This window comes from Carcharhinus amblyrhynchos, chromosome 22, assembly GCF_965287045.1.
Source record: "Carcharhinus amblyrhynchos chromosome 22, sCarAmb.v2.hapA, whole genome shotgun sequence".
Lineage (NCBI taxonomy): Eukaryota > Metazoa > Chordata > Chondrichthyes > Carcharhiniformes > Carcharhinidae > Carcharhinus > Carcharhinus amblyrhynchos.
Window position 1 is genome coordinate 38,321,600 of NC_137345.1, and position 72,089 is coordinate 38,393,688.

At 43.7% G+C, this 72,089-nt stretch overlaps 1 long non-coding RNA gene across 1 annotated transcript; it reads left to right on the forward strand.

The window, feature by feature from the left end:
* Window positions 1–17,984: 17,984 nt before the first annotated feature.
* On the forward strand, window positions 17,985–51,842 carry LOC145357075 (uncharacterized). Its single transcript, XR_013889245.1, has 4 exons — window positions 17,985–18,169; window positions 31,102–31,747; window positions 46,160–46,327; window positions 50,122–51,842. It is a non-coding gene; the product is annotated as an uncharacterized LOC145357075 (long non-coding RNA).
* The last annotated feature ends 20,247 nt before the right edge of the window (window positions 51,843–72,089 follow it).

A 72,089-nucleotide genomic window follows, 5' to 3' on the forward strand; every position in this document is an offset into this window, starting at 1 on the left:
CCTGCTTGTTCTCCTGCAAGCTCTCGAGCCTCTTAGCCATGGGCCACAGAACCTGAGAATCCTGTTCAGTCCCTCAGCTGTAAATCACTGTGACTCAGCCGTGACCCTCTGGGACTCCACTGTGGCCTACTGGGTCTCAGCCATCGCTTGGAGCCTGCCACTCATGATGAGGATCTCTTGCCCCAGGCTTTCCACTTCAGTGTTGACCAGGGAAACATGCAAGTCAGACAATAGCTGGTTCACCTGAAAGATTTAAGACTCAAAGAACAAAGAAAATTACAGCAGAGGAACAGGCCCTTCGGCCCTCCAAGCCTGCACCGACCATGCTGCTTGACTTAACTAAAACCCACTACATTTCCGGGGATCATATCCCTCTATTCCCATCTCATTCATTTACTTGTCAAGACGCTCCTTAGAAGTCACTACCACATCCACTTCCATCACCTCTCCCAGCAACGAGTTCCAGGCACCCACCACTCTCTGTGTAAAAATATGCCTCGTACATCTCTTTTAAAACTTGCCCCTCTCACCTTAAGCCTATGCCCCCTGGTAATTGATTCTACTACCCTGGGAGAAAGTTTCTGACTATCCGCTCTGTCCATGCCTCTCATAATCTTGTAGACATCTATCATGTCTCCCCTCAATCTCCGTTGCTCCAGTGAGAACAAACGAAGTTTCTTCAACCTCTCCTCATAGCTAATGCCCTCCATACCAGGCAACATCCTGGTAAATCTTTTCTGTACCCTCTCCAAAGCCTCCACATCCTTCTGGTAGTGTGGCGACCAGAATTGAACACTATATTCCAAGTGCGGCTTCACTAAGATTCCATAAAGCAGCATCATGACTTGCCAATTTTTAAACTCATTACCCCAGTGATGAATGCAAGCATGCCGTATGCCTTCTTGACTACTTTCTCCATCTGCATTGCCACTTTCTGAGACCTGTGCACCTGTGTACCCAGATCCCTTTGCCTATCAATTCCTTTAAGGGTTCTGCCATTTATTGTATATTTCCTATCTATATTAGACCTTCCAAAATGCATTACCTACATTTGTCTGGATTAAATTCCATCTGCCATCTCTCTGCCCGAGATCTATATCCTGCTGTGTCCTCTGATGGTCCTCATCGCTATCCGCAAATCCACCAACCTTTGTGTCATCTGCAAACTTATTAATCAATCCAGTTAAATTTTCCTCCAAATCATTTATATATATTACAAACAGCAAAGCTCCCAGCATTGATCCCTGAGGAACAACAGTTGTCACAGCCTCCATTCAGAAACGTACCCTTCTAATGCTACCCTCTGTCTTCTTCGACCGATGTGGAGATGCCGGCGTTGGACTGGGGTAAACACAGTAAGAAGTCTCACAACACCAGGTTAAAGTCCAACAGGTTTATTTGGTAGCAAAAGCCACTAGCTTTCAGAGCGCTGCCCCTTCATCAGGTGAGTGGGAGTTCTGCTCACAAAAAGGGCATATAGAGACACAAACTCAATTTACAAAATAATGATTGGAATGCGAGTCTTTACAGGTAATCAAGTCTTAAAAAGGTACAGACAACGTGAGTGGAGAGAGCAATTAGCACAGGTTAAAGAGATGTGTATTGTCTCCAGACAGGACAGTTAGTGAGATTTTGCAAGTCCAGACAACTCATGGGGGTCACAGATAGTGTGACATGAAGCTAAGATCCCAGTTGAGGCCATCCTCATGTGTGCAGAACTTGGCTATCAGTCTCTGTTCAGTGACAGTGCGCTGTCGTGTGTCATGAAGGCTGTCTTGGAGAACGCTTACCCGAAGATCAGAGGCCAAATGCCCGTGACCGCTGAAGTGTTCCCCAACAGGAAAAGCACATTCTTGCCTCAAGATTGTCGAGCGGTGTTTATTCATCCATTGTCGTAGCATCTGCATGGTCTCCCCAATGTACCATGCGTTGAGTCATCCTCTCCTGCAGTGTATCAGGTAGACAACGTTGGCTGAGTTGCAAGAGTATGTACAGTGTACCTGGTGGCATCCGTGTCGATGATCCAGCACATCTGGCAGAGGTTGCTATGGCAGGGTTGTGTGGTGTCATGGTCACTGTTCTCCTGAAGGCTGGGTAGTTTGCTGCGGACAATGATCTGTTTGAGGTTGTGCAGTTGTTTGAAGGCAAGAAGTGCGGATGTGAGGATGGCCTTGGCGAGATGTTCGTCTTTATCAGTGACATGTTGAAGGTTCTGGAGAAGATGTCGTAGCTTCTCCACTCCAGGAAAATACTGACCAACGGAGGGTACTCAGTTCACTATGCCCCATGTTTGACTTCTGAGGAGGTCAGTGCGGTTTTTCGCTGTGGCGAGTTGGAAATGTCTATCGAACACCATATCCTGTTCTTATGAGGGCATCTTTCAGTGTCTGGAGGTGCCTGTTGTCTTTTTATTTCTCCTTAAGTGGCTTGGATGGGAGTTGTTTGTTTTTACTTTGGACTTTTTTATAAGTCTACATTGTTAGGAGAAAAACAAACTGGCAGGACAGGTGACAAAAGTTCTTTCATTTTCAGTTCTGACTGCAGTTTACTTTTGAAAGGAACAGCAAGCTAAAAAGAAGTATTTTCTCTTCTTCCTGTTGTTTTGGAATTTCTGCTGGTTATCTGGAAGAAAGTTCTTATCTTCCTGTAGTAATGATTCTGCAGTTGGTAGCTTGACCTGAAAGTCTGTCTCTGGGGTTCTGAGGAGGTGTTTTGTCTTCAACTTGTTCTGAGTGCATCTAGAAGACTGCAGACTTCATCCAAAGGTCTCAAATCCAGTATACGTGGGCATTAGTCTTTGCTGTGTTCCACATGTGAAAAGGGTCTTCTGTCTATGGGATTGGTTTGATTGGAACATATTAGATATAATTTGTTAAGGGCTATACATTATAGAGGTTGTTTTGTTTCTTGTTTGTAATCGATGAGTTCTTGCTAATTTTCGTACTAAACATGTTAACTATGTTCTTAAATAAACTTTGTTTGATAAAGTGGATCATTTGAATCATACTTGAAGTGAAACATCTAATGCTTATCCTAGCCAAATTCAAAATGCAAAAACTTATGATTCAGGAAGACTCCATAACACTTTGGGGGAGTTTGAGCTGAACACAATAATGTAATGGGGTTCTTGCTATGGAAGGTCAAGAACCCCATTAACATAAATTTCATGTCAGTGGGTTTTACAACAAGTTTGGTAAAATGCAAACCCGGTGAATAGGCCCTGCAGGAGGTGCACAGCTAGGTACAATCCCAAGAGTCAAGAGGTTCAAGCCCAGGCAATACGCTGGCAGTGTCTAGGCACTTCCCCCTGCATTGCCAGGGGTTAGTGCCAGGGAGATCTGTAGGAGTGGTGATGCTGGAAATCACTTGGCTGCAGGGAAGGTGTTCCTTGGGTGGGGGTTCCGAGTCTGTGGGGGTGGGTCACATGTCCATTTGGGGGGGTTCTTTAATTTATTTAAGGATCGGGTGCCTTTTGGCAGCTGCTGATGCCTCATCAGCATGACATTGTGGGAACCTGTTTGGCAAAATGTTTGAAAATTGGCAGTGCAGCTGGTGGGCTTCACAGTGCTTTTCTAGCCCGGGTTCACACTTTGCCAAAAAAACAAACAATAGTAATAATCTTGGCGAATTGTGACAAGGCAGTAAATCCTAATCCTTTAATTATTTCAGTCTGACTTTGCCACCACCTTTCCTTGCATTTATCATGAATTGTTTTAATCAGGAGCACAGAATTCCATCACAAACCTTCCCAAAAATAGCCTGCCTGGTCTGGTGCCAGTCTCACATCACAGTCACTGTTGCCCTTGGTGAGAGTGAAATGTAAGACAGGCACTAGGTCTGTGGCAAGGCTGGTTGTCAAGCAGGCACTGTGCATGGTTACCTGTAATAATGAGAATTGATGGGGGGTGACCGGGGGGGTGGGAGTTAGGTTGAGGCTGTGGGGTGAGAAACCCATCCTGAAGAGATTAAAGTTTAAAACCATGACTACTGAAACAGAACAAAGAACAGGATCTCAAACAGGAGAAACACAGGTTATGGTTTTGGGTCAGAGCCTTTGTGAAGAAGCATTATCAGTTTTGAACTGGCGGAGTGGAAACGTCCCATTGAAAAAGTGCCACAAACAGCAACTCGGCTCACTGTAAGCTTTCTTACACTGTGGGCTGGTACCTGTCATCTTCAGTACAATGACAATTTCAACATTGTTATGTGTTACCATGGTTCCCAGAATTCTTCCACAGTTGATCCAAAAGCACCAGGGATTCACCACATGCAAAAACTGACAATTGCACTCCCAGAACTTGATTTTCAGGCACTCACTCCAATTGGTATCAAAAACATATAGATTCGTTCACAAAAGCATATAGATTTGTTCAACAATAAACTTTGACCAGATACAATTGGCTAGTTTTTATTTAAACAAATGTGTTATTATACGAATACAAATGAGATGAAAGCTTATTGCGATGCTATTTGATTTCATGCATAATTAGTTTGAATCAATTGTAAAATGTTGCAAACAGTCACAAACATATAAATCTTTGCTTATTGAATTATGCAAATGTATCAGTGCCAGCAATTGTAAAATGTCAGATGGCTTTGGAAATGAATAATGGTAAGATTAGTAAGGAGATCAACAGTTTTAAGGTTGCAAAGGTCAGGAGCATTCCCAAGGCCAGGGAGGAAGGAGAAGTTGTCTACTGAAGACTGAGGAAGAGGAGGCAAGGCTGAAAAAGGCAGGAAAGACAAGGGTCTGAAAATGAGCCGAGGGATTTTAACCTTGGAGGTGGGAATCAGGAGTCAGTGGATTTCTGCCATTGATAAACAATCATCTTTGCCTTAAAAGATGACCCAAAAAATTGTGATGCAGCATTTCATTATGACATGTGAAGCTGGTATCATCTTTTGAACCTAGCTGTCATATAGCTCCTGATATGGTTCACAACCACAAACTATGGTTTACTCATAGTTCGCAACATCTCTGAGCTGATGTAAAACACATAGTCTGGTTTTTGAAGGCAAATTCATTGAAAATTCCATTACGAAACTTGCAAAGTTAAGACAGACGGATGTGCGGTCCTGAAGAAAATTGTCATCATCAAGTATAAAGGTGAGAATCCCAGAATCAGATCCCATCTGGCATTTATAATTGCAATTTGGCCGTGCATTGGGATTGAAAAATCTGGCCCTAGATAGGTGCCTGATGCCAGAAGAGCTTAAGAACGGGGCCCAATGTCAGAACAGGGTGCTTGTTTAGCCCAGTGTAATACTGGGTGCTAGGCATTTGAATGGCCAAATGTACTTGGGATGGACCATTCAGATTAAATGTTTTGTGTCTATAAATCAAGCAAGGTTCAACCAATACTCAATTTTTAAATTATTATGTAAACCATGAAAGGAGCTCCAGGTTAATGAAATGCCCCAGTACATCCAGAAATGGTACAACCATTGACCGGCACAAATCATGAAATCTCTCATACATAAATGTCTCTCAAGAAACATCAGTCTATCAGTCCAAAGATGTGCAAGTTAGGTTGATTAGCCATGCTAAAATTGCCCCGTAGTGTCCTGGGATGTGTAGGTTAGAGGGATTAGCGGTTAAAATATGTAGGGATATGGGGGTAGGGTCTGGGTGGGATTGTGGTCGGTGCAGATTCAATGGGCCGAAGGGTTTCTTTCTGCACTGTAGGTTCTATGATTCTAAGAAGATCAAGCAAAACTCCAGGAAGCTGATCCGGCCCTTTACTCACAGCCCCAGTTTTCTAGCAAATTAAAGTCTATAATTGGTAATGTCCTCTTCACTCCAGAAGCAGTCAATCTCTCTTTAACAGCTTTGTACAAAAAATAATTTTTAACACTTACTTAGTCTTTTCCAGAGATTGATGATACTCTGCCAAAAAAAAAGCATTGACAATTTGCATATACCTCCTTCAACACGACCAACTTCTCAAGCTGTTTCACGAAAGCATGTTAGAAAAATGAACACCTAGCCAGAGAGAATTTAGGTGGGGTGATTAAAAAGCTGATTTTGAGGATACTTTAAGAGTGGAGAGAGAGAGATATCCAGAGGCAGAGATGCTTACAAATGAAATTCCTAAGTATTGAATTGAGGTGACAGAAGGCTGAATCAGGGAACCTCTTGGGTTTTGAATTCATGAAGGAATTTGAAAGGATGGATATGGAGAACAGCTGCCAATTGTGGTTGAGTCCAAAATAAGAGTGCATCATAAGAATCATAAGCACGAGGAGCAGGAGTAGGCAATTCAGCCCCTCGAGACTGCTCTGCCATTTAATACAAACATAGCTGATCTTATCTCAGCCTCAACTCCACTTTCCTGCCATTCACCATAGCCCTAGTTATTGCAAATCTGTACATCACCTCCTTAAATTTACTCAGTCTCCTGGCATCCACCACACTCCGGGGTAGTGAATTCCACAGACACACGATCCTTTAAGAGGAGTAATTTTTCCTCATCTCTGACTTAAATCTGCCATCCCTTATCCTAAAACGATGACCTCTTTCCTAGATTGCCCCTCAGGAGGAATCATCATCTCCACTGCTACTTTGTCAATTCCTTGATCATCTTATATGCCTCAATTAGATCTCATTCTTCTCAAATCCAGGGAGTACAGGCCTAAACTGCCCAATGTTTCTTCATAAAACAAACCCCTCATCTCTAAAATCAATCTAGTGAACCTCCTTTTAACTGCCTTTAATGCAATTACATCCCTCTTCAAGTAAGGGGGACTAAAACTGTACAAAATATTTTAAATGTGGTCTCACTAATGCTTTGTACTGCAGCAACACGCTTCACTATTTTTAAATTCTATTAATTTAACAATGAATGCTGAGATTCCATTTATTCCATACATGGCATAAACTTAATGGACTGGGTGGCCTGCTTCTGTGCCATGATGATTGTATAAGATGACCACCAGCAGATCGCAGGAAGAATTTTGGAGTAATTTCTTTGCACTAAGTGGTGAGAATATAGAATCTGCTGCTGAATCAGACGTAGTTTTGATGAATTTAATAGCAGACCTGATGCACACACAAGGAGGAGGAAGAAATAGAAGGATAGAGGTGAAGCGTGGGAAATGGTAGCTGAGAGGATAAATGGAGACTGTTTTGAAGTCAATGGATATCGGCTGAGTATATTATCTAAAATTTTGGTTAATTTCATTAGAACTAAGGGTATAATTGTTGGAGTGAAATCAAAGTTAAAGGACACAAAATGGTTACCTGGCACAAAATGGACTCTGGGAAAAGACATTAAGAGGCATTGACTTTGGATACAGATATTACACAAAAGAGTTAAAACCTTTAAATTAAAGTCTTTAAATTACTGCAGGAAACAGGTCAGACTTTGAGGTACCCTAAATTTGAGATAAAAGCAGACCCAAAACAATGAGTTTGATAACAAGATCAGCCACTGATGGGGGGGGATATAAATGCATAAATGTATATAACAAGATCAGCCATTGATAGAGTAGAAACATTTATGCAGTTATGTCCCTGTGTACATCTATGTGATAACTGTCAATGTCCGTACTTGTCTTTGTATAACGATATGTTAACTGTCGTGTCCCTACTTGTCTAGCACAACAATGTGCTAACGGCTAATGTCTGCACTATTATCTGACAATGTATAAAAGATGCTCAGCTACCATTGTATAGTTGAGAAGGTGACTGCCTGTACTGCGGAGTGCCAGTGCTTCTCCCAAAGCTTTGACTGAATAAAACTGTTTGTTGAACCTCCAAGTCTGACTCCGAAGTGGAGACTTTCCCACAACAAATTGGCATAGTCGGGCAGAATCTCACTGCTACTAAGTTCGATTGGTTGGCCTCAATCGGCAAACTGGGATAGAGATCATTGAATCCATGGGAGTCAGACTGTGTCAACAATACAGTTTAAAAGGGGTAAAAATTAAGGGGAACTTATGGTATAAAAATAAGTATTGATTGTTAATGGTATAGTAATAAGTATTGACTGTTACTTGTGCTGATCAACTAGAGGACAAGGAAGTGCCTGTCTCAAACGTGCAGTCTTAGAACAGTTGTTAAGAGGGGAAATCCCCCACGTTAAAGTCAGGACCCTGAAGTGGGCATAAGGGCACAAGGGCACTTAGAATGGTGAGACACAAGTGGCAAAGGCCATTTAACATCAAACTCTGTAGTGGCGAATAAACGCAAAGTTTGCCACCGGTTTCCACGAAAGTTTGTATAGCTAGGTACTTGTCTGTCATGTTGTAAAGTGGTGTGGAAAAAGAGCTGATCACTCTGATCTAGAGCCGGATTCCGGTGGAGGAAACATGTTGCCAAGGAGGTAATCGTGACCATGAGTATAAATAGAAACCCTAACGGTGGAGAAAACACGTTGCCAAGGAGGTAATCGTGGCCAGGGGTAGTGAAGTCTGTGAGATGGCAGATAAAGAAATTAAGTGGGGACCTGCAGATCTCTCATTGAGAAGTACATGACAGACAGACACGCATTAGTTAAGAGGATGCAAAGGGATGGCTGGGATGTTTCTCAGACCTTAGAACAGCAGAGAAAGTAGGGAAAAGAGAGACAAGACAAAGAAGGCAGGGTAACATTAGTACATCAATTAGCGAGACTAATTGAGCAAGTAGTTGCTTCCACCAAAAAGTGGAGCGAAGATAAAGATAAGATTAGAAAGTTAGAATCCAGAGTAAGGGAAATGGAGAAACAGAACCGAGTGTTAAAGGAGAATCAATGGGGAGGGGAAACTGTTCCTCTGCCCCCTTATGAGTACACAAAACAGGGACCAACCGCCCCTCCAGAGGAATGGGAAGTGCTTGAACACAATTTAGCACCAGTAACCCGAGGGGGAACAGATGCGCAGACAACAGCAAATTGTAAACTATTCACCCCAGATGAAAGACAACAGATAATGGCTTCCCTGGGTAAACTACAACCTAGAAGCGCAAGCACTAAATTTTGAGAAGAATTAGATACAGTATGGGTAGGATATCAACTCCACCTAAGGGACATACACCAACTGGTCAGGGCAGCATGTCCAGTGGATAAATGGAGGCAGGTAGCAGGAGGACCCAGCGCAAGATTATAGTGGGGGATGTTGGACACATGTAGTGCCCCTAACAGCAGAAATAGATGCCCAACAAGTACCCTTCACCCTGTTCAAAACAGAAGTCCAGAGGGTTTTAGGAAATGCTCCTGCTAACTGGAGCAGAATTACAATGACCAAGCAGCTAAAGGGGGAAGGAGCTCCTGAGTACGGGGAACAGTTGTTCCAAGTATACCAGGAATGCTCAGGGCAAGGAAACCCAGGCTGTGGGAATTGAGTTTTCATCCAGGCTTTCAAGGATGGGCTCTCTAGCGCTATCCTAAAAATCCTAAAAATGGAAGTGATTATGTCCCAGGATTATGAAGAACTAGTGGAATGGGCTAGTGGTGTACTGGGAGACAGAGAGGAGAAATCCCAGTCAAGAGTTGGACACGAAAGAGTGGCCGCTTACAGTAGTGAGAGCGGAACTAAGTCCAAACTGACCTGTCACAATTGTGGATGACAAGGGCACTTTGCAAGGGAGTGCAGGGTCCCAAGGAAAGGAAACAAATTTGGAAGCAGTGGGAGATCTTGTAATCACTGTAATAAAAATGGACACGCGGAAACAATGTGTTGGGACAAACATGGGAGACCCCGCCCCGATCCATGTCCACAGTAGAATCGGAGGAACTAAGGAACCTCTGAGGTCACCAAGATTGACAGACTGCAGACCCCATTCATTAGGGTAAGAAGGAGGGAAGATCTATGTGTCTGCACTAGTAGGGGGCAGGCAACGTGAGATGCTGGTGGACGCAGGAACATCCATATCTGTCACTGACCTTCCCACTACAAGTAGGATAATTTATCTAACCAGGATAGGAGGGAGCAAAAAAAATCCACCTACCTGAGCGAGACCACATTAGTAGAAATAAATAATTTGTACATACCTATGAAATTCTATGTGTGTAAAAATAACGAGGGTACAATAAGTGGAAATTATTTAATGAAGGAGTATGAGATTCTGATCGACTATGGAAAGGGAGAATTAATCTGGCCAAGACAGGACGGTCAGAAAACTAAAATAGGAAAACTCACAAGTCGCTTCAAAACTATCGAGTTGGCCACAGATACCACCAGATATTGGAGATTAGAAACAGAAGGGCTCGAAGCCATCTGTGTCTCAGTCCCTGGAGTATGGGCTGAGACAAAATTAGATACTGGCTTAACTCGAAAGAAACCCAAAAAAGGTACCTGGACCAGACAATAAGCCCCACCGACAATAACCAATAAAACCAGAAGCAGAGACAGCTGTAGTGGCGATAGTTAAAGGGTTCATGGAAAAAAGGAATTCTGAGGGGAACCACGAGTACCACTAACTCCCCAACCTGGCCGGTGAGCAAACCCGACGGAAGCTACAGGCTCACAATAGATTACACCGGTCTCAATAAAGTCACATCCAAGTTGCACCCCTTTGTAGCAAACCCCTTGACAATCCTGATTGGATTATCAACTGAGAATAAAATCTTTACTGTATTGGATATACCCAATGGATTCTGGTCCCTACCCTTGGATCCCAAATCCCAAGACAAATTCACCTTTATAGTGGGAGACAAACAGTACACTTGGACTCGCCTACCGTAGGGATTCCACAATAGCCCTGCTATCTTCCATCGAGTAATGAGTGACATCCTGAACAGGGTAGGACTACCAGAGGGTAGCACAATTCTACAAAATGTGGATGACATATTAATAGCTTCAGAATCTAAGTCAGGCCATCAGGAATCACTAAACCTAGTGTTAAATGGACTAAAAACCATAGGGTTAAAGGTGAGACCCAAAAAGGCACGAATCGGGAAAACACAAGTCCTGTAGCTAGGATACCTGATATCACAAGGGCTTAAAGAAATGCCAACAGACCGAAAGAAGGCAGTACAACAAATGCCACGGCCAGTCACCATAAGGAGTCAGGAAGGTGCTGGGACTGTTTAACTATAGCCGAAGTTCTATCCTGGGATCCACAATATTGGCAGAGCCCATACAGGGACTAGTTAAAGAGGGAAAGCCAGCTTTAAACTCTGTAAAATGGGGACCTGAGCAGGAAGAGGCTTATAATAAATTAAAAACATAACTGATATCAGCCCCCCAGACTAGGACTACCAGATTCCAATAAAGACTTCCACATACACTGTAGTAACAAAGGGGGTTCTATTCCGCAGTGGTAAAGCAAAATCATGGCGATAAACGGCAACCCATAGGTTCAACAGCAGAAGGGCTGGTAGTAACCGGACTGCCAAGGTGCATAGCCCCCTTAGATTGTGTCGCCTGGGCCGTAAAGTTTAGCGAGCCAATAATGACAGGAACTATAACACTCCACACCAAACACATCTTGGTGGAAATATTGAATACGGGAAAGTTAAGGTCCATCTCAAACATGAGAAGGGCTAAATGAGAAGGCATCGTCCTACCTCCCAGCAACTCAATTACAATATTAAGGGACACTGGAGATAACCCAGCAGAAGGAATTTTACATACAGGAGAGCCACACAATTGAGGGGACATAGATATGGATGTAGAAGAAGGCAGGATAAAGGATGTGCCTTTAACAACAGCTGAGGAGACCCTTTTTGTAGATGGCTCATATAAATATGTGGAAGGATCACCCTGGACAGGGTGGCAGTAGTAAATGAGAAACAGTAAGGTCAGAAAGAATTGACAAAGGTCTATCAGCACAAGTGGCAGAACTAGTGGCACTCACAAAGGCACTAGGATTATCCGAAGGCAAGATGTAAATATATATACCAATTGTAGGTACGCATTCGGAGTTATACACGATTATATGACAGTGTGGGGTAGAAGGGGGTTTGTAATCATGGGAGGAACTCCTATTAAGCACCAACAAACGATTGAGGCATTGCAAAAGCCAGTGAGAAACCCCGAGAAGTGGCAGTGATAAAAATTAAAGTGCACCAGAAAGAACCAGGAAGAGATAACCCAGATTGGTTAAATTTCAAAGGGAACGAAGCACAGATAAAGCAGCACAATTAGCCTTAGAGCAGTAGGCAGTTGGCGAGCTGACAGTAGCAGTAACAGGACAGACAGGAGATGAAATAGATATTTGGGACTTACATGAGGATACCTCAAAAGAGGAAAAGGGGAAATGGGAAGCACAGGGAGCAAGCAGAGGGACTGATAACATTTGAAGATGAAATGATAAGGTAAAGGCACAGGAGTGCATGCAAAACATCCTCTTGGAACTACACCATGGACTGTCACATGCGGGAAGAGAGGCCATGGCAACTAGCATAGGAAAGGAATGGTGATGGAAAGGAATGGGAAGGGACATAGCCTGACACTGTCACCGATGCGTGATATGCGCACAATACAATCCCGGTCGACCCATAAAAATTAAGATGGGACACCAGCCCCGACCAAAGGGGCCCTGGGAACAATCTGCAAATAGATTTCACAGGGCCACTACCACAATCCCATGGCAAAACCTATTGTCTGGTTATTATAGACCAGTTTACCAGGTGGGTAGAAGCGTTCCCTACCAGAAATTGTACTGTTACCATGGTGGCTAGAATATTGGCAAAGGAGGTAATCCCTAGATGGGGAATACCCATACAAATTGATTTGGATCAAGGGACGCACTTCACCGGAAAGATGGTAAAAACAGTGCGCCAACTGATGGGAATAAATCAAAAATTCCACATCCTTTACCATCCACAGCATTCTGGAATGGTGGAACGCATGAACAAAACTGTTAAGAATGCCTTGGCCAAGTCCATGCAAACATCAGAAAACACCACTATATTAATGAAGTTAAGAGCTACCACAAACTGTACAACTGGATTAACCCATTATGAACTAATGACAGGAAAGGCGATGCAATTACCAGAAGGCATCATAACAGGTGGGAACAATGTAGGTCCACTAAAAGATAAAATCAAAAAATGTGTTTTGGAACTAAGCGCCCAACTGAAAAGAATGCATAAATTAGTAAAAGAAAAACAGGAAGAAAGAGATGCAGAGCTTGAAATGCTCCCTGACGTACCAACAGCCACAAGAAGATGGGGGGACATAAATGCATAAAAGTATCTACTCTATGAACAACAATGTGAAAACTGTCAATGTCCGTACTTGCCTAAGTGTAATGATGTGCTGTCGATGTCCGTACTTGTCTACTCAACGTATAACGATGTGCTAATGGCTAATGTCCATACTGTATATTATCTAACAATGTATAAAACATGCTCAACTACCATTGTGTAGCTGAGAAGGTGACTGCCTGTACTGTGGAATGCCAGCACTTCTCCCAAAGCTTTGTCCAAATAAAACTGTTTGCTGAACCTCCGAGTCTGACTCTGATGTGGTGCCTTTCCCACAACCTAATGGGATGATTTCACAGCTATATCTAAAATTATGAAAGGATGAGAGGAGAAAAAGACAAAATGGAATAGAAACACAATGGGCGTGTGACATTAGGGCTACTCTGCACATGAAGGATGAACACCAACATGATGGCCGGTTTTCATGTTGTTTCTATGCAATCATACATCAATAGAAAATATAACATGCATCAGTGGAATATTGGCATTCTTTGTGAATTCAATTTCCAGTTATGTTGAAGATGGCTAAGGAAAGATGCAAACACAAACCTTATGTAGTAATACTTTCACCTGTAACAGGGTCTACAGAACACTTCTCTGAACTGCTCAGGCATTGCATGACTCATTAGCTCATAATCACAAGTAACCTTCAGTGATCAATTCAGCCAGTGAAAATTTACAGCCGGCTCATAAATCCAAACAGCTCATCATCACAATTTAAATTAGAGTCTCTACCAAGTGACAGTGAGAGAAAATAGAATTCACATTCTGGGAACCTGAAGGATAGAAAATATCCCATAGCCAAAGACTGGGCTACACCACACACTGGATTTATCAGAACAAACCAATGAGAATATTTGTGGTTATGAGGCTGGCCACAGTGTTATTGGAATTAATAATTCTGTTCTCGTTTAGAGAAGCTTTTGTGAGATAGAGGCTGGAGTTCTCCAGCCTTGCCTGTTTGTTGGGATTCTCTGGTCCCACTGCTGAGTATGGAGATTTGGCTGAGCACAAATCTTCCATTCTCACTGACAGCAGGGGCATTGGAGAATTCCAGCCAGAGACTATTTTGACTGGAATCTGTAGTGAGTTGAGGTTGCAGGCAATAGTGTTTTGGGTAAGCTAAAGCTTATAAAATGTAGAAGATAGGAAACTGTATTAGGGGATGTTGAAACCCCTGCTATTAAAACAAAGTAGATTAGTCTAAAATAGGGACCATAATGTGCCTTATATATGCCAAAGAAATCATGACGCGCCTTCTATATATTATACAAAGATATTGTCTTAAACACAATATAATCAATAGTAATGATATTTTATCAAACGTTGTAACTTTGAAATGTAGTTTTAAAGATGTTTGTGTGCTTTGGCCAAAATAATTGCCCAACAGCATGATTGTGACCAGATAGGTCACATTCAAATGAAATATAGAATTGAATCAGTGAAAGGCTTTGGAAGGCCTTATACCTGTGATAATGATTGAAGGATTCCACTGCTAATTAAAATGAATAGAACCATGACACAGCATGGGATCATGAAGGGCAGGTCATGTTTGACTAATTTGGTGGAATTCTTTGAGAACATTACATGTGCAGTGGGCAATGGGGAACCTATGAGTGAGGTGTATCTGGATTTCCAGAAAGCATTTGACAAGGTGCTGCACCAAAGATTGCTACATAAGATAAAGGTCCACAGTGTTATGGATAATGTATTAGCATGGATAAAGAAATAGTTAACAAACATAAAAGCGAAGAGTGGGGGTAAATGGGTGTTTTTCTAGTTGGCGATCAGCGATTAGTGGTGTGCCTCAGGGATCTATGTTGGAACCGCAATTGTTCACGATTTACATAGATGATTTGGAGTTGGGACCAAGTGTAATGCATCAAAATTTGCCAATGACACTAAGATGAGTGGAAGAGCAAAGTGTGCAGAGGATGCTGAAAGTCTGCAAAGGGATATAAATAATCTAAGTGAGTGGGCAAGGGTCTGGCAGATGGAGTACAATGTTGGCAAATGTGAAGTCAACCATTTTGGTAGGAATAACAGCAAAATGGAATATTATTTAAATGGTAAAAAATTGCAGCATTCTGCTGTGCAGAGGGACCTGGGTGTCCTTGTGCATGAATCTCAAGGAGTTGGTTTGCAGGTGCAGCAGATAATTAAGGCGGCAAATGGAATTTTGTCCTTCATTGCTAGAGGGGTGGACTTTAAAAACAGCGAGATTATGTTGTAGCTGTATAAGGTGTTGATGAGGCCACACCTGGAGTATTGTGTACAGTTTCGGTCTCCTTACTTGAGAAAGGATATACTGGCACTGGAGGGAGTGCAGAGGAGATTCACTAGGTTGATTCTGGAGTTGAGAGGGTTGGCTTATGAGGAGATACTGAGTAGACAGGCTATATTCATTGGAATACAGAAGAATGAGGGGAGATCTTATAGAAACATATAAGATTATGAAGGGAATAGATAAGATAGAAGCAGGGAAATTGTTTCCACTGGCAAGTGAAAATAGAACTAGGGGGCATAACCTCAAAATAAGGGGAAGCAGATTTAGGACTGAGTTGAGGTGGAACTTCTTCACACAAAGGGTTGTGAATCTGTGGAATACCCTGCCCAATGAAGTGGTTGAAGCTACTTCATTGAATGTTTTTAAGGCAAGGATAGATAAATTTTTGAATAGTAAAGGAATTAAGGGTAATGGTGAATGGGCGGGTAAGTGGAGCTCAGTCCACAAAATGATCAGCCATGATCTTATTGAATGGCAGAGCAGGCTCAAGGGGCCAGATGGCCTACTTCTGCTCCTAATTCTTATGTTCTTGTGTTCTGTTCTTATTCCACTCCTTACTTGGCCCAAGAAGGCAGCCAGTTAAACAAGATGACTCCCTTAGTTCCCACAGTATGCAGGTGGCAGGAACAAACATCAAACCTGTCAGATGTGCATAAGCAGGTTGCTAAGGAATGAAGGAAGGACTTCTGGGATCCAAGTAGCCAATGAATTCCTAATACGCCAGGGGATAGAATGTTACTGGCCAAGGTAAGTATTGTGTACTAATGTAATTGGACCATCCAGTTTATATGACAGATTGGGCAGGGAATACAAATCTTCAAAAACAGTATATCAGATGTGTTCATGTGATGCAATTTTAGACAGAAGTTGGAATCCACCTGGCAACTCTCTCCCAATGCATATTGGTCAAATAAAGAATGTCTTTGACTGCTTACTGTCTCTCACAAGTTTTGTATTAGCTTCAGCTAAATGCAGGACCCCTAGAGGGAGGCTCCAGAGAATTCCCTTAACAGAGACCAACCAGATGAACTTTAAAATAGTTGAGTATGGTGCTAACAGAAGAAATATGTACCCTCAAATATTGGTGCTCTGTCACATTCCAGACCAGCTGTGATGGTGCCCTATGTGGACGGTGGCCTTGAGAAACAAACAAAAGTCCTGCCTTACTGAGAACCACCACGTGCTGTCTTGCTAGTCATGGTGATTGAAAACTAATAGATCAGACAGATTTCAGAAACATGATTATTTCCTGTACAGTACAGAGATATTCTTTCTTAGCTTGAATTTCAACAGCTATAAGCTACACTATGGAATTAAGTCACTTTTAAGTTGTAGGTGGCAAAGACTATGGGACCAGCTCTGCAGTTATTCAAAGCTGCAATCATTACTTTGAGCAGCTAGACCAGCTAGTTGATACAAAATTGAAGTTTCAATGGTGATTCAACTGTCACAAAAATGAAAACATTTTATCAGTTTCAGAAACCCTCAAGTGCTGTTATGAGGATAAGTATAGCTGCTATTTTGACCACCATTAAGATCCAGCAATATGAATGAGGGAGGTGTGTTGACTAGGGCAATGTTGTGAACTTCTTGAAATTGTGTAATTGAACCTTTAACATTAATCTGAATTTACAGGCTGGGCCTCAGCTTAACACTGGAGCCTAAGAACAACACGTGCAATGCTGGTGCAATCCCTCATTGGGGTATCAGTGTAAGTATTGCACCAGATTCCAGAATACAACATAGTTTAGAAAGCACGAAGCCACAATTAAGCCAAGCTGCCATTTTAAAATCAATCAGTTTGTGCTATATCAGTTCATAATGTTTTGATGGTAAAGCTTCAATTTTAAATAAATTCTAGCTGTCTGATTACTTTCTGTTAAAATTCAAGAAACGAAGTAGAACAAAAAGAAACAAAAAAAAGATCTGTCACCTTTTCCCTTGGAACTCTGAACTGTTACCTCTTAAGATAACATTAATTGAGAAGTTATGAATTTTTTCTCAGCAATCATCTCTATTTCTCTTAATCATTGGCCTCTGGGCAGGAGAGAAAAGTCAGAGACAAATTAAAACAGCCTAGACTGTAAAACTGAAATAGTTTATAATGAAAAGCTAGTTAATATTACAATGCGTTTCAGGTCTGTTTATTTTGACAGCTTATTTGTATATGAAGGATAGTTAGTATAATTTCACACAGTTTTTTATACTATCTTTTGACTAATTTTGACTATTAGATTTCATTGCCCCAAGAACAATAAGGGAGCTAATGTTGATATGCCTATACTGTGCCTTCCTGTCTCAGAAATATTTGTTTTTGCTGTTATTTTCTTCCCTCCTAGCAATCTTTTCCCCAGTGAGTACAAGCAAACCGAAACCTGGCGGTTAGATTGTTAAAGCGACTGAAGTAGTAGTATAAAGTTTCAACTCAGGTGTATCACTCTCAGCAGTTGCCGTGGTGAAACACATCAAATTTCCATGGCCCTCCCTTCTGATTACGTAGAATCAGTTCTCATTTGCTTCGCTCCCTCCCTCTCTCTCTTTCTCGTAACCTCTGGGAAGTGAGAACAATGAAATGCCCCGGAAATGACAACAAGGCAGAACTTGTTAGTAACTCTCGCAGAGAGACCAGGTAGTGTGGTTTACAATCAAGCCATAGGTACATCTTTCTTCAGCAACTTTAACACTTCATAAAATCAACTAAACTGGGCAGCAGAGGATTGTCTGAAACACTACCAGCTTTGTAATTGAGGTGAGATTGCTGTGGAACTTATTTCAACTTTTAGATCAATGGGCAATTATAGGTAACAAGTGACTGCTTATTTACCTTTAAGCGTGTGACCATAAAAGACAAGTAGACTGTTCAATAACTAGTGAGGGCTATACTGGAATAAAAGACTTGTAATTAAAATTTCTGTGGCTTAAAAAGTTCACGATGCAGCGTTCACATTTTTTTTGGCCTGTTCAATAGTGTTGGTAGATCTGGTACGGACTGGGGGAGGGGAGTTGGAAATATTTACAAATAACATGCTAATCAGTCTTGTTGAAAGCTTTGAAGGTCAGTTTGTAAAGTGATTTTAGCTGATGGTGTCAATGAGAAACCCTCAGAACAACGGGGACATTACTCGGCCTCAAACTCTCATTCTGAACAGTGTGTCGCACTGTTCTCTTCAATACAGACAATATCATTAGAAATCAGTTAATAATTTACAGGAAAAATCAAGACACAGGTCTTTGAATTTAGCTCCAAATAAAAATATTACTAAATGGAATGTCAAACATTGTAAGAAATGATTAGGAGTGTCCAGTTATAGACCTGGTATTGAAGTAAGGAAGTGCAACTCGTCTTTTATCATTTTAATTGATTTTTTCTCTTAGAACCTAAGCAGTACATTCAGTTGACAAACTTTAAGCACTGAACTACAGATCAATGTACAATTGCGTCATCTGTGTACCTTTGATGTAGTTGCGGCTAGTTATTGAAATAAATTTTTGATAGTTGAAGCGCAGTTTCTACAATTTTAATGTCCAATGAATCAACAGTTTTCTTAGAAAGAGGAAAACTGATGATGGATGTCCAGGAGCTTCATGCTGAGTATCAGTGGGGACACTTTGATTTCTTGTAATGCGCGTGTATTATGGAAAAAAAATGGGCTTGTCTTCAAACCACACACACCCAGAGCAAGACACAGCATGACTCAAGACTTGAAAATCTGAGTTACCGTGACTACTACAAACTGGGGTATTAACAGTCATGAATCATTTTGTCAATTGATCTTACATTCAGTATAAACAACACAGAAAACCACTTTTACATATTGTAAAAACATAATTGTGCAATTATTGGAAGCTATATTTCACAACTCTGCACAATGAAGACCAGTGATTAATTTAAGTTGAATATTTTTTGTGACCCTCTGACTTTCCCATTTCTCTCCAAACTAATTGTTATTTGCAGTCCATGGAATACTTGCAGTTGTAAAACCAAATTTTGGTCACAGCTGCTATTTTACCCAATTCCAACATATATAGGCCAAAGGCTCCAGCAACTAACACAAAGAAAGAGACGTTAAGACAGCTGATCTAAACCTTGATGAAAGATAAAGGGCATGATCTTAAGAGAAAAATTCAAAGTGCTGAACAAATGAGAAAATGGGAGAGAATTGCGCTGGGTTTTTGGGCAAGGTGTGAAACACAATCTATGGCACTTGGTGCAAGAAAAGTGCCAGGGTGGCAGGAGTGGGGGGACAAAGGGGGTGGAGCCTGAGTTTGTTGGTTAAACTGGCTGCTGAGCTCATGGGGTTCCATTGCATAGGTGCCCAATTTCCTAATGTACTGGGAAATTTCCTGCCCACCCCACAGTCACCCCCCCACCCCCTCGTCTGCAGAGTTCCCAATTCCCTCTGTCAATCGGCCCCTCCATCTGCTGAGCTCCCCCCCTTCCCCTCACTAATCATCCCCAACTGCAGAGCACCCCCTGTTCATCTGCAGAGTTCCCAAGACCCCCTGCTGATCAGCCCCCCATTTGCTGAGCTCCCTCTTACCCCCATTGATTCTCACTCCATCTGCAGAGCTCCCCCCATCACTGCTTCCACCTGCAGAGTTCCCCTTTCTCCACACTAATCACCTCTGTCTGGAGACCTCCCCCCCACCTTGTTGATTGCTCCCATCTGCAGAGTTCTCTGTTCCTGTTGCTGATTGCCCACATCTGCATCTCTTCCATCTCTTTCCTCCTCCCATGTTATAGCCCCACCCCAACTCCGGCTTCACCCTGCTCCACCCCTTTGGCACTGCCAATGTACAGTTATGGTGCCCTTTCTTGGTGCTCAGCAGAAATTTATTCCGATGGTCAAAAAGGACCATAGGAGGAGAGGTAATAAGCCGTGGATAACGAAGGAGGTGAAGGAAAGTGTTAAATTAAAAGTGGAGGCGTTTAGAGTAGCTAAGAGTCTGTGGGAGTTTGCGCATTCTCCCTGTGGTTGCGTGGGTTTCCTCCGGGCGCTCCGGTTTCCTCCCACACCCCAAAGATGTGCTCTTAGGCTAATCGGTTTTTACCAAATTGACACTATTTCTTCCCTGAATCTGACTGAGTAGGGTTCCATTCGTAGACATGCAGGGTAGAATAGGTGTAGGGTGATGCGGCGGCGCGGGCTCGTTGGGCCGAAGGGCCTGTTTCCCGTGCTGGGTTGTTCTTTGTTCTTTGTTTAAGAGTAGTGGGCGAGAAGAGGATTGGGAGAGGTTTAAATGTCAACAAAGATTGACAAAGAAGATGATAAAGAAGGGTAGGAGAAACTATGAAGCTGGGCTTGTGCTTAATATAAAAAAGGATAGCAAGAGTTTTTATAAATATATAAAAAGGAAGAGGCTGGCTAGGGTGAACGTTGGACCCTTAGAGGATGAGAAGGGGGACTTAGTGGTAGGGGATGGGGATATGGCTGAGGTCCTGAATAACTTTTTTGTTTCTGTCTTCACGGAGGAGGACGTGAATAATTTGCCGGGTGTTAGAGATGGAAAGGTGGTAGGACTGAGGGGTCTTAATGACATTACTGTTACTAGAGAGGAGGTGCTCGACAGACTGGAGGGGGCTGATTGTGGACAAGTCGCCAGGACCGGATGGAATGCATCCGAGGGTTCTGAAAGAAATGGCGGAGGTGATAGTGGATGCCTTGGTGGTTATTTTCCAGACGTCGCTGGATTCCGGGGAAGTGCCGGAAGATTGGAAAGCGGCTAGTGTTACGCCGTTGTTTAAGAAGGGTGCCAGGCAAAAGGCAGGGAATTATAGGCCGGTTAGTTTAATGTCTGTTGTAGGTAAAATGTTAGAATCCGTCATCAAGGAGGAAATAGCGAGGCATCTTGAGAGGAATTGCTTGATAGAGCAGACGCAGCACGGTTTCGTTAAGGGGAAGTCGTGTCTAACAAATTTACTGGAGTTCTATGAGGATGTGTCTAGGGCGGTGGATAGAGGAGAGCCGGTGGATGTGGTCTTTCTGGATTTTCAGAAGGCGTTTGACAAGGTACCTCACAGGAGGTTATTGCAGAAGGTCAGGGGACATGGAGTTGGGGGTAGGGTGTTAGCGTGGATAGAGGATTGGTTGTCAAATAGGAGGCAGAGAGTGGGGGTCAATGGGTGCTATTCGGATTGGCGGATGGTGACTAGTGGAGTGCCTCAGGGGTTGGTGCTGGGGCCTCAGCTATTTACCATTTATATAGATGATCTGGAGGAGGGAACCGAGTGTAGGGTGTCGAAATTTGCTGATGACACCAAGATTGGTGGAAAGGCAAATTGTGTGGAGAGTCTACAGAAGGATCTAGATAGGCTGGGCGAATGGGCCAGGAAATGGCAAATGGAATTTAATGTTGGCAAGTGCGAGGTGGTCCACTTTGGTAGGAATAATGGTAGGAAGGATTATTACTTACGTGGCGAAAAACTGCAGCAGGCAACGGTGCAGAGGGACTTTGGGGTCCTTGCACATGAGTCGCAAAAACCCAGCTTGCAGGTGCAGCAGGTGGTCAGGAAGGCGAATGGGATGCTGGCCTTCATAGTGAGGGGGATTGAATATAAAAGTAGGGAGGTCTTGCTGCGGCTGTGTAGGGCATTGGTGAGGCCGCAGCTGGAGTACTGTGTGCAGTTTTGGGCGCCGTACTTACGCAAGGATATTTTGGCCTTGGAGGGAGTGCAGAGGAGGTTTACTAGGCTGATGCCGGAGTTGAGGGGGTTGAGCTACGAGGAGAGGCTGAATAAACTAGGCTTGTACTCATTAGAGTTTAGAAGAATGAGGGGAGATCTCATTGAGACGTATAAGATGATGAATGGGATGGATAGGATAGAGGTGGAGAGACTCTTCCTGCTCAGAAAGGACAGTAGGACTAGGGGGCACAGCCTCAAGATAAAGGGGAGGCGGTTTAGAACGGAGTTGAGGAGGAACTTCTTCACTCAAAGGGTGGTGAATCTCTGGAATTCTCTGCCCGTTGAAGTGGTGGAGGCTACCTCGCTAAATATTTTTAAGACGCGGGTTGATGGGTTTTTGATAAGAGAGGGGATTAAGGGTTATGGGGAGAGGGCGGGAATGTGGAACTGAGCCACGACAGATCAGCCATGATCTTATTGAATGGCGGGGCAGGCTCGAAGGGCGAGATGGCCTACTCCTGCTCCTATTTCTTATGTTCTTATATTTAGTGGGCAGGGCCAGGGTGACAGGTGGAAACTGCCAGGATGCCTGGTGGGCACTACTATTGTGTCAGACAGGCAGTGCCAGGGTGCCAGAGAGGCAATGCCAGGTTGACCCTGCCCTAGACCATCCGGAGGCTTCAAAGGCCTCTGATCCCCCGGCAAGACCATCACGCCTGGTCTCTCGCTGGTGAAGACTAACTATGATTCTTGCTTGTGCAAATCTCGACTGACGAGCAGGTAAGGTCAAGTGAGCCCAGACGATAGTGTCCAGGACTTGCTGATGGCATTTAAATTATGTCATAAATATTTAAATCGGCTTTGTGCCGAGGCAGGAGGCGAGAAACCAGGGTTGTTTCGCATCTTTTGCCTCTTGCCTGACCGCACCACTTCACCTCACTAAAGGTTGGGCAGGGTCCCCAGAACATTAGCTGAGTTTCTGGATTCATAGTCTTAACAATAATATCACCAGGCCATTGCCTCCCTCTCTATTTAAATAAAATGCTGCTTTTCTATTCTTCCTGGCAAAGTGGAAAACCTCATATTTTTGCCCACTTACTGGACCTATGTCCTTTTACAGACTCCTTGGCAGAATTCTCCAGCCCTTCCCACTCATAGGATCGTCTGGACCCCCGAAGTCAACCCCCACATGAGGAATATTAATTGCATCAACTTTGCTGGCAAATGGCGAGCTGCCACAGAGGGGCTGGAGAATTCCTCCCCTTATGTCCCTGCTTGTCATTTCTGCAAAGAACTCTAATAAATTAATTAAACATGATTTTTCTTTCACAAAACATTGTTGACTTTGCCTGAATCATTATGTCAGGAAATTTTAAATTCCCTGACACAAACCTCTTTAATAATAGATTCTAGCCATTTCCTTCTGACCAATGTCAGCCTAACTGGTCTATAGTTTCCTGCTTTCAACTCTCTTCTTTCTTGAATAAAGGTGTCACATTTGCTATTTTTGATCTGCAGGGACCCTTCTAGAATCTAAGGAATTTTGGAAGATTACAACCAATACCTCTACTATCAATGCAGCCTTTTTTTTAGGACCCTAAGATTCAGACCATTGCATCCTGGGGACTTGTCAGCCTTGGAAACCTGATCAGTGGAATTTGTTCTTAGAAAGATGGACATAGCTTTGTGAGGCAACAACATGTTCAACCACATCCATGTCATAAGGCACAGGAAAGTCCTTGGAATCATAGAATCCTACAGTGCAGAAGGAGGCCATTCAACCCATCAAATCTGCACTAACCATAATCTCACTATAATCCCATGCATTTACCCTAGCTAGTCCCCCTGACAGTAAGGGGCAATTTAGTTTGGCCAATCCATCCAACCCGCACATTTTTGGAATGTGGGAGGAAACTAGAGCATCCGGAGGAAACCCACACAGATACAGGGAGAATGTGCAAACTCCCCACAGACAGTGACCCAAGCTGGGAATCAAACCTGTTTTCCTTGCACTGTGAGGGAGCAGTGTTAACCACTGTGCCATCGTGCTGGACATGTCTACCCTTAGGGCTGAAGTTATTACATGTATTCAAATTTCTGAAATGAATTGCTAACAGGCAAACCATTGCACAGAGTTTGTTTGAATTTATAAGATATATTCTCTAGCTTTGAAGAAATTAACTAACATTTCATTTGGAAGCCCATGGTGTTTGTGTATACATGCAGAACCTCTAAAATTCAGGGACATTGGAGTAAAAAGTGTTAAGCATTATTGTCTATAATGGCTAGAATCTATTATTAAGGAGATTATGTCAGCGAATTTAAAATTTCCTGGTATAATGATTCAGACAAAATCAACAATGTTTTGTGAAAGGAAAATCATGTTTAATTAATTTGCAGAAATGACAAGCAGGGACTTAAGAGGCTGAATTCTCCAGCCCCTCTGTGGCAGCTCGCCGTCTGCCAGCAAAGTTGATGCAATTAATATTCCTCATGTGGGGGTTGACTTCGGGGAACCAGAAGATCCTACGAATGGGAAGGGCTGAAGATTATGGTGCAGGGATTCCAAATGATGGTTTCTATTTTGTTGGCATATATGTATATAAAATCTGTGGCTCGAAAAAAGCATTTGCTTTAACTCAGGGATAAAATTCATGATTATTATATTATTATTCTGCCTTTTGCAGTGAACAGTAATAATTCTTGTGAATATATTGTTTGTATTTAATGTTAAATGGTTATTGATTTATAAGCATATGAATTAATTTTCCTTCAAAAGACAAGGTTACTTGATGGTTGCAATATATTACAATGAGCTGCAGTACCATGACAAAGGTTCTCTATTTAACAACTGGGCTCTCTATGTTTACTTAGACATTGGGATGATAAAGAAACACTCAGACAGATGGTACCACGTCAGTTTACCACATCGGCTCTGATATTGAACCTAAGGTTTAACGAGTTGAAAAACAAAAAAGTTGCTAAAGGACTTGTTCACCTTGCATGGTAATTTGTGACCGGAGAGAGAACAATACACTTACAGGTGATTTCTAGGTGTTTGTGGAATATTTATGTTTGCCGCAGAACAATACAGATTCATACCTGTTGGGTAAGGCAAAAAGGGACTAGAAACAGAAGATGAATGCAGAAGTGAAGTAGGTAAAGCAGAACCTGCTTTCTGTTTTTATTTCACTCTGAAACAATAATTAACTACTAAACCATACACTTGGACAAACAATTGCTGACAATAATGGTATCGTTTGTATCTTACCAATTGAACAAATAGAAATAACAAACTTTCACATGCACGATACTCAGAAAATGAGGTCAGACACACCTACTAAAAAGTCCCAATACTGACTCATCAGATCTTCAGTTGCCTGGAAACAGCTGTTACAGGCGAGGCTGCATGATAATTGCCACAGGCAAAACAAGCCTCAAGTGAAGCCAGCTTTTTTATTCACTATTATAATTTGGAGTTAATTATTACACAAGCTAGGTAGGGCAAATTCCTCTGTAGAAAATAAATAGGATGCTCATTACAACTTGTTGTCATTTGTAAAAGTATAGCATAATTTTTGTACAGAAAGCCAAGGATCCTGTATGTTTGCAGGCATTTCTTCTGCAAGCTTCAAAGACTTTTATAAATACACGTTAAGGTCTATGAGTTTCTGAACCCTCTATCATTTAGTTATGCTGCTTATCATTCTTCTGACTGAAGTGTATCACTTCACACTCCTTTGCATTAAATTTCATTTGCTACCTGCCTACCATTTCACCAATTGAAACCCTCCTAAAGTCTGCAAATTCTGAAATTATCATCTGCATTGACACATCCAGACCATTAATAAGTATCAAAAGGAATAGTGTACTTACAACTCATCCCAGGTGTCACCTCCCAATCTGAAAAAAAACAAGAGTCCATTACTATTCATTGCTTTCTATCCCTTAGACAATCTAGTGTCCATTCAGCTGTCCTTTTAATCCTACGGCTTCAATTTTCCTAATAATATATTATGTGGTGTCTTATCAGCCACCTTCTGGTAGTCCATATGTACACAACTATATTACACTCATCCACCCAATACTTTGTCAAAGGATTCAATTCAGTCCAAAATTATCTGTTTTTTATGCTGCATTTTATTTATTAGCCCACATTATCAAATGCTCATTACTGTTTATTATTTCTACAGGTTTCCCTACCACACTGACACAGTGGTTAGCACTGCAGCCCTACAGTGCCAGGGATCCAGGTTTGATTCCAGCCTTGGGTCACTGTGTAGAGTTTGCATGTTCTCACTGCATCCATGTGGTTACCTCCCATAGTTCGAAGATGTGCAGGTTAGGCATTACCATGACACATGGTAATGCAAGGGGCAATGGGGTTAGGGAAGGATGGGCTGGGATGCTCTTTCAGAGAGTGAGTGTAGACTTGATGGGCCAAATGGCCTCTTTTTGCCTTGTAGAGGTCCTATTGGGCTATCAGTTTGAACAAGGATGTAACATTTGCAATTCTCCAGTTCTCTGGCACCACTCCCATATTAAGGGAGGAATGGCAGACTGTTGTTATATTGCAGAAAGCCAGTTGGTGAAGTATGATACTGGGGCCAATATTTACCACTTTACTTACAGGGTGAAACACCAGAAGCATACACCTTTTTAACTTAACCACACCAGTGTTAACAAGTGTCTCTTTATATGTGCTTAAGTGAAACTCTAATTAATGCCTTCCACTTGAATATAATTGAGTACAATTGATATACAATCAACATTGTGGTCAGAGGTCCTATAATTCCATCCCTTACTTCCCTCAGCAACTGAGGATGTAATCCATCTAGACCAGGTAACTTTTTTTTAAAACTACCCCCTTTTTATTTATTTTAATCCTACACAATATTGTTACTTCCTCCTCCTTTATTGGAACAGTCTGGAGGCATCCTCTTTGGTGGTGACAGATACAAATGACTTATTTTGTCCCGTGACCATGCTCTTTATCTCCGCAAGGAGATTTCCTTTTAAATCTCTAATTGCCTGCATTTTCCTTTTGATGACTATTTAATTATATTTATTTGAAATGATTTTGGTTTTTTTTTCATATCATCCATTAATCTAGTATCACATGCTTTTTGCTCCATTTATTTCCTGCTCCAACTCAATCCCTGTACTTTTCGGCTTGATTTTTAACATTTATCAGAGGCCTCCTTTCTTTGTTTCATTTTAATCTTTATATATTTTTAGTCATTTGACTTTAGCTGCCCTTCCTTTCCCCTTCTAGTCTGTATCTGAACTATCTCCTTTTGGAAGGCCTGTCTTTGCTCAGGTATTGTTATACTGCTTTTTAACTCAAAATTAGCACTTGTCCAGTTGAATATTTGTTGTTTTTTTTCTTGTCAATTTCCAAAACTACTCTTAAACCTCATCATCTGCTCACTGTTTCCCAAATACTCCCCCACTGGAATGTGTTCCACTTACCCCAAATTGTTCCCCAGAACTAGACCCAGCAGCCTTCTGAATTGTTTTGGAAAAACATTGATAAAAAGAGTTTTCTTACATACATTTCAGGGATTATTCCCCTCTCTTGCCTCTTACATTGTTACTTGCCTGGCCTGTATTAAGATAATTGAAGACCTCATGATCTCTAAAGATCTTGTGTTCATTCGTCCATTTGCCTACAAATTGGTTCCTCTGACGCCTCACTATTTTGTGGTCTATAGTTGACGCGCAGCATGAATAGCTCCTCAATTGTTCCTTATTTCTAACCAATTAGATTTTGTTTTTGAGCATTTGCTACATCATCTGTTTCCAATGCCATAACAGTAGTTTTGATCAATATTGCCACCCCTTTTCCCTATCCTCTCCCTTCTCTCTCTTGATACACAATAGAGAGAAATATTGGGTGGAATTTAATGCTCTCCCATGTGGCAGGTCTGGGAGTGGGGGTGGGTAGCATTTAATCGGGTGGATGTGTAATCCCCCATGTTGCCTCAGCTCCAATAAAGTTGGGGGCAGGAATGCTCACAGGCAGCCTTCCCATCCCACTGCCAATTTAACCAGTAGTACCTAGAGGGTGGTGGGTGGGGGGCTGTTGCCATGTGGGAGCCCAAAATAAAATCACTTGTTTGTGGGTACCTGGGAGAAGGTCTCCTCATTCCTTCTAAAAACATTCAGTGCCTGATCAAGAGCCAACACTGGGAGGAGGTCCTACTGCAAGGCCACCCAGATGTGCCTGCTGCTGACCCCACTCTCCCCCCAATCCTCTAATCAGTGAATCTTCCATCCCACCATCTTCAGTTTAATCAGGTCTCTTACTGATCTTGGCCCTCTGGTGGGTGCACTGCTGCTAATATCTACCACCTCCCCAACAGTGCTGCCTGCAAATGGACAACTATCAACCTCTGGCACTAAATGGGATGAACCTTGCCAAACAAACAAAACAAGGGTCTCTCTACTGGCGCTGGTTTCAGTGCTATGAATACTATTTTGAAACCAAAATCAAATTTGCATCATGCACACAAACAAATATATAGAGTAAGCAGATTGTGATGTCAGTCAGTGTGTAACGCTATAATAGACACCAGCACTGCCATTTTTGACCCGCTTCTCCAACTTGTGCCCTTTCTTCATTAGGTGCAGCTGAACATGCATTTGGGTGCAGGAAGAACCCCTACGAGTGCTATTTAAAGGGATCATCAATAATTTGCAGTTTAGTTTCTGCTGGTTCTGTTGGAGTTTGAGAAAGTTCCTGATGGTTTGAAGAGTTGTTTGGAGTGGATGAGATTAACAGTGGTGCTCCATGTAGAAAAGGCTTAGGGATGGAGGTGGAGGAGAAATATTATCAAAAAAATTTTAAGTATCAAATGAGCCTGAAAATGGGAGAGAACTACACCCATTTTTTGGTCATGCTCTCAGATGCTATTTTATGCCACTTAGAGAAAGAAATAAGGCAAAGTGTGATTCTCGCTATAAGGGGGTGTGGATGAAGTCTATTCACACCATGAAGCTGGCTGACGACTGCTAGAGGGTGTCATTGCACATGCACCTGATCTTCTAATGCACTAGTATAATAGTGCATTGAAAGATTGTCACTCCCACATTCCCACCAAAATCGTCTCCCCTATGGTGGTGTTGTCGTCCCTGCCCCTACCCACCCACCATACCCCCACACAAGTCAATCACTGCCTCAACTGCAGAGCGCACAGCTCCCAATGTGCTATCTCCCCTTTGGACACTGCCTGGCGCCTGGTGGGGCAGTAGTGGGATTGCACTTCTCAAGGGACACTTCCCCACTGCCCTTGACTAACCAGGGGGCCTCCATGGCCGCCTGTCCCATCAGCAAGGCCATTATGTCTGGTCACAATTTCTGGGGACCATATCTGATCCTTGCTGGTGAGGATCTCCACTAGGAAAGCTATTAGCCCAGAAGCAAGTGAGCCCAGGTGATTTTGCCTCTCTTGCGATCTTACTGGCCCATCATGCCGATCGACTGTCGTGGTGAGCCGGTAAGATTGTCCCCCTTAATTGTGCCAGCAGATATTTGATCAGACCCCTTGTTCCCATCTTCAGACTCCTCTGTTACTGCAAATATCAGTTTCCTGTGGATCAATTCTACCTGTATCCTTATGATAAATATTTTTGCTGCTGAGCTGTATTTAATTTTATACCTCAAACAGGAATACTAGGATAATTATTAACTAGCCAAGCTAATGGGTTCTAACAACATCAAGATAAATTCACATATATTAACTCTGAAGACCACACAGAATAAAAATAATGGTGCGTTTTTGGGCAGCTAGGCAGGGTATTTGCATTAGCTGTGTTGATCACGCCTATTTGGAATGTAACAATTTTGAACATTAATGGCCTGAAGACTAGAACTCATGTAGTATGAAGGAAATTAAGAGTTGTTCCAGAGAGCAAGCTTGCTATGTACATTTAAGAAATTTAAAGCTCTATTATACTAAAGACAAAATAATCTTCATTATTGTCACATAGGAGAGAGATGGTGGCAGAATAGTTAGCACTGCTGCCTAACAGCACCAGGGACCTGGGTTCGATTCACATTCTCTCCATGTCTGCATGGGTTTTTTCTGGGTTCTCTGGTTTTCTGTCACTGATGTGAGGATGCTGGCATTGGACTGGTGTAAACACAGTAAGAAGTCACACAACACCAGGTTAAAGTCCAACAGATTTATTTGGTATCACAAGCCACTACCTTTCGGAGCGCTGCCCCTTCATCAGGTAAGTGGGAATCCTTTTCACAAACAGGACATATAAAGACAAACTCAATTTACAGAATAATGGTTGGAATGCGTGTCTTTACAGGTAATCAAGTCTTAAAGGTACAGACAATGTGAGTGGAGAGATGGTTACGCATTGGTTAAAGAGATGTGTATTGTCTCCAGCCAGGACAGTTAATGAGATTTTGCAAGCCCAGACAAGTCGTGGGGGTTACTGATAACATGACATGTGACATGTCATACGTGTGATATGAGCCCAAGATCCTGGTTAAGGCAGAGACCGATAGCTAAGTTTGGCACACATGAGGATGGTGTTGAGACTTCTTACTGTGTTTACCCCAGTCCAACGCCAGCATTTCCACATCATCTCTCTCACAGTCCAGAGACATGCTGGTTAGGTGCATTGGCCATGCTGAATTCTCCCTTTGTGTACTCGAACAAGAGCTGGAGTGTGGCGACTAGGAGATTTTCACAGTAACTTCAGTGCAGTGTTAACATAAGCCTATTTGTCACAATAATAAATAAACTTTAAAATAATAGTATGTATGGATGTTAAGTTCTGATTAGAATTAAATCAATTTCAAATGTGGAACTTGTTATTTTTAACTATGATTTAATACAATTATGATTTGCAGCAATCTTTATGCCGTATTTTCTAATTAAGGTGATCCATGAAAAGCAATTTAATTGGCATGAAAAGGACATTTTCATAAGATTTTCTATAAGATAACTAACTCATTTCTTACTGGTACAGCTTTGTCATTTAGCTCAGTATTGGAAATTTTGTGTAATCTATTACTCATTCTTCATATTTTACAGGGTAAACTTAGAAAATTGAAGAAAGTTACAACTTAAAAGCTGTAGAAGGGAGAAATGAGACCCATGATTCAATCTACTGCATTTTACATTATATTTACACTATGTGTTGTCTTAACTGTGAACTCTGCTGATGCAATAGGACAAAATATTTCTGCCATTACCAATTCCCTTAGCCATGAGGGTAATTCTTCTGGAGACGTTAATAAAACTGGGTCTTCTAAGGACCTCTTTACAACTGAATCCAGTCAGGTAAAGACAGTGTCACTTAGCACATTGAAACAGAACCCAACAAGCAACAACATGAGTACCTTAGCCCCTGGGACTATTATTGCCACGTCAACCAATTCAATGAAGACTTCTGTACCTGATAATTCTCAGCCTCCTATGACACAAAAAACAGTTCAAACAACACCACCCCGTGTCTCAAGTCACTACATGCCTGAGTCCTCTGCAACTCCATCACTTGATTTAACAACCACAGAAAGCCAAATTAATACAACGCGTCAAGTTTCAACATCAATATCGACACCTGTACTGAAGCCTACACAGACAGAATCCACTGTAACAAGTAGGCAACCAACCAGCACTGATGCCACCCAACCTTATACAGGTTCATTGTATTCAATCTTAACAACTGGAACTTCAGGTAAGATCTAACCTTTGCTAGAAAGAGACATTTAATAGGCAGATTGACATGTTTCAGGATTTTTGATTATTTTTCTACTGAAAGGATTTGAAAAAAAATGTTTTTATGTTCTGTTTATCAATGTAATTAGTTTTTATGAAAAGGCAAAAGTAAGGTTGGTGATGTACTATGTTACATATCCATTATGTTGAAAAACGCTTGATTCCTCTGCAGAGAAAAGAAATCAGGATTTGGTTAGGGCAATGAAGAAAGAGACTTTAGATGGGCCATGGTGAAGGTTGTGAGTCTTTGCTAAGGTGGAAGGAAGCTAATTGACTGTAGACTTCTTGAAGTTGAGCATGGCAGCCACTGGGGATTATGTGCAGTATGGAGATGCAAAGAGTCTCCTATTTTGTTTTGTTAAACAAAGATAGATTGCACTAACTGAACTAAATGAGTCCTGATCATTAATTATGCTTTGCATGTCCAAAACAAAAGTTTATATTAAGCCTCATCTGACCTCCTATTAACTTAATTGAAAAGACTGAATTAGCACCTGGGATGAAAGGAAGAAAATTATCATATGAATAAGGCTGTGAGTAGTCAATAATGTACAATAGCCAGACATCCTGGCTTTGCTCATTAAAGGTCCCAGTGAACATCAGAAGTAGCCAATTCAACCTTTTGAGCCTGTTCCAGCATTCAATACAATAATGACTGATCTCATCTCCACCTTTCTGCCTGCTCCCCATAACCCTTCAATCTACTATTAATTAAAAATCTATCTATTATGCAGTAATTAAGTCAAATGCCAATTTCCTATACCAACACCCTTTATTGTCCATGAAAGGAAACAGTTACACTCAGGTAGTCTTTACCTCAGAACCTACAACTGATCTGGGTAGAGTAACAAGTTTAAAAACTCTTGCTGACTGCTTCACATTGGGTGAGCCTTTGCTAGCTAAATAAGGCAGCTCACACTGCAGGAAGCCCATGGGAAGATCCATTGATGATCCCCCGTGGCTGTCATAACATATCCCCTCCTTTTAAATTTGTTTAGTGTTCCAGCAGCCACTGCATTCTGGGGTAGAGAATTCCACAGATTCATAACCCTTTCGGTGAAGTAATTCCTCCTCTTAGCTTAAAATGATGGCCTCCCATTTTAGAATGCCCAACAAGGGGAATCATCCACTCTGTTTACCCTGTCAATCCCCTTTAGCATGTTGTATACCTCAATTAGATCTCTTTTCTCATTGGAATCAATCTAGTGAATCATCTCTGAACCCGCATTTACGTTCTTCCTCAGTAACAGGACCAAGTGTGAGTAGTACTCCAGATGCAGTCTCTCAATGTCATAAACAGGTGCAACAGCACTTCCTTTCTTCATACTCTATTCCATGAACAATGAATGCCAAAATTCCATTTGCCTTCCTTATTATCCTTTGCACCTGCATTCTAACTTCTTGCAATTCATGCAGAAGGACCCCCAGATCCCTCTGCAGTGAAGCATTTTGACGTTTCTGTCTATTTGGGTAAGAAGTTGCCTTTTTATTCCTCCAACCAAAGTAGATAACCTTACACAATTCACATTGCATTCCATCTGCCAAATTTTGCTGACTCATCTAAACTATCTATTTTAGTGTTTTCTGCACACTTGGCAGTATTTAGTAGATCCTATTCCTGCATCCGAGTTATTAACATAGTCGAACCCCATGGGATTTTGCATTGTGTATTAACCTTTTGTGCAGCACCTTGTCAAATGCCTTCTGGAAGTCCAGATACACCACCCTGACATGAACCCCATTATCCATTTCATTTGTTACATCTTTAAAGAACTTCTAGCAAATTAGTCAAACACAATTTACCCCTCATTAAGTCATGTTCCCTCTCCCTTATTCCCTTTAAACTGCTGATCACCCAATTTTCTCTCCTGGCCTCCCAAATTAGCTGATGAAATAAAGTTTCCTCTTCAGGTGTTGTACCTCTCTCTCATTTTGTTGCCATCAACCCCTTCTCAAAATAACCATCACTTGATCCTGCCATCCATCGAAGTGTTGTCTCATCTCCAATCTCCCTTTCCTCTCCTAAGCGTTGTCATCTCCCAAACCCATAACTGAATCCTTCTAATCTAGTATCTGTTCCTGCCACAGTCCTGAAACAGATCTTATCAAAGTCACAAATATGTTTCCCAAGGATCTATCTGTGGCACTTTCCTATTTCTCCTTTACATCATGTCCCTCAATGACATTATCCAAGGCATAGCATTAGTTTTCACATGTACACTAGCAAATCCTAGTTCTGCCTCACCCAGACCTTTCTCAATTCCTCCACTGATGTCAAATTATAGGACTGGATACCTGGGCTGGAATCTCTGGCTTTTCAAGCCAGCAGGATTCTTTGGTCCTGCCAAGAGCACACCTCTGCCTGTGGGTTTCGCAATGGGGTGACAGCAATAGGAAAGCCAATTGACAGTGGCGGGACCAGAAAATTTCACCACTAGCGAACAGCATAGCACTTTCCACCACCGGGAAACACATGGCTAGGAGGCAGAGAATCTTGCCCCGATATCCACTTCTAGTTCAGCAGAAATTTCCTCTGATTAAGTATTGGGAAGGCTGAAGCCATTGTTTTTGGACTCCTTGCCAAACTGTATACCGTAGCTCCTTCTCCCTGGCGGATTTCTGTAATTAAGACAGACTGTTACCACCTTGTTGTCAGATTTGATCCAAATTCCCTTTCATGCTAAGACCACCTTTTTTCACTTCCTTAGCATCACCTGACTTTGCCCCTATCTCACTTCATCTGCTGCTGTAGTCCTCATTCATGCCTTTATTACTTCCAGACTCCAGATTACATTGCAACACACTGCTGGCTGGCTTCTCACATTCTACTTTCCATTAACTTGAGATAGTCTGAAATTCTGCCGCTCGTGCCTTAATCTGAAGCAAGTCCTGTTCCCTATCACTCTTGTACTATATTTGTTCCCAGTCATATAGCATCTTAATCTTAAAATTCCCATTTTTGTTTTCCAATCTTGCCATGGCCTCACTCCTCCCTATGTCTGCATTCTCCTCCAGTTCCACAATCTTTCAAGATAGTTGTGCTCCTCTAATTCTGGTCCTTTGCGCATTTTTGATTTTTAGTTTCTCTATCATTGGTGGCCAGACCTTCAGATGCCTACGTCCCGAGATCTGGAAAACTCTCCTTAAACCTCTCCACCTCAGTTTTCTCTAAGATCCTACTTAAAAACCTATCTCTTTGCTAAAGTTTTTGATGATTTGACTTAATATTTTCTTTAGTGGCTGAGCATCATACTTTGTTTATGATACTCTTGTGCCTAAATATAATTCATCATGTGAAAGATGCTGTAAAAATATAAATTGTTGTTCTTGAGCCAGAATTTTATGGTGGGGTTTTCCTACCCTGCTGCGTTGGTCAAGTAGCATAGCAGGGCAGGAAATATGAGCAGATGAAAATTGCATTGGGCTATTTGCGATCTTCCCAGTCCATTTCAGGAGATGAAAAATATAATTCACGTTAGGCCATTTATGATCCTCCCAGACCATTTTTTTCCAACACGATCTGCGATATAAATGATTTTTACTTTGTTACCAAATCATTAGTGAGTTTGGCACAGCCTGTATAGTGGCACAGTGGTTAACATTGGTGCCACACAGCACCAGGGACCTGAGTTTGATGCCTGGCTTGGGTCAATGTCTGTGCAGAGTCTGCACGTTTTCCCTGTATCTGGGAGTTTCCTCCCACAGTCCGAAAGACGTACATTGGCCATGCTAAATTCTCTGTGTACCCGAACAGATGCCGGGGTGTGGCGTACATTGGCCATGCTAAATTCTCTGTGTACCCGAACAGATGCCGGGGTGTGGCGACTAGGGGATTTTCACAATAACTTTATTGCAGTGTTAATGTAATGCATTTGTGACAATAATAAATAAACTTTAAATCTTTAAATCTTTCGCCCTTCCCATAACTTAGTGTCAGGTTGGGGACATGGGGGAGAGACATGGTGGGGGGGGAGGAGGTGGAGGTCATGGTCACAGGCTCCAACTAGGTATGGAGACAGTACGGCACACAGACTTGGCACGAGGAGATCACTCGCTCCTTGAATGTTATATGGCCCTCTATGTCTACACCTCTGGGTCCTTCCAGGCATCCAGCAAGGACAGCTATCAATGCACAAGTGTATCCGCCAGGTCAGATACCCCATTAACCTGAGTACCAATTACATCCACTTCGACATGGGCCAGGCCCACCAGGAAGCTCAGGTTGCAGGCTTCACTGCCACCTCTGGCATGCCCCATGTGCAAGGGACTGTAGATGATGTGCAGGATGAACATCATGTACGTGTGTGCATGAAACCCAGGGAGCATGCACGACAGCTATGCCCTGAGTTTGTACGTTCCGGAGCTATTCGAGGAAATGGCCCAGGCTGCTGGAATGACAAGGGATACCCACTGAGGATTTGGCTGATGACACCAGAGACTGAGGCAGAGGCCCACAATGCCGCCTGGTCCATTGTCGAGTGATGTATCGGACTCCTAAAGATGCGGTTCCTCTGCTTGACTGTACTGGGGGTGCCCTGCAGTATGGCTCCCTGAGTGTCTCCCACACTGTGGCCTGCTGTGCGCTCCACAACCTGGGGCAGTGGCTAGGAGACTTCCTGCAAGGAGGAGGAGGAGCAAGAGTGGGAGGTTGAGGGGTGGCACCAGGAGGATGTGGAGGAAGAGCCAGAGAATAGAGGACAGGTGGCACTGGCAAGGGTACAGCAAGGCAGTGATCAATGCCCTCATCGCAGCAAGGTTCACACACTTGCTATCTTGCAATCTGGGGACTGCTACCCTCACCTGCCCACCACACCTGGGAGCAGTTCCCACTGGCCCTCCTCCCCCAGGGTTTGAATGGCATCGCACCAGGGTGGAATGATGGCCCATGCTGGAGGGTGATGATGACTTGCAATGCAGCACAATGTGATGCTGTCCTGCTGTCACACGTGCCTGACTCCACCTACACACTGGCACTTGAGCCCACATACGAGTAAGGGTCAGGGGCACGGTCTTGCAGGGTAATGGCCTGGAGGGTTGGGTGGGTGGAGTGGAATTGACACAGGGTTTGGGGGTTCTGGGGATACTAGGGCAAGCTGTCTGCCCCTCTTGGTTAAGGGGGCCTCTTTCTTGCTGCGCAACACTTTGTGCCTCTGTGCTGTGGTCTGGGTATAGTCATCCCTGAGCAGGCTGTGAGATGCAGTAACATTTATTGATTATAAGATGTGCAATAACATGTAAGGGTGATGCTGACAGGTTAGTGTGATTATTTTCAGTGCATCATGTTCCTCACCTAACTAGTGCAGCTCTCCACACGTCCCTTCGGTGACCCCATACTTAATTTTATGAGGCCTACGGCTGTGTCTTGGTGTTCCCCAGGATGCGCATCAAAGGGGAAGGTGATCAGCTACAATCTGGGCCCCATGGCCTGTGACGCTCTTGTTGGCATTCCCTGAGGGGCTGAGACCTGGAGGGCATGGCCAACTATGGACAACACTGATGTAGCCATGCACTCTGTTCATCCCAATGCTCATGAGATGCTCTGCTGTCAAGAAGGGAAGAATTGGAAGATCTGGGGATGTCCATATCACCGGCTAGAAGACTCTGGCATTGGCTCTAGGCCCCCTTCATCCCTCAGTGCGCCTGTATGCCCTGGGGACACTCCGTGGACAGCGGAGCGGCTGGAATGATATCCAGAAGACTTGGCATCACTGGCTCTGCCAGTCCTGGAGATGTAAATGCTGCATGGTTTGCAAGCCCTCAGTGATGGCCCTCTGAGACTTGGGCAAGCTGTGGATCTCTTCCATGATGGCATTCTGTGACTGGGCCAAGCCTTGGAGCCCCACAGTATTAGCCCTGTGAGACTGGGCTAAGTTGTCAAGGCTGACAACTAGGGCCTGTCATGACTCTAGAATGCTTGCAAGAGCCCCAGCCATGGCCTGCTGTGTTTCCACTGAGACCCACTGCATCTCAAGCATGATTGGCACCCTGACACCAATGGGGAACCATTTCCTGACCGAGGCTCTTCACTGCGGATGTCACTAAAATGTTGACCTGGCCGCCACCATCACCACCTGCACCAGAAGTCTGGACTCCTTGAAACTGCCTTGCTGTGGCTGATAGCCCCTCCCTTCATTTCCTGGTTCTGCTGATGCATCTCCTGCAGAATAACCAATCCTAGAGGCTCGGCACTTGGTTAATGCTTCCCTGAGGGCTGAGGCATCAAGGTCATTTCCTATAATAAATGACATTAGGTTCAGTGCAAGGGAGGGACAAGTATCAGGGCAGCATGCCATTTACTTGGACTAAGTCATTTGAACTCGAGTTTTGCGATTGCTCACTTCCATGGTAAATGCAGACCTGGCTGTCATTTACTATTCTTTCCTCACCCTACCCTGCCACTAAAAAGCATGCTCCTCAAGGCAGTGAGGAGATGTAGCTCAAGGACTCCACTCGGCATGGTTCTGGCGATTATGAGCTGCTCTCATCCTGCAGGGACAAAAGATGATTGAAAGCCTGATGAGTGGATAGGCACGGGGTGTTCCAGGTGGGTTTATTAGGGGACTCGGTTTGATGACAGTTTGCTACAGACTTCATGCATGTCACCATCAGGATTACAGCAGGAAAGCTGGAAGCTTTCATCAACAGCAAAGGTACTCCATGAATGTGCAGATTGTCTGTGACCACAATACACAGGTTCTGCAAGCCTGTGCCTGTTATCCAGGGAGCTGGGGGGCACTGACATGGTGGCACAGTGGTTAGCACTGCTGCCTCACAGTGCCCGTAGTTGGGTTCAATTCCAGCCTTGGGTGACTGTGTGAAGTTTGTGTGAGTTTCCTCTGGGTGTTCTGGTTTCCTTCCATAGGCCAAAGATATATTAGTTATGTTGAATGGCCATGATAAATTTTCCCCTTGGTATCAGGAGGATTATTAGCAGGGTGAATACAAGGGGTCAAATGGATAGGACTTGGGTGGGATTGTGGTTTGTGCAGGGTCAATGGGCTGAATGGCCTCTTTCTGCACTGTAGGGATTCTGAGCTCACACAATTCATACAACTTGTGGCATTTCCAGGTATCAAGACTATTTGTGGCTTGGCTCCTGGGCGATTAGGGCTGTTCCTTGAATAGTGGCTGATGATCCCAATCCATCACCCGAGAACTGAGGAAGATTCGAGATGATCAAAGAGTAATGCATCACAGGTGTGCTGGTGGAGAAGACCATAAGGCTATTTAAGATGCGCTTCTGATAGCTTTACCAATCTGGGAGATAATTGCAGTTTACTCCAGAGCATGTCTCCCTCATAGTAGTTTTGTGCTATACCCTGTATAATCCAGCTCTGACAAAGGGGACTCAAAGGGCTGAGGAGAGTGAGGCAGGACCACAAGCCAGGGAGGGTAATTCCAGTGAGGAGCCTGGAATCTCAAGGTAAGGATCTTGAAATGGACAACATGAACATTCAGGGGGCAGACACATGGGATGCATTGATGCAGCAAAAGCATGGAAGCCAACTCAATCCAATGTTGTCTCAATTGCAATAGAACTTTCATTTACGAAATGCCCTTTGAATACAACGTCCTTTGAATACAAACCTAGGCAATATCCAGCCAGTGTACAAAGCATGCAGCCAACTGAGCCCATTGAATTGAGGTAAATATTTGACTTAAGACAATCACAGCATACAAATTTGCCAAATCTGAGGAAACTCTCAAAAAGTTTAAGGCACCTTAAGCACAACAGGGGTTTGTCACCCATGACAAATCCCTGTTGTGCTTAAGGTGCCTTAAACTTCCAGTTGCAGATGCTGTGTCTTGGTTCTTCCTCCTTGCGGGACATTGCATTGGAGGCAGCCTGCTAACTTTGCTTTTGTGGTGGCCTTGTTGACCTTGGCAGGTGTCCTAAGGCCACCAGTGGTTGAGCTGGCTCCAGCTGGGAATTGGCATTTAGCCCCATGGCAGCCATTGTCAGAGGGGCACAGGAGCTGATGTCCTCATGTGGTGCACCCTGAGAGAACTCCGTATGAAATGACAGACAGTTTGCACCTCCCTGCTCACCATTGATATTCAGGCAGGCAGCGAGCAGAGTAGTGAGATGCTTCCATCTACCACTCACTGTCAATAATCTCCAGAGGTCACAGGCACTGTCAGTTTGCAGATCTGATCACAACCTCTGGAAATTCTGAGGGTGCTCCTAAAGCAGCCTCTCCACAAGAGTCACCAGAGTCTCAATGGAAGAGCAAGTGTGCTCAATGATTTGAGTCAACATAATGCTCATGTTCCACATTAACTCCAGGAGTCATGGATCTCTGGACATACAAAATCTGCCACTTGATGAACATCACCAGAGGCTTGTCATCTGCCTCCAACTCAGCATGGTCCTGGTCCCCAGCAGCATTCCCACTCTTAGCACCCTGGGGACCTTCCTGCCTCTGCAATCTCCTCATGCAAATTTCATAGGATCCCTACAGTGCAGAAAGAGGCCATTTGGCCCATCAAATCTGCACTGACTCTCCAACACTGACGTGTATTATCTGCACTAGTGCTGGCTCCCAAGGAAAGGTTGTACAACTGGTGCAGTAGTGTCAGAGGTTTACATCATGGAAACAGGTTCTTGGGCCCAACTTGTCTGTGCCACCTTTTTTTTTTAACCGCTAAATTAGTTTCAATTGCCCGCATTTGGCCCATATCTCTCTATACCCATCTTACTAATGTAAGTGTCTAAATGCTTTTTAAAAGACATAATTAAAAGACTCTACTGCTACCTCTGGCAGCTTGTTCCAGACACACTCACCACTCTGTGGGGGAGGCGGTGGGGGGGAGAAAATTCCCCCCTGGACCTTTTTATATCTTTCCCTTCTCATCTTAAACCCATGCCCTCTAGTTTTAGACTCCCCTCTCTCTGGGCAAAGATATTGACCATCTAGCTGATCTAAGCCCCTCGTTATTTTATAGATCTCTAAGATCATCCTTGGCCTCCTATGCTCCAGAGAAAGATGTCTCAGTTAACCCAGCCTCTCCTTATCTCAAACCATCAAGTCTCAGTAGCATCTTAGTAAATTTTTTCTGCACTTTTTCCTGTTTAATAATATCTTTTCTATAATAGGGTGACCAGAACTGTACACAGTATTCCAAGTGTGGCCTGACCAATGTCTTGTACAACTTCAATATATCCCAGCCCCTGTATTCAATGTTCTGACCAATGAAACCAAATATGCTGAATGCCTTCTTTACCACTCTGACACACTGTGACCCCACTTTCAAGGAGCTATGAGCCTGTACCCCTAGATCTTTGTTCTGTAACTCTCCCCAGTGCCCTACCATTAACTGAGTAAGTTCTGCCCTCGTTCAATCTACCAAAATTCATCACCTTGCACTTATCTAAATTAAACTCCATCTGCTATTCATAGAACGTAGAACATTACAGCGCAGTACAGGCTCTTCGGCCCTCGATGTTGTGCCGACCAGTGGAACCAATAAAATGACCCTCTAACCTAAACTATTCCAATGTTATCCATATGCTATCCACTGACCATTTGAACGCCCTTAAAGTTGGTGAGTCCACAACTGCTGCAGGCAGGGCATTCCATGACATTACTACCCTCTGAGTAAAGAACCTACCTCTGACATCCACCCTATAACTACCACACCTTAATTTAAAGCTATGTCCCCTCATGTTAGCCATCACCATCCGAGGAAAAAGGCTCTCACTGTCCTACCCATCCAATCCTTTGATTATCTTGTATGCCTCAATTAGGTCACCTCGTAACCTTCTTCTCTCCAATGAAAATAACCTCAAGTCCCTCAGCCTTTCCTCATAAGACCTTTCCACCATACCAGGCAACATCCTGTTAAACCTCCTCTGCACCCTTTACAATGCCTCCACATCTTTCTTATAATGCGGCGACCAGAACTGTACGCAATACTCCAAGTGCGGCCGCACCAGAGTTTTGTACAGTTGTAACATGACCTCATGGCTCCGAAATTCAATCCCTCTACCAATAATAGCTAACACACCGTACGCCTTCTTAACAACCTTATCAACCTGGGTGCCAACTTTCAGGGAGCTATGCACATGTACACCGAGATCTCTCTGCTCGTCAACACTACTAAAAGTCCTTCCATTAGCCCTATATTCTGTACTCCTGTTATTCTTACCAAAGTGAATCACCTCACCTTTTTCTGTATTAAACTCCATTTGCCACCTCTCGGCCCAGCTCTGCAGCTTACCTATGTCCCTCTGCAAAATGTAACATCCATCCTCACTGATTACAACTCCTCCAACTTTGGTGTCATCAGCAAATTTACTAATCCATCCTTCTACACCCTCATCTAGATCATTTATAAAAATGACAAACAGCAGTGGCCCCAAAACAGATCCCTGAGGTACACCACTTGTAACTGAACTCTAGGTTAAATATTTCCCATCAACCACCACCCTCTGTCTTCTATCAGCTAGCCAATTCCTGATCCAAACTGCTAAATCACCCTCAATCCCATGCATCTGCATTTTCTGCAATAGCCTACCATGGGGAACCTTATCAAACGCTTTGCTAAAATCCATATACACCACGTCAACTGCCTTACCCTTATCCATCTCTTTGGTCACCTTTTCAAAAAACTCTAAGGTTTGTGAGGCACGACCTACCCTTCACAAAACTGTGTTGACTATCCCTAATCAATTTATTTCCTTCTAGATGATTATAAATCCTATCCTTTATAATTCTTTCCAAAACTTTGCCCACAGCAGAAGTAAGGCTCACCGGTCTATAATTCCCACGATGGTCTCTACTCCCCTTCTTGAACAATGGGACAACATTTGCTATCCTCCAGTCTTCCGGCACTATACCTGAAGCCAAAGACGACATGAAGATCTAAGCCGAAGGCTCTGCAATCTCCTCCCTAGCCTCCCAGAGAATCCTAGGGTAAATCCCATCTGGCCCAGGGGACTTATCTATTTTCACACTCTCAAGAATTGCCAACACCTCCTCTTTATGTACCTCAATCCCGTCTAGTCTACTACCTGGTATTGCAGTATTCTCCTCGACTGCACTGACTTTTTCCTGCGTGAATACTGATGAAAAATATTCATTCAGTGCCTCTCCTATCTCTTCAGGCTCCGTGCACAACTTCCCACTGCTGTCTCTGACTGGCCCTAATCTTGCCCTAACCAATCTTTTATTCTTGACATACCTGTAGAAAGCTTTAGGATTTTCCTTGATCCTATCCGCCAAAGTCTTCTCATGTCCTCTTCTAGCTCTTCTTAACTCTCTCTTTAGCTCCTCCCTGGCTAATTTATAACTCTCCAGTGCCTTACTGAGGCTTCACGTCTCATCTTTACATAAGCCTCCTTCTTCCTCTTCACCAGAGATTCAACACGGTTCCCTCGCTTGACCACTTCCTCCCTGCCTGACAGGTACATATTTATCAAGGACTCGCAGTAGCTGCTCCTTGAATAAGCTCCACATTTCAGATGTTCCCAGCCCCTGCAATTTCCTACTCCACCCTATGTGTCCTAAATCTCACCTAATAGCCTCATAATTACCTTTCCCCCAGCTATAACTTCTGCCCTTTGGTATACGCCTATCCCTTTCCATCACTAAAGTAAATTCATCAGCCTACTGGCCCAACTGATCAAGATGTCTTCCTAGGAGCTTAACAGGAAATCCTTAAGGTCACAAATTGCTACTAGGAATGGCACATCTGCAAAAGGAAGGATAAAGATTAGTAAATTCAATCATATGCACACTAACAGGATACAATGGAGACTTGATGCATGGTGTCATCTGCATTGCAGCTTCAATGGGGCATTCTGGCTGCAACAGTTCACTTTCTGGTTACAGAAATCCATGTCTCCAGTAACTGTGTCACACGTGACCTGAAGTCTTGCCTTCATCAGAGACCCCTGCCTCACCAGAGGAACTGGGGGCATTACAGCTCCAGTGGCGCACTTCCATGCATTGTGAGGTTAAGCAGATTTAGCACTCCCCTACTGGTTCAATAGCACTCAGCAGCATTATGACTTGTCTTTCCCTGACGGGGAACAATAAAATGCTTCCATTAGTGCTGTGTCTTCCTAAAGCTCCTTTCCCGCTCCCCACATCTCCCCTACTTGGGCATTAAGTGGACCATTCACTTTGGTCACCTTATCTTCCAAAGCACTGAGGTCAATCATGTGCTGCAGTCCAGGAAAGGCATCAGAGCTAAAACCCCTGAGCACCTAGAAGAACAGCCATCTGACAGCTGTTCCCTACACAAGTCCATGCCTTCTCTCTACTTACCCCTGTTTATTGCAGACCATTGAACTTTTTGTAGTACTGAAACCACGTGCAGTGACCACAGTACACAAATTTTTGGGTGGCCTTAGCTTGCCATCCCTGAGCGTGAAAACGTGCTGCCTAGCACTGACCTCCTCCAGGACTTCCCAGCACTCAATGGAGAAACAAAGGGCAGACTGCCCATCTAATGTGCCCTCTTGTCTTCCATTAGCACTGGAGCTGATGACATGACCTCAGAACAGGGATAGTTATTGGACTCCTAGGCACCTACATCAGCTAGCCCACAACTCTTGGCAGCCTTCAAGGAACTATCTCTTCTGCTGTTACACCCCCCACCCCATATCCTGTGCAGTGCATTCAACCAGCAGATGCATTTCATGCTGGGCAGCCAGCACTGACCACCCAGCATAATATCATATTAAAAATGCAATCTCAACTTTTCCAGCCATGTCAATTTCATGTGGATCCCAAGGGTAAAATTCACATCTTGGTGTGTCTGTATGGATGTAAATCAATGTCTTGCGGCATTGTTCACAGTGAATGAGCAGATTTGCAACTTTATAACAGTGGAATGTTTACCATCTAGGGATAATATCAGAGTCACTGGATAAGTCAAATTCCATTTTTGCTAAATAGTTATTGTGGTCCAATTCCACCCCCGCCCTCGCCCAAGTATTTAACCATTGTCCACAAGGCTCTACTATAAGTATCTCTCTGGTAGAGAGTAACAAGTAGTTATTTGGCTCAAAGGGCAGTGCTCCAAGCATGGTGTTACAAATCTTGGACTTAATAAGACAACTGTCTCCTTTCTAATTTAAGAAGAAATAAATGTTCGGATGTTGGTCATTCTAAGTTACTGGCTCAAGACAGGTCCAGGTGATTTGGATGCCATAGGAAAAAAGAGCCCAAACTGAAACCTATCTTGATACAAAAATTATACAGCTGCTTTTTGTAGAAGGGAGAGGGACAAACTAGCTACTGCTCTGAAGTCTAAGGGAGAGTCTGTGTGTTTGCAACCAAGGAAGATGTTGGCCAGAACTAAAAAAAAAAGCATGGGTCAGACAAGATGTTTGGAGATTTAAGGCACCAAGGTGGACCTTGTTGGTGAAAGTCACTTCTGGAATACTCGGGCTGAATAGAACGATATTCAAAGAACACTAGAAGGTTTAATCTGGCATAGCGAGGAGAAGTGAGCCTACTAGGAAGTTGGGAGTAACTTGGGGCATAATCTGCTACATGTTTGTCATAAGTGTGATGCACAAAAAGAGTCTTTTTAAGTTCTTTCATGGGATGTGGGTGTCACTAGCAAAGCCAACATTTGTTGCCCATTCCTTATTGCCCTTGAGTGGTTTGTTCCACCATTTCAGAGGGCAGTTTTTCTTTACAATAATTAGCAATAGTTTTGTGATCATTATTAGACTTTTAATCTCTATTTTACAATTGAATTTAAATTTTGCGATCTATAAACTGTAAGATTATACAAGTTTATAATCAAACTTTAGACATCTTGATTGTCTAAATTAGTTAATGTGAAAGTTCTATTCTTTAGTTTGGTGTATTAGTTGCCTGTTAAGTAATTGTGCTTTGTGCTCATAAATGTCCTTTGATAATTTTTACTGGATACTGGGGAATTCATTTTTTAAAATAAGGTGATCGATCTCATAACCCAAAGCAAAATAACAACCCTCTATTAACTACCACAGCGATATGGCATTGATCCCGTGCCATTCACATCGTTCTGCACCACAGTCTAGCCATCTGACGGTACTTTGGCAATTCAATTTCACAGCTTTGTTCCTCAATCTGTGAAATCAGTAACCAAATTGTTTTTATTTTATAAATATTCCTATACTTACGATTTTTTTTTCTCTTTTACAATACCTGAAGCTGATACTTCAAGATGCACCAAGTGAGGGTCATGATGGAAGATTTGGGGGCTAGAATTCCAGCCCATTATATGTAAACACACTTAGGAAGCAATGTGTGAATTCAATTCTGATGTTTTTTCATTGAGCATCCAAGTAGAACAAAGAAATTAATTGATATCAAACAAGAAATAAGGAAGAGGCTAATAGTTCTTTTTTCTCTCCCCCCACCACTAGGTACAGGACTGCATCTCAGAAAACAAGAAATAATTTTAACTATCTGCTTGAGCACCATTCTTGGAGTGGTCATTCTAACCATTATTATGTATAATGTTACCAAGTGCAAACAGAGGAGAGCACAGTATTCACATCACCCCCTCTATGCCAATTCGTATGAGGAGCCAGGTATGCTGAATAATAACACCAAAGAAATCCCAGAAAATGCTGGAAATAATCAGTAGGTCAAAACTGAAAGCAATGTCATATCCTCATGCTAGCATTGTTGTTGACAAATTCTCATGTTCAGCACTGTTAGCCATTCCTACAACTTCTTTTGAGATCTACTATTTACCAACATTTTATATTTTTATTTCAGACTTCCAGCATCTTTATTTTCCTTGTGTTTAGTTACACAATAGGCCCAATTTTATCATTGCATTGAGCCTGTTTACAGGCATGAAGACTTGGTAAAGTCGGGCATGAGGCGATTAGTGATCTGTGCCAATTTCCCCCTTTATCAAGGCCCAAAAATGGGTGCAATCGGGACCATGCCTAAAACAGGCACAATGTCAATTTAAATGCATTTAAATTGACTTAGTGGGCTGGATGCCCAAACTCACCAGCATTTCCCCATTTACCATCGCATTTGTCCATCCAGATTTAGCGTGAAATAGACATGCTCGGCAAAAGTCTGTTTCGGGCACTCCAGCTTTTGAAGAGGTAAGTTCAGAGCTTTCGGCGGCTCTCTGACTCAGATCGGTGGTGGGGCAGGGAGGGAGGTGGGTCAAATGTATCTTTGGGTGGGGGAAGAAGGACCAATCGTTCTTGGTTGGAGGGGGGGAGGAGGTGGGTCAGATGGATCTCTTGGAGGGGGGGCATGGCCAGGGGGAGTCCACTGCCATTCTGTGGGCAATCGGTGGTGAGGCAGGAGGTCGCGATTGATCTGGGTAGCAGGAGGAGGTTGAATAAATAAGTCGGACAGTTCTGTTGTGAGGGTGGGACAATGTCTGTGGGGGCCATCACTCCCACTCTTTTTGCAGCCCTGGCACAATATGATGCGAGCGTTTTTCACATTTTTTTTACTGTGCATGCGCAGTGGAAGGCTCTGATCGGAGCAGCAGTGTTTTGGGTGTGATAAGCCGCACCCACAGCACAATTCAGATTCACAACTTTTCTTTTAGGCAGAGTGCGTATGAGGGTGCCTGAGAACAGGTTTACAAGTCGGATCTGAATCATGCCCAGATTCAGCGCTTAGAATCAAAATGATAAAATCAGGCCCAATGTGTCTCTTAACAGAGGTATTTAGTGAACCTGTTTAGCTTTGTTTAATAAAACTAAACCAAATAAACTGAAATTAATTGGTTTTGGACCTGAAGTTTTTTTCCATATCCTGTTGGCACGTTCACGGTTCAGCAGTTTCTATAAAGACATTGAAACAAGTGTCTTTATTCTCCTGCAAATATATGGTAATATTAAGGGTGCCACATCTATTGGATTGTCCTGGAGTTTCCAGATATTAAACATAATTCTCCACACTGGTTCAAACAACTTGGGAGGAAAAAGTCATCGGGGTATTAAAACATTTCTTTGAAATTATCCTCGAGCACTTTTGTTTCTTATTTAAAATAAAATCGGCAGTGGGATTAAAAAGCTGTTCAATTGGAAGTAAAAAAAAATCTTCCAGTCAGATTAGAGTTTCCCTTTTGAGTACTGTGAGGATGGATGTGTTGAGCAGCCAGTGGGGATGGAGCAGGAGGATGTGGTGAAACCACCAGAAATAGATCACACCAGGGTTGGCAATTGTTATGCCTAATTATTGTCAGCCAAGTATTGCAGAATACATCAGATGTCATTCATGTTCTCCAGTCACCTATAAAAATAACACTCTATCGGTTCCATAAGGAGTGTCTAACAGCACTGAATCTGGCTGCAGCAGGATTAGCATGAATGTATAACATTCCTTTGCTGTTACTTTAAACAAATTTGTGTTGTTAAAATGGTTTGTATTGAAAGCATATCTTCATTATTATTGTTGACAACACACTTTCTCCGCTACTGTTTCAAATGCTTGCCTGATATTTTTATTACCTTTTGGTAAACTGAAGCTTTAGATAAAATTCTAAGTGTGGAACAAGCATAAAAACAGAAGAGAATTATGCTCTTTTTTGGGAGTTTGCTCCCCCACCCCCCCAATCAAAATTGTATAGCACTTAAAAATAAAAAGAACCCAAAAGTGATTCTTGCCAGTAATGGAAGTAATGGGAGAATGCCTATTCTCGCTGCTCCAGCCAATTTTACTCCCCCCAACTGATGCAGAGTAGCCCCTAACCTCTGTCCCCTTTAGGCCCCACCCTACCCCCTAGGTACTGTCAGGGTGTCAGGCTGGCACTGCTCCCTGACCACCCAGGGGGTGTCAATTGCCTCTGGTCCTACCAGTGAGGCCATTGGGGACCATATGTAACCCTCGCCGACCAGGACCTTGACCAGTGAGCAAGTAAGCCTATACAATCATGTCCACGGCTCATAATTACATTTAAATTATGTAACGAATCTTGAAATTGGCTTTGCACCTTTGAGTGTGAATCTGATTTTTGGTGGCAAAATTGGGTCAGTAACATTGCAAGAGATGAGAAATGGCCATGAACCCATTTTTTTTAACCTCGCACCTGATCTACTAGCTCACCACACCAACTGACTGGCAGGATGAGCCTTTAAGATCACCCCCTAACTAATTCGCTTATTTATAACTCACTCCAGCAACATGTATGGAGCAGTATATCAAGAGTAAATACTACATTGTTTTCTCTTTTCAAAAAAAAAATTGTGAAGAGTTCTTAACAAATGTGTTTTCTTTAGAATACATTTATAAGCTTGTTAAAAATGCTTACTGGAGGACCCAATTTGTTCTGTTTCAGCACTTGGAAATTTTACTTCCAGTGGATTGAGTTAAGTTTTTGCATGGTCCACCTCTAGTCCACCAGCTTTCCACACATCCTGGTGTGAAGATGTTAGAGCTATTTTGAGGTGATGGCCTCATTTGTATGGAATCACTGGTCTGTATGCAGCTTGTTCCATTCAGATTGTTCTAATATTGTGTGACACAAAAGATGCCATACCAATATCAAGACAAGTATGGGATGGAGTGGGGGCGGCACATTGGTTAGCACTGCTGTATCAGAGCGCCAGAGTCCCAGGTTCAATTCCAGTCTGCGTGGAGTTTGCACATTCTCTCCGTGTCTACATAGGTTTCCTCCAGGTGTTCTGGTTTCCTCCCATAGTGCAAAGATGTGTGGGTTAGGTTGATTGGCCATTAGCTTCAGGATAATTAGTAGGGTAGAGTAAATTTCGTAGGGGTGTGGGAGTGGGGCCTGGGTAGGATTGTGGTCGATGCAGACTTGATGGGCCAAATGGGCTCCTTCTATACTATAGGGATTCAATCACGAAGGGAGCAAAGTACCTGGGACCACTTTAGCTACATGAACAGTTCACTGTGCGAATCCAGTTCTGTTCTGAAATGAAAAACTCTCTTGTACATAATACCACCCTTTTGTTTTTACATAATATAAGGTGCCTACCGTTTGAACCAAGCAAATGCTTCAGACACCTGGTTGCCAAACTTCAAAGATTATTATGAAGTCTTCCAAGAATTAGGCTAAATTCCAAGTTCATCCATGGAGAAAAATCATGGCACTAAAAACATTTGTGTTTTTTGTCTTTTAACAATTTAGCTTGTTTAGATATATAAGTATTGGAAATTGGGGAAGTGTGTCTGTGTGTGGAGGTCAGGTGGTGAATCCTCTAGAAATACATTCCACTAGAATTGGCAATTGTACCGGTGGTAGTGACTCCACTAATGAAATGGATGGGGTAATAATTCTCTTGCTCCTATTTGACCTTATCCAGTTATTAATTCTGATTTTGGCATGTTAAAATTGGCACTAATATTGTGATGTCTGAATGTCTATTTTCTTTTTATGTAGGAGGAAGTTACAATATTCCAGATGACACATTGGTAATTTCAGGAGGTCTTTATGATGAATCACGTGTTTATAATCCCAACATGACTGTTCTCGAAGATGATGAGCTTCACGGTGAATATCCTGCTTTTAGTTCCAAGTACAGCCAATTCAGACTGGAATTTTTACCAGAGGAAAGGGAAGTCACAAGTCAAGGATCTTCCTTTGGCACATTTCAATCACAAACATAGGCTTATTATAACCACCTATGCAAATTGAGTTACCCATGTTTCATATAAAGGCTTTCAGCAACAATAAAACAAATGAATAATAGGTAGATTTTCATACTTTGGCACTAAGCCACCCCATAACTAAACTTCCAAACCGAGCATCTATTCTGTATCTGAAACCCAGACTCCAAAAGATGCTGTGGAACTCTTAGAATAAATGTCCAAATCTTCTTGCACAGCATCCACATTCTAATTTGCAAAAAGAAATTTCAGTTATCAAACTGGAAAAAAAAGACTAATAACGAAGAGCAGCATTTCCTTCTCAGCAGTACAATTAATTTATTTCAAGCAATGTTCCCAGGAAAATAATTTATATGTATCAGATATGGGAAATCCTAATTCAAATCAAGGTACCAATATATTTATTTCCTATATGGCAACAGGGAAATCAAAAATCATCATGTTTGAAATTTTCAGTAACTTAAATGGACAAATATATGTCCTCAAAGGATACTTTAAAAATCAGTCTGGTCACTGAGCTGCTGTCAACTACCTTCTTGTCCACATATCCTAATGCCAGGCTTTTAGGAAATTGTCACTTGGAGCATCTATCCATGCTGATCAGGTTGTTTTGATCATAGTGAACAAGAAGGCAAAATAGCAAATTTTAACTTGGGAACAGGCATTATTTGCATTGTTAATATTCTACCTTGAACAATAAAGCAACTTAATAAAACATCCCAAACACTTTTACGGGAGCATTACAAAGCAAGGAATGCCATTGAGGCACATAGGTGATATTGTACTGGATAACCAAAAGTTTTGTCAGAGTTAAGTTTTTTAAGGAGAGCCTTAAAGGAGGAAACTGAGTTAGGGAGGATTTTCAGAACTTGGGACCTTGGTAACCGAAGACGCAGTAGATCATTGGCAGAGTAGTTAAAGTTGGGGATGCACAGGAGGCCAGAATTGAGAGCAGAAAATATCTCAAATGATTGTGAGGCTGGATGAACAGTAAACTGTTTTAAAATTATTATTAATTATACTGTAAGTCGATTCATACCATTAGGAATTTGCATTTTTTAAAATATACTTAACTGGTACAATGCCATAACTACCAATGATATAGAAATATGGCAAGTTCTCCCGGTAACTATGGTGCAATATTTATTACAGAAGAAGGAATGTAATTAGTAATTATATCTCAGTGCAAAACATTTAAACATATTTCTGGGTCTGAAAACTAGACCTATTTTAGAATTATATAATTTATTTTTTATAAATTTATATCCTGGCATGTTTCAGTTGCTTTCTCCTGAATACCACTTAATTTTTTTCCCCCAATCTAACACAATTTCTTATTTTGTAGTCTTCTGTTCTTTCATCTGAATCTCATTCTACCAAAATAACATCAAATACTGCAATAAAAGAGTAAATAAACTGTTATAAAAATCTGAGTGTTGATTGTATAATGCATTGAGAGATGTCTTTGAGGTCGTACTGAATAAAAGTTTTGAGAATGGATGTATTGTTGGTAAAGAATGCTACTACTCAAAACTTAATTATATTTGGTGTGAAGTTCCGTTGCAAGTGACATTATGAAGACCATCCTTCAGATGTGGATGAGGTGCTGCTGACAACAGCCCATGCGTTAGTCATATAACACTAGTTCACAGGTTTTCTCTGAACTCGTTCTTTATTATTTAACTGATTGCAAATGTCACATACTATGGGATTGGCGTGTTTAAATACAGGATAAAAAATGTACCTTCTGGATTGGTTGTGGGAGAGTGGATTTTAAATGTCAGGACATTATGGCTGGAAAATGTTGATACTGCCAGGGTTGCCAGTCTGGTACTGCCCAACCTTGCCCCCAGAGGGCTTCAATCCATGGTTCCCGCTGGGGAGAACCTCAATCAGTGAGGTGGTTAAGGTAAATGAGGCTTGGCGATAGCATCTGGGACTTGTTAATGACATGCTGATTTTACAAACAAAACAGAGCCAGTATGAACAGGGAGGTGAGAAACTGGGTGCGTTTCTCGTTTTTCACCTCTAGAACATAGAACATTACAGCACAGTACAGGCCCTTTGGCCCTCGATGTTGTGCCGACCAGTAGAACCAATCTAATGACCCTCTAACCTAAACTATTCCAATGTTATCCATATGCCTATCCACTGACCATTTGAATGCCCTTAAAGTTGGCGAGTCCACAACTGCTACAAGCAGGGCATTCCATGCCCTTATTACCCTCTGAGTAAAGAACCTACCTCTGACATCCATCTTATAACTACCACCCCTTAATTTAAAGCTATGTCCCCTCGTGTTAGCCACCACCATCCCAGGAAAAAGGCTCTCACTATCCACCCTGTCTAACCCTCTGATCATCTTGTATGCCTCAATTAGGTCACCTCTTAACCTTCTTCTCTCTAACGAAAATAACCTCATGTCCCTCAGCCTTTCCTCATAAGACCTTCCCACCATACCAGGCAACATCCTGGTAAACCTCCTCTGCACCCTTTCCAATGCCTCCACATTCTTCTTATAAGGCGGCAACCAGAACTGTACGCAATACTCCAAGTGCAGCCACACCAAAGTTTTGTACAGTTGCAACATGGCCTCATGGCTCCGAAATTCAGTCCCTCTACCAATAAAAGCTAACACGGCGTACGCCTTCTTAACAACCTTATCAACCTGGGTACCAACTTTCAGGGAGCTATGCATATGTACACCGAGATCTCTCTGCACATCGACACTACCAAGAGTCCTTCCATTCGCCCTACATTCTGTACTCCTGTTACTCTTACCAAAGTGAATCACCTCACACTTTTCCGCATTAAACTCCATTTGCCACCTCTCAGCCCAGCTCTGCAGCTTCTCAATGTCCCTCTGCAAACTGTAACATCCATCCTCACTGTCTATAACTCCTCCAACTTTGGTGTTGTCAGCAAATTTACTAACCCATCCTTCTACACCCTCATCTAGATCATTTATAAAAATGACAAACAGCAGTGGCCCCAAAACAGATCCCTGAGGTACACCACTTGTAACTAAACTCCAGGTTGAATATTTCCCATCAACCACCACCCTCTGTCTTCTATCAGCTAGCCAATTCCTGATCCAAACTGCTAAATCACCCTCAATCCCATGCATCTGCATTTTCTGCAATAGCCTACCATGGGGAACCTTATCAAACGCTTTGCTAAAATCCATATACACCTTGTCAACTGCCTTACCCTTATCCACCTCTTTGGTCACCTTTTCAAAAAACTCGATAAGGTTTGTGAGGCACGACCTACCCTTCACAAAACCGTGTTGACTATCCCTAATCAATCTATTTCCCTCTAGATGATTATAAGTCCTATCCTTTATAATTCTTTCCAAAACTTCGCCCACAGCAGAAGTAAGGCTCACCGGTCTATAATTCCCACGATGGTCTCCACTCCCCTTCTTGAACAATGGGACAACATTTGCTATCCTCCAGTCTTCCGGCACTGTACCTTAGCCAATGACGACATGAAGATCAAAGCCAAAGGCTCTGCAATCGCCTCCCTAGCCTCCCAGAGAACCCTGGGTTAAATCCCATCCGGCCCAGGGGACTTATCTATTTTCATACTCTCAAGAATTGCTAACACCTCCTCTTTATGTACCTCGATCCCATCTAGTCTAAAAGCCTGTATCTCAGTATTCTTGCTATATATAATATATATATAATCTCTTGCCATACCATACCGCCTCGCTGAGAATTGGGTGGGACAAGGTCGCAAGATCATGCCCTAAGTTACTGTGAGGGATCAATGGCTCACTAGGTGTGAATTCGTTTCCACCTGATTTATCTGGAAACATTTTTTAAATCTGAAACAGTGAATCCTGGTGACTTCTGTCAGGTAAGCTAGCCAGGGCATTTTAATTGTGAAGAGAGAACTAGTACTGTACTTAATAGTAGAATTACAATGGCAGAAGGTCTACAAAGGAAAAAGCTGAAGACTTTCAGATGTTTGCATAAAAGGAGAGATCAAGGCTTGAATAGAAAGATTGTTTGATATGAGATGTAGGCAATTTGGAGAGAAGTAGCACTGGTAGCTAATGCCAATTCAGCTGTACTATAAACCTCAATTCAGTGCTGGAAGTATTTTGTTAATGTCATCAGGTTGACCAAGATGGCACAAGCATCCAGATGCTACAGTGGCATAATGGTTAGCACTGCTGCCTTACAATACCAGGGACCAAAATTCAATTCTGCCTTGGGTGACTTGGTGGAGTTTGCACATTGTCCCCGTGTCTGCATGGGTTTCCTCTGGGTGTTTTGGTTTCCTTCCCCAGTCCAAAGATGTGTGGATTAGCCATGGTAATGCGTGGGGGTTACAGGGATATGGTGGGGGATGGGCTCTTTCGGAGAGGCAGCAAACAACTAAATGGGCTGAATGGCCTCCTTCTGCACAGTAGGGATTCTAAGGATCTATAACTCACTTTCACCATCCCATATCAACTGTGTGAAAGAAGCAGTGAATGAGACCATTAGTAAGAAAAAGATAGCTTTACCATAGCCCTCAGTTTACATTATTATATATTACCTCTAATGCTTCAAAGAAGTTCAGTTAGAAAAATATTCATATCAAGACTAAGAAGGAGATAGTATGAGTAGTGATGAGTAAATTTTAAAAAGGGTCTTAAGTGAGTAGTGGCTTTTGAGAGGTGGAGGAGTTAAGGAAGGAATTCCAGGACATTTGGCTAAGTGGCTGAAAGAAAAAGGAGGAAGGTTGGAAAATGAGTCACAGTAACACAGGATGTGGGTGGTGGAATTTTGGGGGTGGTGTGGGGAGGGGTAGTTGGATGTGTAGGATTGCAGGAAGATTCAGATATAGAACTGAAGCCATTAAGAGATTTTAATACCAGGATGAGATATCTAAATGTGAAGTGCTAGAGAATTACTCACCAGTGCAAATCAGCAAGGGTAGAGCAATACGTGAGAGGGACTTGAAGTGGGATATAATATGGGCAGGAGAGTTTAGGGTTAGGTGATGGATGGGAGGTCAGTTAGAAAGTCATTGGAATAATTGTCAGGAGGTCACAAGAAATGGATGGGGATTTCAGAAGTAAATGGGCTGAGGTAGAGTTAGTCATAAAATGTTACTGTGATGGAAGTAGTTGCTCCTTGTAATAGGGAAGCTGAGAGTCAAAATTTTAGTTCAGGATCAAATATGATACCAAGGTTATGAAGGGTCTGATTCAGACTGAGATAAGGATTAAGGAAGGAAATGGATTCCAGAGCACATACAATGACACAGGGCAAAGACCAAGAGTGTTGTGCTCATTCAATACCAGATGTAGGACAACATTTAACAACCCAGAGGAGAGGTTGAGGAGTGGCATCTGCACTCCCCTTTCTCCAGCACTGGTTGCAGCCCACTTGTGTCTACAGCAACAGTGTGTGAGGGTGAGTTGAGGCCATGAATGTGGTGTGTGAGTCATGCCTGAGTGACTATTCATAGGTGAGTGAAAGACGTGTGATGAATGAAGAAATGTGTGCAGCTAGCGATTAACTTGTGAAGATATGACTGTTAAATGTACATTCACTGATCTTGAACACTTCTGTGGTCCTTTTCCTGCACCAAAACTTCCAGCACTGCATTGGAGAACTATTGAATGAGCTCTTGGCCCTGCCATTCCTATTCCACTTCCTGCTCAGAGACTCTTCCGTACAAGGCTCAGCACCTGCTGAGCCAGAATGCATCTCACTTTCAAGAGGTGCAATCTATCTTTGCAATAATTCTTCAGAGCAAGTCTTCCATCACCAACACCCTTTACTTACAATATACGTAAAGTACTGCATCTGTGTCTACAGTATACAGGCCAAGCCCTGGAGTTCTTTGACCTCCTGGCCTGAGTGGAGCTAGCTGGTTTTAACCCCCGTTGCTCCTTTCCTATTGGGTAAGTCTTCATTCATTTAACAGGGGAGCATGTACTCTGTGGCCCACAGGGAGATGCATTGACAATCCCACATGGCCATCATAACATCCCTCTTCCCTCAAGTTCATTTCTTCCCCAACACCTTCGCCACGGGAGGGCATTTTTCACATTTAGCAATCAGCCTGGTGTCAATTGGAAGCAGAAGTGGATCACGTTATGTGAAACAGACTGGAAACCTTCACTTCCGAAAGGTACGCCATAAAGCCATTGATGCTGGTCCTTTGATGTCTTACTTCAGTTGGAGCACCAGTCTCTTCTGCTTCTATTTGGAATCCATGTCCTCATCTCCCTAAGGGACAGGCATAGAGTTGACTTCTAGTCATGGCACGACACTGGTAGTGGTTGTCCTCATAGCTGGTAGTGAGGTCTGCATTTGTGTGGGCTAACTACTCCTGAAATGGTCCAGGCACTTCATCACAACTTTGACCTGCACCTGGACCTTATTAGACATGGGCTCTGTTTTTCTCGTTATGATCCTGGGGGTGTAGCTGAGACCATCCCTGAAGTTGCTCAAGTGAACTGGATTGCCAGTTTTGAAAGTTCTTTCTGTCCTTATATAATCATAGTTCTTCTGGTTCTGTTGTTGTGACTCTGCCCTCCACCATGTCTGGGAACAGTAGGCTTAGTCTTGTCCAAAGCCTCTGTCATATTCGCAATTCTGCTGGCGTGATTCCTGTCATCATGTGAGTTCTATAGTCAAATAAGAATCATGTTAGTTTGGCCTCTATGGGTGCTGCGGGTTGCTTCTTCATGCTGAGCTTAAAGGTTTGCACAGCCCATTCAGCCAACCAAAAAGACAGGTGATAGGGTGCTGCCCTAATGTGTTTGATTCCATTGGAAAGCATGAGGGTCTGAAACTTGATGTGAGTAAAAGCACTGCCATTATCAGAACTTCAGGTATCCTGTGCTTGCAGAATCTTTGTTGTAGTTTCTCAATAGTAGCAATAGCATGGAAGTGGTGGAGCTCCTATAATGTGTCTCCAACCATTTGAGTGCGCATCAATCATAATTAAGAACATGAAACCCATTAAAAGGCTTTGCGATGCCCACAGGCACTTGCATCAAGGGCCTATCTGACCACTCCCATGGATATAAGGAGGCCATAGCTCCTGGCTAGCATTTTCATTTTAGAAATCCCAGTGTGGCCATGATGTTATTCCATAAATATCGGATGCTGCTTTGGGCAAGGTACAACTACGCATGACCCCCAGAGAATCATACCATCCTCAATACTGAGCTCATATTTCTTCATAAGATAGGGTTTCATTTCATCTGAGGGCTATAATTTGAATCCTCCATGTTGTATCACGTGTTTTAATTTAGATAGGACTGAATCCTTTTGCAACCAGTCTTTGATTTGCCTTACAGACAACAGCAGGGCATTCAAAAAATTGAGGATCATCATGATCTTTTCTACAGCTGATAACAAAGTTGGGCTTGTGGTCAATGGCAGACAACTCAGTGCATCGGCATTAGCTATCTGGTTAGGTCAAGCATTGGTCAAGCTAAATTCTCCCTCAGTGTACCCAAACAGGTGTCAGACTATGGTGATTGGGGGATTTTCACAGTAATTTAATTACAGTGTTAATGTAAGCCTTCTTGTGACACTAATAAATAAACTTTAAAGAATACAAGCCTAGATTACTTCATCTCTTGCCACAGGATGATCCCGTAATCTGAGGAATCAGGCTAGTTACATAATCCTCTGTTCTGGAATTATTTGATCGTAAGACAGACTTTAAAGATATTTGTTAGAACATAAAGCTATCTGTTGTAAGCAATGGTTGTTCCCTCTAAGATTCCTGGTAGTGCAACAACACGGAAGTCTCCATGCCATCCATTCACAAGTTGACCTTGTTGCATGTGCATGTCCCTGCAAAAAAAGCTAAAGAGCAGCACATTTAAACAGATGGCCTATACAGCTAGAAATGAAAATTGGATGGTATGTTGAGAATGATAATGTTATAGTCAGCCAATTAGGTGACATAGGGCAGATGAGAAATATTCTGGATCCTGAAATGCTGGTGGTGTCTTTTAAAAGCCAGTCAGCAGTACAGGACAACATGGAACAATCCCAAAGTGAGTAGAAAGACTGGCCTGGCAGCAGTACAAATTAAAGTAATGAAAGTTGCAGAGAGGGTTCCTGTGAAGGATGCAAATACCTTCTGGCACTCAGTCAAGTAAGAAGTCTCACAGCACCAGGTTAAAGTCCAACAGGTTTATTTGGTAACAAATCCACTAGCTTTCGGAGTGTTGCTCCTTCGTCAGGTGAGTGGGGAGTTCTGATCACAAACAGTGCATATAAAGGCACACAAGCAGTTTACAGAATACTGATTAGAATGCGAGTCTTTACAGCTAGTCAAGGCTTAAAGGTGCAGACAACGTGAGTGGAGACAGCATTAAGCATAGGTTAAAGAGATGTGTATTGTCTCCAGACAGGACAGTAAGTGAGGTGTTGCAAGCCCAGGCAAGTCATGGGGGTTACAATAGTGTGACATGAATCCAAGATCGCGGTTGAGGCTGTCCTCAAGTTCCGCACATATGAGGATTTCGAAATACTTCCCGATACCCTGCAACCTCCCAGCACCCGACCCCCCCGAGCACCCTGCTCCAAGTCCTATGGCACTATCTTCAAGGAGCGGGTAATGGAACTGTCGGGGAAGTCAGAACTATAAATGACTGCCAGATCAGGGTGTGCCACAGAAGTGAAGAGCAACAAACTTTCATTATTATGACCCATCATCAGTTGGCTGCAATCTGTCCATAAACTTGCCCCTCCCTTGAACATACCTATGTGTCTTGTGTTACAGAAGACAACTCAAATGAGGCAGGGCCTTCGGGAGTTGGCGTTACCTCCCCCCTCCCCCTCACCCCCCGCCCCCCGCTGCTGCCCCTGCAGACAGCCCAAGCAACACCTTGGATGGAGGCTCCAACAACACCTGCAAGGAAGCTGCCTGAGGCGGCACAGACATCACAGCACTATCCATTGGTGCAGATAGAGCCACCTCGGGACATGTCAGTGGGTGAGGCTTCTCAAGCACTTTCTGTGAACACCACACAGCAAATGAGTGGCAGAATGGTTAGCACTGCTGCCTCAGAGCTCCAGGAACCCGGGTTTGATTCCCGGCCTGGCTCACTGTCTCTATGGAGCTTGCACGTTTTCCCTGTGTCTGCGTGGGTTTCCTCTGGGTGCTCCAGTTTCCTCCTACAGTCCAAAGATTTGTGGGTTAGGTGCATGGGCCATGCAAAATTTCCCCTTAGTGTCCTGGGATGTGTAGATTAGAGGATTAGCCAAGGGAAATATGTGGGAGTATGGGGATAAGGCCTGGGTGGGATTGTTTTTGGTACAGACTTAATGGGCCAAATGGCCTCCTTCTGCTCTGTAAGGTTTCTATGACTTCTATGGTTTCTAAATGATGCACATCATGTAGAGGCAACAATGTCCAAGAGCTTAGGCACACAGAGGTCTGCCGAAGCCAAGGAAACAGCTGGTCCCAAGCCAGATACCGAGCTGCTAGGATTTGTTATCCAAAAGCTGCTGGAGATGCAGCAGCAGAACCAGGAAGTGCAGAAAGAGTGGACAGCCACACTGCAATGCCATATGAAGGAGTCCAACAGCCTTCAGTCATAGGAGATGGTGCTGACATTTCATGTTACGCAGGCCAACACTGCAAGAGTGGTGACCGCGGTGGAAAATTCACGGCAGGAAATGATCGCCATGAGTGGTAGGGTCCAAGGCATGGCTGAATCTCAGAGGACCGTGGTTGAGGGCCTCAGGAGCATATTGCAGACACAGCAGGCCATGATTGCTTGCCTTGAGAGCTTGCCCAGTCTCAGAGCTCTATCAATTAGGGGTTCTAGAGTTTGGCCCAGACCCAGATCTCCATCAGCAAGGTCATCCAGAGGTTGGTCAAGACTTAGAGGGCCATCACTAAGGATTCACACACCATGGAGATACGCAGTTGGGCCCCCAGTACTGGCAGCGAGAGGTGATGCTGAGGGATCTGGAGCTCACGCCAGCTGCCCTGCCATCCCATAGAGTGTGATGTGGAGATGCCGGTGTTGGACTGGGGGAAACACAGTAAGAAGTTTCACAACACCAGGTTAAAGTCCAACAGGTTTATTTGTAGCAAACGCCACTAGCTTTTGGAACTGGCTGCGCCTTCGTCAGGATGTCAGAACCCCCGCCCACCTGATGAAGGAACAGCCAGTTCTGAAAAGTAGGTGTCCAGATCACCAACAACCTGTCCTGGTCCCTCCAAGCCAACGCTATAGTTAAGAAAGAACACCAACTTTCCCAGGAGGCTAAGGAAATTTGGCATGTCTGCTACGACTCTCGCCAACTTTTACAGATGCATCATAGAAGGAATTTATTTTAGTTGCATTAGAGCTTGGTCTCCTCTGTCCAAGACATCAAGAAACTGCAAAGCCCAGCGAAGTGAGCAAAGCCCGGCCCATCATGCAATCAGCTTCTCATCCATTGACTCTATCAAAACTTCCCGCAGCCTCGAAAAGCAGCCAGCATAATGAATGACCCCACGCACCCCAGACATACCCTCTTCCACCTTCTTCTATCGTGAAAAAGAGACAAAAGTCTGAGGTCACATACCAACTGACTTGAGGACAGCTTCTTCCCTGCTGCCATCAGACTTTTGAATGGTCCTACTTCATATTAAGTTGTTCTTTATCTACACCCCAACCATCACTATAATATTACATTTTGCACCCTCTCCTTTCCTTCTCTATGTACAGTATGCTTTGTCATACAGTACAGTATGCATACAGTATACAGTATGCTACCAAATAAACCTGTTGGACTTTAATCTGGTGTTGTGAGACTTCTTACTGTGCCTACACCAGTCCAACACTGGCATCACCACATCATGACTACTACCGACACCACAAATTGTCATCATCCGGTGGAAACAATCTCCAGGAAGATTGTGCATATCGACTCACAACATCAAGTTTCTACAAAGATGCAAGAAAGCAGACAAGATATCAAAAGGACGACAGATCACGCACGCACTCAGGCAACCTATAACACAGACTATGCTGAAAGGCTTTGCCGTCGCACCTCTCTCGCACTCCTCAACCACCTCATAACCAGCTCTACAGCAGATACCGCAACCTAGAAATCAAGATAGAATCCATACTCTCAACTTGCGCTCAGGATGCAGACGAGCTATGAAACACTACCAAGCAGACGAGACAATGGAACTACGTCATCTACATGCACACCAAGAGCATGAAACTTGAGAAACTCAGCATCACCACCAGCAGCAACCAAGCCTCTTCCGGTACCACAGTAGAAAACAGTACACTGCAGGGAAGTCCATTGTCAACTTGTTGGACTACACACCTCAACCCTAAGTTCTCAGCCGAGGGCTCAATTTTTGCCCCACCACCAAAATGTGTCACACAGCAGACACAGAGGAATTCATCAGGTGAATGAGGTTCCGGGACTTCTTCCACAAACACCAAGAGGCCAACAGTGAACCCAATGATACAGCCAACGAACCAGAACAGCCGACAGAGGGATCTGCGGTGCAGCAACCAAAGAGGAAAGAGTCGAATTGGACTCTTCCAGAAGGCCGCTGCCCTCAACTCGACATGTATGCTCAAGCCGTCAGGAGGGGCATCAATGCCAGATTCATCAGCCGCACTCACAAGACAGCCCCAAACATCACCCTAGCTCAGTGCAATGCCATCTGTGCTCACAAGACCAACCTCAACATTGTCATCAAATCAGCAGACAAAGGAGAGACCATTGTGAAGCTGAACAGAACGGCTACCGCACTGACAACTGAACAACGATGAACACTACAGACAGTTACCCGCAGATCTGACCAAAGACTACCTTTCAACTCAACTGACTGATTAAGACCTTTGATCCAGACCTTCAGAGCATCTCCATGCTCTCACCCCACATACTCCCCGCGTTGGAGATCTCTACTGCCTCCCGAAGATACACAAGGCCGTCCCATTGTATCAGGCAATGGGACAATTGGCAATGTGTGAGAACCTCTCCGGCTACGTCGAGGGCATCCTAAAACCCATCGTATAAAGAACCCCCACTTCTGTCGTGACACTACGGACTTCCTACAGAAACTCAGTACACGTGGAGCAGTTGAACCAGGAACATTCCTCATCACTATGTATATCTTGGCACTCTACACCAGCATCCCCCACAACGACGGCATTGCTGCAACTGCCTCAGTATTCAATGCCAACAACTGCCAATCTCCAGATGCAATTCTACAACTCATCCATTTCATCCTGGACCACAATGTCTTCACCTTCTTCATCCAGACACACAGAACAGCCATGGAGACCAAATTCACACCTCAATATACCAAAATCTTCATGCACAGGCTCGAACAAGACCTCTTCACCGCATAGGACCTTCAACTGACGCTATATGCTAGCTGCATCAATGATATTTTCTTCCTTTGGACTCACGGCGGGTAATAACTGAAACAACTAGATAATGACATCAATGAGTTCCATCCTACCATCAGACACCCTCTCTGGAATTGGTTGCATTCTTGACACATGCATCTCCATCAAGGATGGTCACCGCAGCACTTCACTGTATTGCAACCCCACCTCATGATGCTCCATTTCTCCAGCTTCCGCCCTAAACACGTTAAAAAAGCCATCTCCTACAGACAAGCCCTCCGTCTACATAGGATATAGTCAGATGAGGAGAATCACAACAGACACCTACAGATGCTGAAAAACGCCCTCATAATAGGATATGGCGCTCAACTCATTGATCGACAGTTCTGATGCGTCACAGTGAAAAATTGCACAGACCTCAGAAGCAAACATGGGACACAGCAGACAGAGTACCCTTCATCATCCAGTACTTCCCCAGAGTGGAGAAGCTGCAACATCTTCTCCGGAGCCTTCAACATATCATTGATGAAGACAAACATCTCGCCAAGGCCATCCCCACACCCCCCACTTCTTGTGCAACCTCAAACAGACCATTGTCTGGAGCAAACTGCCCAGTGATGCTTCCTATGATGGGAATCCATCTAGTGATATTCATGAGGGTGCTTCTTCATCTGTCTGAACTACTCTTGGAAGCCACTGCAACAACCAGATGGGTGCACTCATGTCTCTGCTTCAGGTGTTACCAATGGGAACCGCTCGCAGCCATCTATATGCTCTCCATGCCCGCCATGACATGATAATGGTCAGGCACAGGTTGGCAGCCCATTGATGTGGTGCATGGCACCGGGGATAGTGTCGCGTTGCCTGCGTCCAGACTCAAGGGGATACTGTTGACTGGAAGGGAGTGAAGAGCCCAGATTTGATAACCTTACTAAGTGTCTCTCTCTCTTCCTCTGTCTCTCTCTCTCGCCCCCCCATGTCACCCTGCCCCCCCAAATCCTGCCCCAAACTTTTCCTATCCCAAAGGAATAATGGATTTCACTTTGGAGCCAATCAACCTGGCAATGATTCTCGTACTGCTGAGGAGGAGGCCACACTAGGACAGGGAGCCGCTTTTTGGGGGCAGGATGTGGCCACCCATTGGGCCGAGGGCAGAGCCAGAGGACATCGGAGACGTAGACCCCACATATAAAGGATGCAGATATCTTTCCATGGGTCACTGGACGCCATGTGCTTCACAGACTGGGTCTCAGCAAACAGTCAGTGCGGCACCTGTGCCAAGTCCTCCTGGTGCACGTGGACACCCGCTCCCAATGGCAGTGAAGGTCACGACGACTCTCAACTTCTGCGCCACCAGGTTTTTCCAGGCCTCCAGGAGAGACCTCCGTGAACTTCCCAGTCCTCTGTGCAAAAGTGCATCCATGCAGTGCCCTGTACACCTGGGCAGCCAACTACATCAAATTTGAAACCAAAAGAGAAAATGCTGGAAAATCTCAGCAGGTCTGACAACATCTATAAGGAGGGAAATGAGCTGACGTTTCGAGTCCAAACGACCTTTTGTCAAAGCTAAAAGGCATAGAAAGTGGGAACATTGCAGCAAGCTAAGGACAGGCGTGTGGGCATGGGAACAGGATTGTGTGTTAAAATGTAAAGCAACCAGAAAGTCTGTCCTTGGCTTGCTGCAATGTCATGATGTGGGTATGCCGGCATTGGACTGGCGTAAACACAGTAAAAAGTCTGACAACTTTCTGAATGAACCATTCACCTGACGAAGAGGGAAACCTCGAAAGCTTGTGAGTCTATTATCAAATAAATCGGTTGGACTAAAACCTGGTGTTGTCAGACTTTTTGCTGCAATGTTCCAGTGAAGCTCAACGCAAACTGGAGGAACAGCATCTCATTTTCCAGCTAGGCAATTTACAGCCTTCTAGTCTCAACATCAAACTCAACAACTTCAGATGATTTGCTCGACCCACCTCGACGCCTTTGTTTTCATTCTTTTTTTTACTGTTCTCTCCCTTTTATTTCTTTATTGCCTTTCTTAATTTTTTTCTCCTAACACACCCAACCTTTTTCCTCTACTTTACGGTCCTTCCCTTACCTTTTCTGCCCTTTGCTTCTCCTTTTCTAAATCTTACCTCTGATCCATCCATTTTCTCCCCCCCGCAACCCCCAACATCTTCCCTTTAGCTCGTCTGCCATTTGGACATTCGTACCCTTTATTCTCTCTGTGGACAGCTATTAGCTGGTTTCCTTGGTTTCTGTTGCTGTGACTCATCTTTCATTCCCTACCCTGCAGTGTAAATATCTCTCACTTTCTATGCCTTTTAGCAATAACAAAGGGTGGTCCGGTCTCCAAAGTTGTCTGAACTCGAAATGTCAGCTCTTTTCTCTCCTTACAGATGCTGCCAGACCTGCTGAGATTTTCCAGCATTTTCTCTTTTGGTTTCAGATTCTGGCATCTGCAGTGATTTGCTTTTATTTACATCAACTTTGATATAGGCCAGACCCAACAGGAGGCCCAGACTGCACGCTTTTCCGCCATCACCAGGATGCCCCATGCACAGGGCAATAGATTGCACACATATCTCTCTGCAGGCCCCATATGATCAAGGGGTGCTCTTTATTAACAGGAAGGGGTTCCACTTGCTGAATATGACCGCATTTTGAACATCAAGCACATGTATGCATGCCACTCATGGAGCATGCATGATAGCTTCATCCTATGCAGCCCCGGTGTCCCTGACAACCAGCCAGGATGACAAGGGTTATCTGCTGAGGTCATGGATAATGATACTAGTGCAGAGGCCTGAGACTGATGCGGTGACTCACTGTAAAGAGGCCAGCCGGTCTTTTGTCGAGCAGTGCATCAAGCTGCTGAAGATATGCTTCTGCTGCCTAGACCGCTTTGGCAATGCCCTCCAGTATAGCCCCTGAGGGTCTTCCACCTCACCATGTCTGCTGTGCATTCCACAACCTGGCGCAATAGCAGGGAGACATCTTGTAGGAGGGGGGCTAGGTAGACGCCACTGAGGAGAAGGAGGAGAATGTGGAGGACGAGACTGAAAAGGAGCCAGACGATGGAGGACAGGATGCAGTAAGGATCTGGCAGTGCAGGATGCCCCAATTGCTGCAAGGTTATCCCAGTTAGCGTGGTCCAACAGCCCTTCAACCTGGGAGCATTCAATCACCACTGCCTCCCCCCACAACTCCCCAACTCCTTGTCAACATCATCCGCCATGGGTTCCATTGACATCACACCAGGGAGATGGACCAGGGTTGGCCGTGTTAATTAGAAGGGTGATGACAATTTGCAATGCAGCTTGCTCTGATGCTGCACTGGTGCCAGACAAGTCTGCCTTCTATCTATTCACTGACTGCACACCAGTGCCTGGGCCCACGCTTTAGTGAGGCTTGTGGGCAACACTATCTGGTCCAACATCCCTGAGTTTGGGGGGTGGTGCTCAGGGATCAGTCTTAGGTTCCAAAGGGTGATGAGGATGCTATGCCAGCCTGTCTGTCACTGTGGGCTTACAGGATTCTGACTGCTGGGAATGCTTGGGGTGAGCGCTTGGAGCACTGCAATCAGAGGCCTGGCACAAGGTGATGGGAACTGGGCATTGCAGATTCGGTGGGCTAAAGGGTCTCTCTCATGCAGAAAAACACTCTGACCCTCTATGCGTATTGTTGGGGTATGATTTTCCCTGTGGAAGGCTGATTACAAGCTGATTAGTCACAGTTGTGGGGTGCAATAACATTTAACAGTGATTTTCGAAGTGACAATTAACAGAATCCTAACTAGTGCATGCTTTCACCCATGCTATCTTGTGACCCTATAATTCTTAACCTCATGTGTCCTACACTTGAGAGGTAGAGTCATGACAGCAGGTTTTGAGACCTTGGCCCAGTCTTAGAGGGCACTTGCTATTGCTGAGGGCTCACACACCATGGACAGATGCAGTTGGGCCTCCAGGACTAGTACAGTTATGTGATGCCATCTGGTTGCCCCCCCAAAGATGCACATCAGATCTGGAGGCAGTCAGCTGTGTTCCACACCCAGTGACCTGTGATAGCCTTGGTGGGGGTCCCCCGGGACCTGAAGGGTCCTAGCTGACTTTCTTCTGTCATGCATTTAGCCATGCCACCCTATTCGTCCTGCCACTCAGAAGGTGCACAGGTGTGAGAAAGTGGGAATTCAGAAGGGCTGGGGATGACTGGGCTCTCCTGAGTAGAAGTCCCTGGTATTGGCCCCACCACCTCCCTCTTCTCTCAGGGTGCCGGTAGTCTCCAGGGACACTCCATGGAATGGCAGAGCAGCTGGAATTAGCTCCAAAATCCTTTGCGTCATCTTGCTGTGCCAGTTTTGGAGGCCAAACTGTGTCTGCCCCATGGTATTCAAGCCCTCAGCAATAGCAAGAGCCATCTGAGATTGGGCCAAGCTCTTGACTCCTGTAGCAAGTGCCTGCTAAGACTGGGGCATACTCTTGAGGCCCAAGGCTCTGTGTCTCAAGCATAATTCCAAGGCCCTCAGTGATGCAGCCATGCCTTGGGCCCTATCACCCATGGCGAACATGTCCTGTACCAGGCTTTCCACCTTGCAGTGTTGGTCTGTATGCCATGCAATTCTAATACTATCTCCTGAGACTGAAGACTGTGGAAGTCTTCAAAACAGCCTTGCAGTTGCTGATAGCATGGGCTGGCAATGCCATGTCTGCATTTGGTATGTCTGCTATGACTCGCCTGCTTTTACAGATGCACTGTGGAAAACATTCTTTTTGGTTGCATCACAGTTTGGTATAGCTCCTGCTCTGTCCAAGACCACAAGAAACTACAAAAGATTGTGACTGTAGCCCAATCAATCATGCAAACCAGCCTCCCATCCATTGACTCTGTCTACACTTTCCACTGCCTCAGCAAAGCAGCCAGCATAATTAAGGAGCCAACACATCCTGGACATTCTCTCTTCCATTCTCTTCCGTTGGGAAAATGATGCAAAAGTTTAAGGTCATGTACCGACTGACTCAAGAACTGCTTCTTCCGTGCTGACATCAGACTGTTGAATGGACATACCTTGCATTAAGTTGATCTTTCTCTACACAGTAGCTATGACCGTAATGCTACATTCTGCACTCTCTCGTTTTCTTCTGTGTGAACAGTATGCTTTGTCTGTCTAGCGTACAAGAAATAATACTTTCCAGTGTATGTTAATGTATGTGACAATAATAAATCAAATCAAATCAAATCAAAGCCCCTCCTGCAATACCTACTCTGCTTCTAATCTCCAGCAGCATGCATGGGAAGAACTGATCCCAGCGACTCAGCACCAGGCGGAGGATCAACTGTTTCCTTATCTATGTGAAACCTCCACCTGCCCGAGCCCTTGGACATTCCCACCGCCACATGATGTGCATCAATGGCTGTGTGTTCAACAGAAAGTGCCCCAGAAATCTCACCGCTGATGTGTCTCACTGCGATGACCATATCTGCACTGGTGGGTGGTGTGTGTGATGCCTGTGTTGACTATTGGGTGCTTTCCTCAGAGATGTCATTGCAGCCTTCCTTGGAGGTGTCAACTAGGGCCTCCGTGGGAGAGCAGGGGGTCAGCAACTCCTGAGGTCCAGTTTCATCAGGTTTTGCTCCTGCAGAAAACACATGGGTCAGTGCAAGGGAAGGGCATGCGTCTGGCCAGATTGTAACATACTTGAGATAGGTTATATTAATGTTTTGTGGATCCTCACTTCTCTGGCGCATCTGAACCTGGCTGTTGGTCACAGATCTATCGTCTGACTCTCCCGATAGTTCCATTGCATGCTCCTTGAAAGTGATTATTATTTGCAGTTCAGGGACCCCACCTCAGGTTTCTCTCCTGCTCTTGGCTATTATGGGCCATCTTCTCCAGCAGGGAAAGAAGGGAGATTGAAAGCCCAATGGCTGGAAGGGATGGTTTGTTGGAGGTGTTGGAGATGGGGGCAATTGGGTGGCATATGTCAGGGTTGTGCCTTGGCAGCCAGGTGTTTTGTCAAGAATGTTGCCAGAGGGGTTTGATGCAGGTGCCATGGGGTCAGGTGCTGGGAGATTGGGGGGTGTCAGGGAGTGGCTCGACATAGACATTCCAGACGGGACTGATGACAGGATGGGATGGACGGTCATCCTTGCTACCCAAACAAGGTCATTCATATTTTTCTGCACTTGGCAGTGAAGGTGGGGCTCCCGGACTGCAAATAATAACTACTCTGCTGCTGCCACCACTTCCTGGGTGGCATTGCCAGCCCAACCCTGTACTGCCGACCATCCCGGGGAAGAAAATGGCCCTCCTCTCCTCTACAGTGTCCAGCAGCTAGCCCAGCTTCCCCTCCATATAGCTTGGAGCAGCTCTGCGTTGTGCCATCTTTCTAACATGACTATTTGTGTTTAAATGGAGTTCCCCCACTGCTTAATATCATACAGCTGTGGCCACTTTGGTGAATCACATGCTTGTAGCCTCCACAACGGCATGAATCGCATGGAGCTCTTTCATTGCACTGAGTGTCAGAAGGTTGCGGTACCAGGTGAGCTTAAAAGACCAGTGGGGAGGACTCCTGTTTTGTCAATGTTATGACACTAGGAATTTGGTTGGGAACATTCCATCCCATTTGACTTCTTCACAATACGTATCCCTACCTGTCTTTGTATCATCTGAAAATTTAGCTACTGTTCCTTCCCTCCCCCCATCTAAGTGATTGATATAAATTGTCAAGGCCCCAGCACAGACTGGGGACTCAATTTGTCACATCTTGCCAATCAGACAAAGGTCCATTTATGCATATTTCCATGTTTTCTACGAGCCAGCCATTCTTCAACCCAGGCTGACATGTTACCTCCTACACCATGAGTTTTATTTTTTGCAATAATGTTTGATGTGACATCTTATCAAATGCTTTCTGGAAATCCAAATACAGTATGTGTACTGGTTCCCTTCTACCCACAACACATGTTGCTCCTACAAAGAACTCTAGCAATTTGGTTAAACATGATTTGTCTTTCATAAAATCATTCTGACTCTTCCCAATTACCTTGAACTTGTTGAAGTTCAAGCCTTAACCTCTTTAATGATTGATAGTAACACTTTCTTCATGGCAGATGTCAAGCTAATTGGCCTATAATTTCTGTATTTTGCCTCCCTCCCTTTGTGAATAGAGGGGTTATACATGATATATTTCAGTCTGATGAAACCTTTCCAGAATCTATTGAATTTTGGAAACTTAACATAAACACAACGACCGTCTCATTTGGCATCTCTTTTAAGACCCTAGGGTAAAGTTTTCTGCTTCATCAGTTTGCTCAATATCACTTCGCTAGTGATTGTAATTTCACCAAGTTCCTTTCTCCCTTCTGCCTCCTGATTTACAGCTGTTACTGGAATTTTGTATGTATCCTCTATTGTGAATACTGAAGCAAAATATCTGTTCATTTCAGCTACCATTTCCTTATTATCTACCAATAACTCCCTATTCTGACTCTCTGGAGGACCAACACTCATTTTATCTACATTTCTCCCTGCATACCTATAGGAACTCTTGCTATCTGTTTTTACATTCTAAGCTAGCTTCCTGTTGTATTCTAATTTCTTTTTCCTGATTAACCCTTTTGTTATTCTCTGCTGTTCTTTATATTCTGGCCACTCAACTTTGCACAGTTATGTGCTTTTTCCTTAAATTTGATGCTTTCTTTAACTTCTTTAGTTAACCATGGATGGTGGCTCCTTATCCCTGTAAATGTCTGCTACTGCTTCTCTATTGATCTATCTCCTAGCTTAGTATCCCGTTCACTTAAGATAGCACAGCTTGCATGCCCATATAGTTGCCCTATTTAAGTGTAAATGATAGTTTTTGACCTACTCTTCTCCCTTTCAAACTAGATGTAAAATTCAATCGTATTATGGTTGCTGTTACCTAGGCGTGTCTTTACTGTAAGATCATTAATTAATCCTGTAAATTACACAATATCAAGTCTAAAATAACTTACTTACTGGTTGGTTCTAAGAAATTATCTCAAAAGCATTCTAAGAGGTCCTCGTCCAGACCACTCTTGTCAATCTGACTTTTCCAGTTTATATGTATACGCATGCTAACTTACATTGTTATTTGTATGACTACACCAAGGACTCATTTACACGTTTTATGCCTTTTAAAAATTATTCTGCTTTTGTATTCTTAAGCCAAAATTCATTAGGAGTGGCACAGTGATTAGCACATCTACCTCACAGCACCAAGGACCGAGGTCAATTCCAGCCTTGGATGACTGTCTATGTGGACTTAGCACGTTCTCCCTATTTCTGCATGGGTTTCCTCCCACAGTCCAAAGATATGCATGTTAGATGGATAGACCATGCTACATTGCCCTTTAGTGTCCCAAGATGTGTAAATTAGGGGAATAGCTGGGTAATATATGGGGTTATGGGATAGGGTGGGTAAATGGGTGGTGGGCTTGGGTAAAATCTTATGTCAGAGAGTCGGTGCTGACTTGATAGGCCGAATGGTTTCCTTCTGCATTGTAGTGATTCTATGATTAACCATCCATTTGCCCACATTATATTCTATCTGCCACCTAGTAAGGCGTTCGATAAGGTTCACCATGGTAGGCTTCTGCAGAAAATGCAGATGTATGGGATTGTGGGTAATCTAGGAAGTTGGATCAGGAATTGGCTATCAGATAGGAGACAGAGGGTGGTGGTGGATGGTAAATATTCATCATGGAGTGCAGTTACGAGTGGTGTGCCTCAGGGATCTGTTTTGGGGCCACTGTTGTTTGTAATTTTTATTAATGATCTGGATGAGGGTATAGTTGGGTGGATTAGTAAATTTGCTGATGACACCAAAGTTGGAGGTGTGGTAGATTGTGAGGAAGGGTGTCATAGTCTGCAGGGAGACTTAGATAGGTTGCAGAGCTGGGCCGAGAGGTGGCGGATGGAATTTAATGCGGAGAAGTGTGAGGTAATTCACTTTGGTAGGAGCAACAGATGTGTCGAGTATAGGGCTAACGGGAGGACTTTGAATAGTGTGGATGAACAGAGGGATCTAGGTGTGTGTGTACATAGATCCCTGAAAGTTGGGAATCAAGTAGATAAGGTTGTCAAGAAGGCGTACGGTGTCTTGGCGTTTATTGGTAGGGGGATTGAATTTAGGAGTCGCAGTGTAATGTTGCAACTGTACACTACTCTAGTGCGGCCGCACTTGGAGTACTGTGTGCAGTTCTGGTCCCCGCATTACAAGAAGGATGTGGAGGCGTTGGAGAGGGTGCAGAGGAGGTTTACTAGGATGTTGCCTGGTATGGTGGGGAGGTCCTATGAGGAGAGACTGAGGGATCTAGGGTTGTTTTCGTTGGAAAGAAGGCGGCTAAGAGGGGATCTTATTGAA